Source organism: Oncorhynchus nerka, linkage group LG9b, assembly GCF_034236695.1.
Source record: "Oncorhynchus nerka isolate Pitt River linkage group LG9b, Oner_Uvic_2.0, whole genome shotgun sequence".
NCBI classification, from domain to species: domain Eukaryota; kingdom Metazoa; phylum Chordata; class Actinopteri; order Salmoniformes; family Salmonidae; genus Oncorhynchus; species Oncorhynchus nerka.
In genome coordinates this window covers 46469702-46523303 of record NC_088424.1, presented here as the reverse complement: position 1 = coordinate 46523303, position 53602 = coordinate 46469702, and the positions used below count along the sequence as shown (strand labels likewise).

The 53602-nt window shown below is 42.3% G+C and overlaps 2 protein-coding genes across 2 annotated transcripts; one reads left to right on the top strand and one right to left on the bottom strand.

Annotated features, from left to right (window-relative positions):
• The first annotated feature begins 10625 nt into the window (after positions 1–10625).
• On the top strand, positions 10626–32679 carry eif2b5 (eukaryotic translation initiation factor 2B, subunit 5 epsilon). The gene is made up of 16 exons (XM_029643285.2): positions 10626–10851; positions 12621–12745; positions 12861–13046; positions 14701–14878; positions 16028–16108; positions 16501–16578; positions 16730–17042; positions 18784–18929; positions 19243–19387; positions 25545–25643; positions 25757–25861; positions 25954–26044; positions 27488–27611; positions 27821–27946; positions 31798–31908; positions 32050–32679. The coding sequence occupies exons 1-16, from the start codon at positions 10714–10716 to the stop codon at positions 32110–32112; spliced, it is 2109 nt and encodes a 702-aa protein (XP_029499145.1). The 5' UTR covers positions 10626–10713; the 3' UTR covers positions 32113–32679.
• Position 32680: 1 nt separating this feature from the next.
• Positions 32681–38381, bottom strand: mul3 (mitochondrial E3 ubiquitin protein ligase 3). The gene is made up of 5 exons (XM_029643286.2): positions 38118–38381; positions 35972–36100; positions 35732–35819; positions 35506–35626; positions 32681–33940 (listed from the first exon to the last, which is right to left on the bottom strand). The coding sequence occupies exons 2-5, from the start codon at positions 36089–36091 to the stop codon at positions 33445–33447; spliced, it is 825 nt and encodes a 274-aa protein (XP_029499146.1). The 5' UTR covers positions 36092–36100; positions 38118–38381; the 3' UTR covers positions 32681–33444.
• Between the last annotated feature and the right edge of the window lie 15221 nt (positions 38382–53602).

The window sequence follows — 53602 nt, the reverse complement described above, 5'->3', positions numbered from 1 at the left end:
AGGAAGAAGGTATCTGACTTATAAATGCTGGGTCCTCAGCCTCCTTATATCTGGTTGAAAGTGCCAACCAAGCAAAAGTTAATTATGGACCACCCTGGTGAAGGAAATGGATTGGATGAGAGACCTCTGTATTTCTGTGTCTCACTATCCCCACCCACTCCAGGGAGCATCCCACACACTCCCGTTACATGACTTTGTAATATCATATTTGTCTCTCAATGGAATTTCACAGAATATACGTAAATGAGATGTATTTTAATAATTAGGACGACGTCATCATGTTTTAAATCACTGATGAAGGATCTTGAGACTGATTCCCTAAAAAAAATACAAAATAAAGTAGTATTTTTTCATGTTGTTTGTCTGTAATTTTTGTCATGACTTGGTGCTGCCTATCTTGGCCAGGACGCTCTTGAAAAAAGAGATTTTAAATCTCAATGAGCCCTTCCTGGTTAAATAAAGGTTCAAATAAAAATGACTCGTTTATTTATCAAATGTGTTCCAATATTACAACCACGGCCCCTCAAGTACTGAAATGGAGTCAGTCCATGTTGCCCCAATACCATTAAAAATAGTTTTCATAAAATATAATCTGAGAATATTTAGTTACATTTTAGTAGGTATTAGTCCTTATCAACAACTTTATATATATTTTCACAATTGTTTTAGTGTCATTTTCTATTTGGTTTTCAATAATGGCTCATTATTAAACTGTTGAATGAAATGTGTATTTATTCATCTAGAATATGATATTTTGAAGATGCTGGAGGCACTTTGATTTGTCTCACATTTCAGTTGTCTAAAATGGTCAGCACACTATTTCAATGTTGGGTATAACACTTTCAAATACACACATTGTTTAAACACTGTTTATTTGGCCACAAAGACCTCAACTGTCTTTACAGCCGTGGGTCTTCTCACAATGTACTGAGCACTGTACTGAGATCAGGGCTGGGGTCATTTGAAATCCTTTCAAGTCAATTCAGGAAGTGAACTTTTATTTCTCTTTTTTTTTAAAAGTAATTGTGCACAGTTTACTTCCTGAATGAACTGATTTGTATTTCTTCCACTACAACACTAACGTACTGAACCTGATTTCAGTACTAAATTGAAGATTATGATCAGACGATTTAGTTGAAGGCGTTGTGTTAATGCTGGGGTGGAATAAACGTTTGAACACCATGTGGATGGCTGTCCAGAACAGAAGTTGAATACCCCTGATACACTATTAATAACTGGCATTAGTAAACTGGCATAATACATATTTGACGTATTTTGGCAGGGCCGGGAGGATTCGGAATGGAAGTCTTGATCCAATACATTTTAAGGGCGTGACTCAGGCCTCCATTCAATCCGTAGCGTGGAAGATCTGCATTGTAGTGCGACTGACATTTAAAGGCAATGTCGCCGGAGACTGAATTCACGGTAAACGCTGCATATGTCAGCTCAATTTTTATTTATTTTTATTTTACTAGGCAAGTCAGTTAAGAACAAATTCTTATTTTCAATGACGGCCTAGGAACAGTGGGTTAACTGCCTGTTCAGGGGCAGAACGACAGATTTGTACCTTGTCAGCTCGGGGATTCGAACTTGCAACCTTTCGGTTACTAGTCCAACGCTCTAACCACTAGGCTACCCTGCCGCAATAGGAAATGTCCCTTTAGATGTCAACACGTGGTACAACGCAGATCTTCTGGTTGGATTGAATCGAGCCCCTAGTCTGTAGTTTCATCACCACAGACAGTTTGCCTGAGACACCCCAACACCTTGGCTCATGTCAGCAATTTTTTTTAACATGATTTCATCCATTAAAATGTCACAGCCAGTAAAAATCTATATCTGGAAATGTAATGTCACAAGCTGTGGCATGGATCCACAAGACAACTGAGCTGAGCTCGGTTCTCTCACATCTTATTTTCCAGGACCCATATTTTTGCTCTAAATTTATTACAGTGGCCAATAAAGGCAACGTGAGGACCTCATGATGGACTAATATGGTGAAAATAATGTGCTGGTCTGCATCGGATCTCTGTGTGTTCCACAGTATAGGTCAGGGGTCCTCAAATGATATTTTAAATGGTCCAGTCATACAAATGCCCCCCCCCACATAAGACATTTAGTCACGTCTTGTGTTTTTTCATGTGATATCTGAGAGTCTCAACAACAAAATCAATGGGCTTAAAAACGTTAGCTGACATGGGCTTACTGATCAACTGTCATAAATACCTCTCTTTAATCAACTGTCATAAATACCTCCCTTTGACTGACACAACAAGAGGAAAAACTGCAAATTATGAAATTGCAGCTTGTGCATTCCACAATTAAAAACTTCAAGGGTAAGTTGAAAGTTCCTTAAAAAACAAATAAATATATGCTATAATTTGTTTTGTCGGGACCTGTTGTCCATAATGACCCCGTTCTGGGTGTGGATGGGGACCGCAGTCCACCTGTTGAGGATGGCTGGTATAGGTTATGAGGTTTTCACTTTTCAGCATGCAGTATGACGTCAATGGAGGGACCAAATGTAATATTAAGGTCATGCATACAAGAAGTAGTCAACCCAGTCAGTGACCTTCTCCGCAGCCAATGGCCATGTTCTGAAACTGAGTGTCAGAAATACATGCAGCCTAAAGTTGTTTAGGATTGTTTTATGACCCTCCGTCATAGAGATGGTATCAAACCACAGCTGCTGAGCTGTTCTTCAAACTCCATCTTGATCCCATACAGTCGATGGCAGAGATACAGGAAGTACACCAAAGCAACAGATCATTTACAAGCGCAATATGGCCATGTGTCAGAAATACATCCAGCTTCCACAGCAATATATCTAAAGTCATTTGAGTCACCAAAGCAACGGATCATTTAATCTGTAACCTTTGAAGTTAGTCTTGTAGCTGTTTAGAGCTGAAGATGTATGGAAATTACATAGAGGAGATTCTTGTGATGCTGAAAACTAAAATAAATATATTGTGTCGTTGCATTCGGGACTCCCGGGTGGCGCAGCGGACAAAGGCACTGCATCTCAGTGCTTGAGGTGTCACTGCTGACCCTGGTTCAATTCCTGGTTGTATCACCGCTTGCTGTGATTGGGAGTCCCATAGGGCGGCTCACAATTGGCCCAGTGTCGTTCGGGGTAGGACGTCGTTGTAAATAATAATTTGTTCTTGTCTGACTTGCCTAGTTAAATAAATAAAACATTGCTGATATTGTTGTCTTTCCCATGCACTACTTTTAAGGAACCTGTATGTTTTAGTTCAGTCCCAAGGACCTCACCTACAGGAGAGTTTATTTATTGTTAATTCCCCTGCGTTTACAAATAGCCTTGACCTCTACAGCAGCTGTTATTTCTGGGATGACTGAAGACCTGATGAAAATAGCCTCTACTTTATAATTTAGCTATTTATCCCATGAACAGGGCCATGTGGTAATGGAATTGCATTTAACTTTAACTACACAATCATCTCAATATTTTACTCAATTTGTTTGTTCGGAATCGGGTTTATGTTCATTAGGTACACCCCAGTAAAACATTAAACAAATAAGACTAGTAAGTGTTATTAAGGGAACAGGGTTGACCGTAACATTTGAGGTTTTAATCTTAAAACGGCCGTAAATCCCCTTCTGACAGGGGGAATGGAAGCTTGTTGTGTACAGCAGGGAAGGGCAATTGAATGCAGTGGCTTGTATTAATGGATGCTAAAGAAAATGTACAATTCGAAAAACATTCAAAATAATGTATTTTTCATCTCTGTGTTTCATACATTTCCTTCAATTCGCAAGGGGCTGAATGTATCTCACCGGAGAAGGCATCCGAGCGAAGAAAGAATTGCCCCTCTGTCTCAGTATGTGTAGCCTAACTATCTGATGTGGTCTGGTCAAAAAGAGTATGACGTTGTTGCCGCTGTTGCACTGAACGCAAGGGAAGCCTTTGGCCTCCTTTGATATAAAATAATAGCCAATCAACGTTGAGCTAAACTGAGTGAGCTCAGCTATGAATGGTCCTGGCACACCCAAAAAGCAATTGTCAAGAGAAGCCGGTTTGGATTTGGCTTCAAACCAATCACATTACTAGCATCCAGAAATGTAATTGACAGAAAAACATTTAATTGTTACATCTCGTTGTGTTGTTGTCCTCTGGTGGCTAAAATTGTCACTTTCCTAAATTAGCCATGGTTGGAGATGGGGATTTGGACTTGTGGTTTTACTTCATTCTCCGTGCTGGCCAATGGTTATAATGGCAATTCTGATCCAAACATTAATTCATACATTGTGCTCCTCCTTGTGAAATTGTTAGGTAAGATTACTCGTTGGTTATTACTGCATTGTCGGAACTACAAGCACAAGATTCTCGCTACACTCGCATTAACATCTGCTAACCATGTGTGTGTGACAAATAAAATTTGATTTGATTTGACCTAAGAGGATGGATGTTCAACATTTAACTAGATGTAGAAGGCTAATGTTATCTAGCTAATGTTGCCCATGAAGGAATGTTAGCCTAGTGAGCAAGCTTTTTAGCCAGGTAGCCTAGGACAACAAAAACTAGAAGTGTGTACTGTATGACAGAGTCATAGACTGTTTAGGCAACATGAAAGAGGAGGATGTCATTGCTGGCGTTTCTCTACAAGTAGGGTGAGTTCAGGTTTTTTTCTACTTGCAAGCACACACACGCACGCACGCACGCGCACACACACACGCACACACACACAGAAATATTCACGATGGACAGTCACATCATATTTAGTTCACGTTGATAGGACTAAATAGTTTTTGGTATATTTTAGTTGTCACTGTATTAGATGAAGCATTAGGTGATTAGATGTTGAAATGGTGCTGGAAGAGTGGAGGCAGCGACTGTTTTCTTTGCAGCTTGTGGTAACTCTCTGTGGTTCTAAATCAATAGTCGTTCTAAATCAATAGTGGTTCTAAATCAATAGTGGTTCTAAATCAATAGTGGTTCTAAATCAATAATGGTTCTAAATCAATAGTGGTTCTAAATCAATAGTGGTTCTAAATCAATAATGGTTCTAAATCAATAGTGGTTCTATATCAATAGTGGTTCTATATCAATAGTGGTTCTAAATCAATAGTGGTTCTAAATCAATAGTTTCATTATCCAAAAATGATGTAAACAAGAACTTGCTTGACCATAGTGTAGATCATGTAACTGTTTGTTACATGTAAAATGATTTGTGGACTTCACTTGACAGATGTTGCTCTCCGGTTTTGTGATGAAACAAAGGTATTGTAGAAAAAGGCCCGTGGAGTTGATGGAAGAATCCTTTAATTCATGGCCAGATCTCAACTCATTAAAAGGAGGAAATCGTCATCGCCCCGATCTCGCTGCTTTCTCTTCCTTTACTCCGTCTAATCCAGGCGTTCTGTGCGTCCATGAATCCACCACACACTACCCATATACCACTTTATGGTTAAAGGAATTCCTGTCTCAGTCTCATCCATTCCTCACCTGACTCGTGACCACCTGTTCACCTTCACTGTCAGTCATCCTACCTCTCCAGCTTCCCAAAACAGATTCCACTAATCTTTCAGGTGTGGCTGAATTGATTCTGCCACTGTGTCTTCTTATTGTCTCTGCCTTTAGGCCTATATACAGGTTCACGGGGTCAAGGCATGTGAACTAACAGGTTATAGAGCACCGCTACTGACTGAAGACAAGACTATCTATGGGTTAACAACGTTGACATGTAATGCTTGACATGTTCAGTTTTCCACCACAAAACACCAGAAAATGGCCAAATGACTAGAACCAGCTCACCTGCTTATACACTGGTTCAGATGTTCAATGTTTCTTCCAGAAATCATTTAAAATAATAGTTTCACCATATTAAAAAAAAGAGTTCAGTTCACGTAACGGGGGGTTGACCTTAATGTGGGACAGACGTAAATGAATCACGTGAAATGAATCATCTTCAGAACTGACTTTTGTTGACACAATGACAATAACGAGGCATTTACAATGATGTTGAAATGTTGGTTAAGTGGGTTAATATCAAGTTGGAAAAACATGACAAGGGACAAATTAAGATCGATAGGATTTTCCGTGTGCTCTATATTTAAGGCACTTCGTTTACTATAAGGGGCTTTTAAATTCAATATCGGTGCACAATTTCTACTTAAAATGTCAAAGGGCTGCAAAATGGACTCTATTTGCGGAACGACCCAGGTAATGACATGGCAAGAGACATGGTAAGAGATGGGGCCGTTTTGGGAAGGAGCTCAGCCCCTCTGTGATTGGTCCTGTTATCAGGCCTCGGTTGCTCCTGCAGCCAGCAGTACACCTAACGTTGCTTCAAATCAAATCAACATTTTCCAGGGTTAAAGAGCTGGTGAGGAAGAAGTAGATTCAGTAGATATTGTAAGTGAACGTCTAAGAACACTACTATGCCTTCGTGACACTGAGAGTAAAGCGGTCTAAAGTGGCGAGAGGCGCAGCAGTCTAAGGTTCTGCATCTCAGTGCATGAGGTGTAACTATAGTACCTGGTTCGAAGCCTGGCTGTATCACATCTGGGCGGTGATTGGGCGGCGCACAATTGGCCCAGCGTCATCCGGGTTTGGCTGGAGTAGGTCGTTGTTGTAAATAATAATTTGTTCTTAACTGGCTTGCCTAGTAAAATAAAAATTAAATAAAAAAACACTTGCTCTTTCCATGACACAGACTGACCAGGTGAATCCAGGTGAAAGCTATGATCCCTTAATTGATGTCACCTGTTAAATACACTTCAATCAGTGTAGATGAAGTGGAGGAGACGGGTTATAGAAGCCTTGAGACGTGTATGAGACATGGACTATGTATGTGTGCCATTCAGAGGGTGACAGGGCAAGACAAAAGATTGAAGTGCCTTTGAACGGGGTATGGTAGTAGGTGCCAGGCACACTGGTTTGGGTCTTTGAACGGGGTATGGTAGTAGGTGCCAGGCACATTGGTTTGGGTCTTTGAACGGGGTATGGTAGTAGGTGCCAGGCACACTGGTTTGGGTGTACATGGACACCTTGTAGAGTCCATGCCCTGAAGAATTGAGGGTTAAAGAGGGTGCAATGCAATAATAGGAAGGTGTTCCTAATGTTTTGTACACTCAATGTATATTCACTGATGCATCTAAGGGCCCTAAACAGGAAGGACAGATACTGCCTTTAGAGTCCTTGAGTTCAAATCAAATTTTATTTGTCACATGCGCTGAATACAACAGGTGTATTTACGTGCTTTTACACCTGCATTGTTTGCTGTTTGGGGTTTTAGGCTGGGTTTCTGTACAGCACTTTGAGATATCAGCTGATGTACGAAGGGCTATATAAATAAATTTGATTTGATTTGATTTGATTTAGGTGTAGACCTAAAAGTGAAATGCTTACTAACAAGCCCTGAACCAACAATGCAGTTTCAAGAAAATAGCTTTAAAAAAAGTAAGACTTAAGAATAACAAATCATTAAAGAGCAGTAGTAAATAACAATAGGGACCACAGGGACTATTATGGTCTGCTTGAGACATGTTGGTATTACAGACTCAAACAGGGCGAGGTTGAAAATATCAGTGAAGACACCTGCCATTTGGTCAGCGCATGCTCAGAGTACACGTCTGGGTAATCCGTCCGGCCTTGTGAATGTTGACCTGTTTAAAGGTCTTACTCACATCGGCTGCGGAGAGCATGATCACACAGTCATCCGGAACAGCTGATGCTCTCATGCATGTTTCAGTGTTACTTGCCTCAAAGCGAGGATAGAAGTTATTTAGCTCATCTGGTAGGCTCGTGTCACTGGGCTACTCTTGGCTGTGCTTCCCTTTGTAGTCTGTAATAGTTTGCAAGCCCTGCCACATCCGACGAGCGGCGGAGCCGGTGTAGTACGATTCGATCTTAGCCCTGTATTGATGCTTTGACTGTTTGATGGTTTGTCGGAGGGCATAGCGGGATTTCTTATTAGCTTCCGGGTTAGAGTCCCGCTCCTTGAAAGCGGCAGATCTACCCTTTAGCTCAGTGCGAATGTTGCCAGTAATCCATGGCTTCTGGTTGGAGTATGTACTGAATATACAGTCACTGTGGGGATGACGTCGTCGATGCACTTATTGATAAAGCCTGATGACTGATGTGGTGTATTCCTTAATGGCATCGGAAGAATCCGGGAACATATTCTGTGCAAGCAAAACAGTCCTGTAGTTTAGCATCTGCTTCATCTGACCACTTTTTTATAGACGGAGTCACTTGTGCTTCCTGCTTTAATTTTTGATTGTAAGCAGGAATCAGGAGGGTAGAATTATGGTCGCCAAATGGAGGGCGAGGGAGTGCTTTGTACGTGTCTCTGTGTGTGGAGTAAAGGTGGTCTAGAATGTTTTCCCCCCTCTGTTTGCACATTTAACATGCTGATAGAAATGAGGTCAAACAGATTTAAGTTTCCCTGCATTAAAGTCCCCGGCCACTAGGAGCGCCGCCTCTGGATGAGCGTTTTCCTGTTTGCATATGGCGGAATACAGCTCAGTGAGTGCGGTTTTAGTGCCAGTATCGGTCTGTGGTGGTATGTAGACAGCTACGAAAAAACAGATGAAAACTCTCTCGGTAGATAGTTTGGTCTACAGCTTATCATGAGATACTCTACCTCAGGCGAGCAAAGCCTCGAGACTTCCTTAGATATCTTGCACCAGATGTTGTTTACAAATATGCATAGGCCCCCGCCCGTGTCTTTCCAGAGGCTGCTGTTCTATCCTGCCGATAGCGTGTATAACAGCTGTATGTTCTTTATGTCGTTGTTCTGCCACAACTCTGTGAAACAGATTTGAATGTCCCATCGGTAGGATATACTGTACGTGCTTTCAATTCGTCTAATTTATTTCCCAGCGATTGAACGCTAGCTAGCAGAACGGAAGGCAAAGGCAGATTAGCCACTCGTCGCCTGATCCTCACAAGGCAACCTGATCTTTTTCCGCAAAATCTAATTTTCCTTCTCCAGCGAATGACGGGGATCTGGGCCTGTGTCGAGTGTCCTTAGTATATCCCTACCCTCCGACTCTTTGAAGAAAACCTTTTTGTCTCATCTGAGGTGAGAAATCGCAGTTCTGATGTCCAGAAGCACTTTTTGGGTCATAAGAGACGGTAGCATCAGCATTGTGTACAAAACAAGTTATGAACAATGCGAAAAAACTATCAAAATAGCATGGTTGGTTAAGAGCCGATAAGACGGCAGCCCCATGGCAATTAAAATCAATAAGCCAAAAAGATAAGATAAGATAATAAGATAATAAGAACAGTGATTTAAAAAACTACAAGAGCTGCTGGAACATGGCGGTGAAGGGACAACGTCATAATAATTGTATTATTATCTTTATTTAACTAGACAAGTCAGTTATCAACCAATTCTTATTCACAATGACTGTCTAGGAACAGTGGATTAACTGCCTTGTTCAAAACAACATATTTCTACCAGCTCAGGGATTTGATCTTGCAACTTTTCAGTAACTGGCCCAATGCTCTAACCACTAGGCTACCTGCCACCCCAAGACCCAGGAGAAGGGAGGAAAGTGTAATCACAAGTCAACAGCACTTTGAATATACAGTAGTAGGAAAAACATCAAAATGGGAAGTGTGCATTAATGTAGTCATAAAACCCCCCACCAAAAAACAGAAGATAAGGACTTTAAAAAACGTTTTAAATGGGGTCGTGGTGAAAAAAGTAACGCTTCCTATACTTTCATTCTTTGAAATCGCACAAGTTTGGTAAACTGTTGGGCACTGTTTTAAAACATGCATATTGAGTACTTTAAAAAACATTAAAATATTTTCTCTACTGGAAGTGTGATCACTGCCAGGACGAGATACAAACTATGGAACATATCCTATTTCAGTGTCAGCAGTATGGGAGGTTTAAGAAAGAATGGTATTGAGGAGCCAAGTTTAACTGAGTTGTTAATGAGTCAACCTTCAGGCGATTGTTGCATTTTGTTTAAGACCGGTTTAATAAAGGTCTGGAGGAAGAACTGAGTTATCAATCTCATAGCCCACACCCCAGTACAGGAGGTGGCGGTATTGCACCATTAACGTTGGATGCCAACCACTGATAAATCCCACAAAATAGGATGATCTGTCCCAACGCAGACGCCGTAGTTGTACCAAAGATTTTTTACAATTAATTCAAGATAGACCACAACCTTAATCATTGTGGGCAGAACAAGTAAGAAGTTGGGCAGAGCCAAGCACGATCTAGCGAGATCTTATTTGCGCGTTCTAGCCATGTATTTGCATATTTCCCTTAGGGAACATATAGATTTTAGGTGGGGGAAGAGGTTTTAGATTTCAGTTTGGGGCTGGTAGCCTCGTGGTTAGAGAGTTGGAACAGTAACCAAAAGGTTGCTGGATCAAACCCCCAAAGTAGAAATCTGTTCTTCCCCAGAATAAGGCAGTTAACTCACTGTTCCCCGGTAGGCTGTCATTGTAAATACGAATTTGTTCTTAACTGACTTGCCTGGTTAAAATAAAAACAAGAACTGTATTAAGATCAAATGTTTCATAAATTAGAAAATGAGCAGAATGTCGTTCGGCCACTCCATATTTGGTGGTGAGTGAAAATGCCAACCGGATGCTTCAGATTTATACATCCGGTGCAACATCTGACTCATTGTTCTATCTGTGGTTGTTACTAACTGACGAAAGGTTGTTGAAATTTTGCTAGTAACGTTAACTAGCTACCTAGTTATCAGACAAACACAATGTCTAGCAGAGGAGGAAAACAGAAGAAAGGTAATGTCACCAGTGAACAGGAGGAAGAGGAGCAGCCGCTTCAAGCTGTGCTAGTCGCCGATAGCTTCAACCGGAGGTTTTTCCCCATCTCCAAAGACCAACCCAGGGTATGCGATGGTGCCATGGCTTAATAGTGCATGCTAGCGCTCGAAAACTCTAGGTGGCAGATGGAACTGAGAGTCATGATCTAGGGCTAAGTACATGCATGCTATTGTCAATGGATGACAGCGCTAGCATAGCATAGCTAGCTACAGTTCTTGCATGTAACCAACCTCGTGTTCTTGAAATGCAACATTTTATAACAGCTATGGCCAATATGTTTTCCTCCTAACTAGTTAGTAATATTCGTGGTATAAAATCTGTAGGAGCCACATGTCAACAGATCTCGTCTGTAGTTTAGCCAGGTAGCGAACCAGCAATTGTATCACTGTTCCAGATGGCTTGATTATGATCATCTCTTTTAAGTGGGACACCATCAGATCCATGTAGCTAGGCTAATCGTGACAAATGCACAATAACAACAACAATGTTAATTCATTAATCCTGCTAGTAAATGGACATTGGTTATAAAACATGTTTTTTTAAATTAACTTGTCCAACAAGTGTTCTCTACCCTTAACCTTGTTCTGAACACCCCCAAAACAAAGGTAATGTGGTTTGGTAAGAGGAATGCCCCTCTTCCCACAGGTGTTATTACTACCTCTGAGGGTTTAGAGCTTGAGGTAGTCACCTCACACAAGTAAGGTGTACTGTCTTTCTCTCAGCACATATTAAAGCTTCAGGCTAAAGTTAAATCTAGACTTGGGCCAGCTGCCAAACTAACCCTGATTCAGATAGCCACCTACCCATGCTAGATTACGGAGACATAGTTTATTGATTGGCAGTTAAGGGTGCTCTCGAGCGGCTAGATGTTCTTTAACAATCGGCCATCAGATTTGCCTCCAATGCTCCTGATAGGACACATCACTGCACTCTATACTCTTATGTAAACTGGTCATCTCTGTATAATCGTCGCAAGACCCACTGGTTGATGCTTATTTATAAAACCCTCTTAGGCCTCACTCCCCCCTATCTGAGATATCTACTGCAGCCCTCATTCTCCACATACAACACCCGTTCTGCAAGTCACATTCTGTTAAAGGTCCCCAAAGCACACACATCCCTGGGTCGCTCCTCTTTCCAGTTCGCTGCAGCTAGCGACTGGAACGAGCTGCAACAAACACTCAAACTGGACAGTTTTATCTCAATCTCTTCATTCAAAGACTCAATCATGGACACTCTTACTGACAGTTGTGGCTGCTTTGTGTGATGTATTGTTGTCTCTACCTTCTTGCCCTTTGTGGTGTTGTCTGTGACCAATAATGTTTGTACCATGTTTTGTGCTGCTACCATGTTGTTATGTTGTGTTGCTACCATGCTGTGTTGTCATGTGTTGCTGCCTTGCTATGTTGTTTTAGGTCTCTCTTTATGTAGTGTTGTCTCTCTTGTTGTGATGTGTGTTTTGTCCTATATTTATATTGTATTCATTGTTTATTTTTAATCCCAGGCCCCCGTCCCCACAGGAGGCCTTTTGGTAGGCCGTCATTGTAAATAAGAATTTGTTTTTAACTGAATTTGTTCTTAGCCTAGTTACATAAAATAAATAACTAAAAATAAAATTGTCATCAGTCTAATCCAAAACCAAATATCACGTGAGTGCTAGCCAGCGTCACTCAGAACTTCAAATTTCCCAACACCATCCTATGCTTTTATAAGTGAGACTCCAAACCTGATGGTCATTGTTGCACTCATCTCTGCACTTATCACATCATCTCTGCACTCATCACATCATCTCTGCAGTCATCACATCATCTCTGCTGTGTTTTGTGCCATCCAGGCCCTCCTACCGTTGGGCAATGTGGCCATGATAGACTACACCCTGGAGTTCCTAACATCCACTGGTGTTCAGGAGACATTTGTCTTCTGCTGCTGGATGTCCAACAAGATCAAGGACCACCTGCTGTAAGAACACACACACACTCTGACCAAGAAAAAGTAGTCATTGACACTATTTAGGGCCCAAACACAAACACACAGGGTTTTCTCAATATAAATGTTCCCTCAATTCTTCCAACAGTAAGTCCAAGTGGTGTCGTACCACCTCTCCAAACGTGGTCCACATCATCACCTCTGATCTGTACCGTTCCCTCGGCGACGTGTTGCGGGATGTGGACGCCAAGAATCTGGTGAGGAACGACTTCATCCTGGTCTACGGAGACGTGGTGTCCAACATCGATGTCAGCCAGGCCCTACAGGAACACCGGTCAGTCACCTTTGACCCTTGACCTTAGTAGACAACAGGGCTGGAGGAAAAGCCAGCATACCCAGCATCTCTCCAGGAGGAGGGTTTGGGTGGCCAATCCTCATCCTGGAGAGCTACAGATACCTATGGAACACCGTTTGGGTCTTTAAATGTCAAAAAAAGATACATGTGAAATAACACTATTTGACGTGTCAAATATCCTTGTTGACCAATCAGGACCTGAATATGACTGCACTTCACATAATAATTTAACGTGTTCATACGTAGTTATTACACATTGATTACACCATCACTCGTATTTTAATATGTCACAATGATTTATCGATACGTAGGCTATGATGCTGGTAAAGTTGTCTCACGCACCTACAGTGAATTTCAATTGGTGAACAACAAGTCAAATCAAATTTTATTTGTCACATACACATGGTTAGCAGATGTTAATGCGAGTGTAGCGAAATGCTTGTGCTTCTAGTTCCGACAATGCAGTAATAACCAACAAGTAATCTAGCTAACAATTCCAAAACTACTACCTTATAGACACAAGTGTAAGGAGATAAGAATATGTACATAAAGATATATGAGTGAGTGATGGTACAGAGCGGCATAGGCAAGATACAGTAGATGGTATTGAGTGCAGTATATACATATGAGATGAGTATGTAAACAAAGTGGCATAGTTAAAGTGGCTAGTGATACATGTATTACATAAAGATGCAGTAGATGATATAGAGTACAGTATATACATATACATATGAGATGAATAATGTAGGGTATGTAAACATTATATTAGGTAGCATTGTTTAAAGTGGCTAGTGATATATTTGACATCATTTCCCATCAATTCCCATTATTAAAGTGGCAACCTAGCTAATACTTACTCACAAGGATTCCTAAATCATTGCTGAGAATAATGAATGAATGAATAATGAAAATGACTACAGTTTCTACTGGTCATAGTTTTCAGGCTGGTTGTATTGGTGCAAGCTAAGTACCAAGCTAAAGCTAGCTAGCTGCCCCAGCAGTGGCATCGATCAAATGATGCTTTATTACCAACGCGGTATTGTAAACACATCGTTCGTGGACGGTGTTTGTTTGTTTGCAGACTTTTTTTGTGTGTGTGTGCAGCTTTGACAGTGCTCCTGATAGTGGTGGCGCACGGATTGCACCTGCAAATTCAGAACACACAACCTTCTATGATAAAACTGTGTTATTTGACGTCTCAAATTAAAAGCTAATTTAACGCGTCAAATAACATATTTTTTGACACGCAAAGACCCAAACGGCGTTCCATAGATACCGGGTTTTGCGCCAGCCCTGCTTTAATGTAGCACATTTAATCCAGCTATTCAAGATTGTGATGAGCACTTGACTAGGAATCAGCTGTAGACTTAAGCAATAAGGACTGAGGGGCATGTGGTATATGGCCAATATACCACAACTAAGGTTACCAATGTAATTAGAGCAGTAAAAATAAATGTTTTATCATACCCGTGGTATACAATCTGATATACTACAGCTGTCAGCCAATCAGCATTCAGGGCTCGAACCACCCAGTTTATAAGATGTAATACACCAATGGGGCCAACTAGGCCTATTTGTATACCTTTTTCATATTGATCACGTATTAACACTAGGATTGATGTTGTTCATGAAGGCACCGGCGTAAGGTGGACAAGAACATCTCTGTGATGACCATGGTGTTCAAAGAGTCATCTCCGGGCCACAAGTCTCGCTGCGAGGAGGATGACGTGATCGTTGCCATGGACAGCAAGAGCAAGCGGGTCCTCCACTACCAGAAGACACAGGGCCTTAAGAAGCTACAGTTCCCCATGGTAACGTAACAGTTCTCCATGGTAACGTAACAGTTATCCATGGCAACGTAACAGTTATCCATGGTAACGTAACAGTTCCCCATGGTAACGTAACAGTTCTCCATGGGAACGTTACAGTTCTCCATGGGAACGTAACAGTTCTCCATGGGAACGTAACAGTTCTCCATGGGAACGCAACAGTTCTCCATGGGAACGCAACAGTTCTCCATGGGAACGCAACAGTTCTCCATGGGAACGCAACAGTTCTCCATGGGAACGTAACAGTTCCCCATGGTAACGTAACAGTTTTCCATGGTAACGTAACAGTTTTCCATGGGAACGTAACAGTTTCCCATGGTAACGTAACAGTTTTCCATGGTAACGTAACAGTTCTCCATGGGAACGTAACAGTTCTCCATGGGAACGTAACAGTTCTCCATGGTAAAGTAACAGTTCTCCATGGTAAAGTAACAGTTCATCATGGGAACGTAACAGTTCTCCATGGGAACGTAACAGTTCTCCATGGTAACGTAACAGTTTTCCACGGCAACGTAACAGTTCATCATGGGAACGTCACAGTTCTCCATGGGAACGTAACAGTTCTACATGGGAACGTAACAGTTCTCCATGGGAACGTAACCGTTCTCCATGGGAACGTAACAGTTTTCCATGGGAACGTAACAGTTTTCCATGGGAACGTCACAGTTCTCCATGGTAACGTAACAGTTCTCCATGGTAACGTAACAGTTCTCATCATGGGAAAGTAACAGTTTTCCATGGGAACGTCACAGTTCTCCATGGTAAAGTAACAGTTCTCCATGGTAAAGTAACAGTTCTCCATGGTAAAGTAACAGTTCTCCATGGGAACGTCACAGTTCTCCATGGGAACGTCACAGTTCTCCATGGTAACGTAACAGTTCTCCATGGTAACGTAACAGTTCTCTATGGTAACGTAACAGTTCTCCATGGTAACGTAACACTTCATCATGGTAAAGTAACAGTTCTCCATGGGATCCCTCAAAAGGTAAATTTACTGCAAAGCAAGTAGTAGCGATACAAACACAAAGTTTATAAGCAAAGATAAACATTTAGATATTAAGTCCTGAACCTCTTTTCAGAATGTGTGGATGTTCAGGAGTGGTGGACTGACTATTGTATTTTGTCTTGCAGAACATTTTCCAACATGGAAGTGATGAGTTTGAAATCAGACATGATCTGCTGGACTGCCACATCAGTATCTGTTCCCCACAGGTAATCTACTGTCTGGGCAATTCCATGGTAACGGATTTACGCAGAGACTCAGGCTTTTCACTTTAAAATGTATACCAAACCAAATCCATTGATCTCAAAGAGTAACAAACCATATTTCCACAAAGTTTGCATCTGCACAGTTTTTCCAGGAAATGTATATATATATATTGTTTTGCTTCACTGTATAAATTGTTCAAAGTAATCATTGTGCATAGAGTTGTATTATATGTTCAACTTTTGAATTCAATGGTTTTTGTTTGGAATACATTCTAAAGTGAAAAAATCTGATTCTCAGCGTAATTCCTTTACTGTGGAATTGCCCGTCTTTAACCAGGAGGGGGACTGAGTGAGTTTGTTGTATGGAAGACATGACACTGGCTTTTTTTTTACAGGTAGCTGAACTCTTCACAGACAACTTTGACTACCAGACCAGGAATGACTTTGTCAGAGGGATTCTGGTCAATGAAGAGGTATGAGAAAACAAATTCAGTGATTATGATACTGTATATAAAAATAAACTGTATGTTGTATTAAAACCAGAACATCCCAAGCAATAACCCTGACCAAAGCTTAAACACGTCCTTACCGAGAAAACAAGTCTACTGTGTCCTCCCGCTGTAGATTCTGGGCAACCAGATCCACCTGTATGTAACACAGGATGGCTATGGAGCACGCGTGTCCAACCTGCAGATGTACGACGCCGTCTCCTCTGACATGGTACGTCGCTGGGTCTATCCCCTCACCCCCGAGGCCAACTTCACAGACCAGCAGGGGCAGGGGTGTACCCACTCTCGCCATAACGTCTATCGGGGCGCCGAGGTCAGCCTGGGGCACGGCAGCCAGATGGAGGAGAACGTTCTGATTGGTCGAGACACCAGCATCGGGGCCAACTGTCACATATCAAACAGTGTCATCGGCAACAACTGCACCATAGGTATTATACTGTTACTGTTTCTACAGGGTTCGTAAGGTCATGGAAATCCTGGATAAGCCATGGCATTTTGAAACTGAGTTTTCCAGGCCTGGAAAAGTTTCTGGGAAAATGTTAGTCTGAAAAGTCATAGTAGATATGATAGAAAAGACTGACCTCGATAGTCAATTCAAAACATATCTTGTACCCTCTAGTTAATTGTTGAGCTATTATTAGCGTGTATTAATGTTTTCGTCATGTCCCCAAAAAACCTTTCCACCGACACTCGCTAATGAGGCGATACAAAGTTGATTTACTTTTTTTTAAACAATTGATATGATTAATTTCAACAATTTTTTGTTGTTGTTGACAAAACTAACGATTCACTTCGATATTGTATTAGGTTCAACAACGGTCAATCAAATCATGTGAATGAAAATAATAATTTAAACTGTAAACATGATTTTTAGGAAACAATATTACATGTAGCCTTTGGGATTATGTGGCTTGAACTTGTTTTGTAGATACAGTACTGCCAGTTGATTTGGTAGAATGTAGATACGGTACTGCCAGTTGATTTGGTAGAATGTAGATACGGTACTGCCAGTTGATTTGATAGAATGTAGATACGGTACTGCCAGTTGATTTGGTAGAATGTAGATACGGTACTGCCAGTTGATTTGATAGAATGTAGATACGGTACTGCCAGTTGATTTGATAGAATGTAGATACGGTACTGCCAGTTGATTTGGTAGAATGTAGATACGGTACTGCCAGTTGATTTGATAGAATGTAGATACGGTACTGCCAGTTGATTTGATAGAATGTAGATACGGTACTGCCGGTTGATTTGATAGAATGTAGATACGGTACTGCCGGTTGATTTGATAGAATGTAGATACGGTACTGCCGGTTGATTTGATAGAATGTAGATACGGTACTGCCAGTTGATTTGATAGAATGTAGATACGGTACTGCCAGTTGATTTAATAGAATGTAGATACGGTACTGCCAGTTGATTTGATAGAATGTAGATACGGTACTGCCGGTTGATTTGATAGAATGTAGATACGGTACTGCCAGTTGATTTGGTAGAATGTAGATACGGTACTGCCAGTTGATTTGGTAGAATGTAGATACGGTACTGCCAGTTGATTTGATAGAATGTAGATACGGTACTGCCAGTTGATTTGGTAGAATGTAGATACGGTACTGCCAGTTGATTTGATAGAATGTAGATACGGTACTGCCAGTTGATTTGATAGAATGTAGATACGGTACTGCCAGTTGATTTGGTAGAATGTAGATACGGTACTGCCAGTTGATTTGATAGAATGTAGATACGGTACTGCCAGTTGATTTGATAGAATGTAGATACGGTACTGCCGGTTGATTTGATAGAATGTAGATACGGTACTGCCGGTTGATTTGATAGAATGTAGATACGGTACTGCCAGTTGATTTGATAGAATGTAGATACGGTACTGCCGGTTGATTTGATAGAATGTAGATATGGTACTGCCGGTTGATTTGATAGAATGTAGATACGGTACTGCCAGTTGATTTGATAGAATGTAGATACGGTACTGCCAGTTGATTTGATAGAATGTAGATAAATAAAATAATTAAATAAACATTGAGTGAATCCAAGGTGCAGTTTTCCTTCAATCTGCTCTGCATTTACTAGCCTGCCAGGTTCTCCAAGTTGCCAGTGATCCTGGAGAAGCTTGGCAGTCTGACGCCTCTCTCTGATCTCTCTCTGTAGGGGACAACGTGGTGTTAGACCGGGCCCACATGTGGAACAACGTACACATCTCCAGCAACGTAGAGATTCACCAGTCAGTGGTGTGTGATGGGGCTGTGGTCAAAGAGGCTGTACACCTCAACAAACAGTGTGTCCTCGCGTACAACGTAAGGCAACTAAGTGTTTACAACCAAATAACACTGTTTTAATGACAACATGTTACCCTCTTCAATATGCATAATGGACTGTGTTTCTATAGTGCTTTTCAGTACCTCTATAAGTACTTTACAATGTAGCTGCTAATGGAAATATTTATGTAAACATTAGCTACATATTGTAAATGTCAGCATGAAACATGTTGATAACTGTTTACCTTTCACTCTTTCCTAATATCAAACATTTTATTAGCTACAGTAAGCTTATAAAACTAGTAATTTTTGAGTACTTTAGTAGTATTTTTCCATGTTGTCTGTTTCCCAGGTGGTGATTGGTCCGAACCTGTCCCTCCCAGAAGGGACTGTGGTGTCTATGCATCACCCTGAGGAAGAGGAGGAAGATGATGATGATGAATTCCTCAGTGATGACCAGGAAGTGGGACACAGCACAGACAAGACCAGGCAGAAAGGTGTGTATTAGACTCCCTCGCTACACAGCGGATTCAAATAACCAACTCCTCATCAAGCTTTGACTATTTGAGTCAGCTGTAGTGCTGGGGCAAAAACCAAAACAGACCCCCCCACTGAATTTAGCTAACTCAGCTCTATACCAGAGGTAGACAACCCAGTTCCTGGGGTGCTGCAGGTCCTGCAGGATTTTGTTCTAACGAGGCACCACACCTGACCGACCATCTGAACTAATTGATCAGTTCAGTGATTGGCCTAAATTCAACACACCGGGTCTTCCAGGTTGGTTAAATCAAAAACATGAAGTGGCTCCATGATCAGGGTGGCCAACCCCTTCTCTCTACGTTGTACACATTCTCAGTATTTATTACTGTCGTGGGTTTATTTATTACTGTTTACTGTAGTGGGTTTGTTTATTACTGTTTACTGTAGTGGGTTTATTTATTACTGTAGTGGGTTTATTTATTACTGTAGTGGGTTTATTTATTACTGTTTACTGTCGTGGGTTTATTTATTACTGTAGTGGGTTTATTTATTACTGTAGTGGGTTTATTTATTACTGTCGTGGGTTTATTTATTACTGTAGTGGGTTTATTTATTACTGTAGTGGGTTTATTTATTACTGTAGTGGGTTTATTTATTACTGTCGTGGGTTTATTTATTACTGTAGTGGGTTTGTTTATTACTGTCGTGGGTTTATTTATTACTGTTTACTGTCGTGGGTTTATTTATTACTGTAGTGGGTTTATTTATTACTGTAGTGGGTTTATTTATTACTGTCGTGGGTTTATTTATTACTGTCGTAGGTTTATTTATTACTGTTTACTGTGGGTTTATTTATTACTGTTTACTGTTGTGGGTTTATTTATTACTGTCGTGGGTTTATTTATTGCTGGTTTATTTATTACTGTAGTGGGTTTATTTATTACTGTCGTGGGTTTATTTATTACTGTGTTTATTTTTACTGTCGTGGGTTTATTTATTACTGTTTATTTATTACTGTCGTGGGTTTATTTATTACTGTCGTGGGGTTTATTTATTACTGTCGTGGGTTTATTTATTACGTGGGTGTCGTGGGTTTATTTATTATTACTGTAGTGGGTTTATTTATTACTGTCGTGGGTTTATACTTAGTGGGTTTATTTATTACGTGGGTTTATTTATTACTGTAGTGGGTTTATTTATTACTGTCGTGGGTTTATTTATTACTGTTTACTGTCGTGGGTTTATTTATTACTGTCGTGGGTTTATTTATTACTGTCGTGGGTTTATTTATTACTGTCGTGGGTTTATTTATTACTGTTTACTGTCGTGGGTTTATTTATTACTGTTTACTGTCGTGGGTTTATTTATTACTGTCGTGGGTTTATTTATTACTGTCGTGGGTTTATTTTTACTGTTTACTGTCTGGGTTTATTTATTACTGTCGTGGGTTTATTTACTGTCGTGGGTTTATTTATTACTGTCGTGGGTTTATTTATTACTGGGTTTATTTCGTGGGTTTATTTATTACTGTCGTGGGTTTATTTATTTTGTTTACTGTCGTGGGTTTATTTATTACTGTCGTGGGTTTATTTATTACTGTGGGTTTATTTATTACTGTCGTGGGTTTATTTATTACTGTTTACTGTCGTGGGTTTATTTTTATTTATTACTGTTTACTGTCGTGGGTTTATTTATTACTGGGTTTATTTATTTTACTGTTGTGGGTTTATTTTTATTACTGTCGTGGGTTTATTTATTACTGGGTTTATTTTTACTGTGTGGGTTTATTTATTACTGTAGTGGGTTTATTTATTACTGTTTACTGTCGTGGGTTTATTTATTACTGTTTTGTGGGTTTATTTGTTTATGGGTTTATTTATTACGTGGGTTTATTTATTACTGTCGTGGGTTTATTTATTATTGTTTACTGTCGTGGGTTTATTTATTACTGTCGTGGGTTTATTTATTACTGTCGTGGGTTTATTTATTACTGTCGTGGGTTTATTTATTCGTGGGTTTATTTATTACTGTGGGTTTTATTTATTACTGTCGTGGGTTTATTTATTGTTTACTGTCGTGGGTTTATTTATTACTGTCGTGGGTTTATTTATTATTGTGGGTTTATTTTTACTGTCGTGGGTTTATTTATTACTGTCGTGGGTTTATTTATTAGTGTTTACTGTCGTGGGTTTATTTATTACTGTCGTGGGTTTATTTATTACTGTTTACTGTCGTGGGTTTATTTATTACTGTCGTGGGTTTATTTATTATTGTCGTGGGTTTATTTATTATTGTTTATTTATTACTGTCGTGGTTTATTTATTACCGTCGTGGGTTTATTTATTACTGTCGTGGGTTTATTTATTATTGTTTACTGTCGTGGGTTTATTTATTACTGTCGTGGGTTTATTTATTTGTAGTGGGTTTTTTTTACTGTCGTGGGTTTATTTATTACTGTCGTGGGTTTATTTATTACTTGTTTACTGTCGTGGGTTTATTTATTACTGTCGTGGGTTTATTTATTACTGTTTATTTATTACTACTGTCGTGGGTTTATTTATTACTGTCGTGGGTTTATTTATTACTGTAGTGGGTTTATTTATTTGTTGGGTTTATTTATTACTGTCGTGGGTTTATTTATTACTGTCGTGGGTTTATTTATTACTGTAGTGGGTTTATTTATTACTGTTTACTGTCGTGGGTTTATTTATTACTGGGTTTATTTATTACTGTCGTGGGTTTTTTTATTTAGTGGGTTTATTTATTACTGTCGTGGGTTTATTTATTACTGTTTACTGTCGTGGGTTTATTTATTACTGTTTACTGTGGGTTTATTTATTACTGTTTACTGTCGTGGGTTTATTTATTACTGTTTATTTATTACTGTCGTGGGTTTATTTATTACTGTCGTGGGTTTATTTATTACTGTAGTGGGTTTATTTTTACTGTCGTGGGTTTATTTATTTCGTGGGTTTATTTATTACTGTAGTGGGTTTATTTATTACTGTTTACTGTGGGTTTATTTATTACTGTTTAGTGGGTTTATTTATTACTGTTTACGTGGGTTTATTTATTACTGTCGTGGGTTTATTTATTACTGTTTCGTGGGTTTATTTATTACTGTACTGTCGTGGGTTTATTTATTACTGTTTACTGTCGTGGGTTTATTTATTACTGTCGTGGGTTTTTATTTATTCGTGGGTTTATTTATTACTGTGGGTTTATTTATTACTGTAGTGGGTTTATTTATTAGTGGGTTTATTTATTACTGTTTTATTTATTACTGTAATGGGTTTATTTATTACTGTAGTGGGTTTATTTATTACTGTCGTGGGTTTATTTATTACTGTAGTGGGTTTATTTATTACTGTCGTGGGTTTTTATTTATTACTGTAGTGGGTTTATTTTTATTACTGTCGTGGGTTTATTACTGTCGTGGGTTTATTTATTACTGTAGTGGGTTTATTTATTACTGTCGTGGGTTTATTTATTTACTGTTTTATTTATTACTGTTGTGGGTTTATTTATTACTCGTGGGTTTATTTATTACGTGGGTTTATTTATTACTGTTTACTGTCGTGGGTTTATTTATTACTGTCGTGGGTTTATTTATTACTTACGTGGGTTTATTTATTACTGTACTGTAGTGGGTTTATTTATTACTGTCGTGGGTTTATTTATTACTGTTTATTTTTACTGTCGTGGGTTTATTTATTACTGTCGTGGGTTTATTTATTACTGTTTACTTTATTACTGTAGTGGGGGTTTATTTATTACTGTCGTGGGTTTACTGTAGTGGGTTTATTTTACTGTTTACTGTCGTGGGTTTATTTATTACTGTCGTGGGTTTATTTGTTTACTGTCGTGGGTTTATTTATTACTGTCGTGGGTTTATTTATTACTGTAGTGGGTTTATTTATTACTGTAGTGGGTTTATTTATTACTGTAGTGGGTTTATTTATTACTGTTTACTGTCGTGGGTTTATTTATTACTGTCGTGGGTTTATTTATTACTGTTTACTGTCGTGGGTTTATTTATTACTGTAGTGGGTTTATTTATTACTGTTTACTGTCGTGGGTTTATTTATTACTGTTTACTGTCGTGGGTTTATTTATTACTGTTTACTGTCGTGGGTTTATTTATTACTGTCGTGGGTTTATTTATTACTGTTTACTGTCGTGGGTTTATTTATTACTGTCGTGGGTTTATTTATTACTGTTTACTGTCGTGGGTTTATTTATTACTGTCGTGGGTTTATTTATTACTGTTTACTGTCGTGGGTTTAGTGGGTTTATTTATTACTGTAGTGGGTTTATTTATTACTGTCGTGGGTTTATTTATTACTGTTTACTGTAGTGGGTTTATTTATTACTGTCGTGGGTTTATTTATTACTGTAGTGGGTTTATTTATTACTGTTTACTGTAGTGGGTTTATTTATTACTGTCGTGGGTTTATTTATTACTGTCGTGGGTTTATTTATTACTGTAGTGGGTTTATTTATTACTGTCGTGGGTTTATTTATTACTGTTTACTGTCGTGGGTTTATTTATTACTGTCGTGGGTTTATTTATTACTGTTTACTGTCGTGGGTTTATTTATTACTGTAGTGGGTTTATTTATTACTGTCGTGGGTTTATTTATTACTGTTTACTGTCGTGGGTTTATTTATTACTGTCGTGGGTTTATTTATTACTGTTTACTGTAGTGGGTTTATTTATTACTGTCGTGGGTTTATTTATTACTGTCGTAGGTTTATTTATTACTGTTTACTGTAGTGGGTTTATTTATTACTGTCGTAGGTTTATTTATTACTGTTTACTGTAGTGGGTTTATTTATTACTGTCGTGGGTTTATTTATTACTGTCGTAGGTTTATTTATTACTGTTTACTGTAGTGGGTTTATTTATTACTGTCGTGGGTTTATTTATTACTGTCGTGGGTTTATTTATTACTGTTTACTGTCGTGGGTTTATTTATTACTGTTTACTGTCGTGGGTTTATTTATTACTGGGTTTATTTATTACTGTAGTGGGTTTATTTATTACTGTCGTGGGTTTATTTATTACTGTCGTGGGTTTATTTATTACTGTCGTGGGTTTATTTATTACTGTTTACTGTCGTGGGTTTATTTATTACTGTTTACTGTCGTGGGTTTATTTATTACTGTCGTGGGTTTATTTATTACTGTCGTGGGTTTATTTATTACTGTCGTGGGTTTATTTATTACTGTCGTGGGTTTATTTATTACTGTCGTGGGTTTATTTATTACTGTCGTGGGTTTATTTATTACTGTTTACTGTCGTGGGTTTATTTTTATTACTGTCCGTGGGTTTATTTATTACTGTTTACTGTCGTGGGTTTATTTATTACTGTTTACTGTCGTGGGTTTATTTATTACTGTCGTGGGTTTATTTATTACTGTCGTGGGTTTATTTATTACTGTTTACTGTCGTGGGTTTATTTATTACTGTCGTGGGTTTATTTATTGGGTTTATTTATTACTGTCGTGGGTTTATTTATTACTGTCGTGGGTTTATTTATTACTGGTTTATTTTTACTGTCGTGGGTTTATTTATTACTGGGTTTATTTTTACTGTACTGTTGTGGGTCGTGGGTTTATTTATTACTGTCGTGGGTTTATTTATTACTGTCGTGGGTTTATTTATTACTGTCGTGGGTTTATTTATTACTGTCGTGGGTTTATTTATTACTGTCGTGGGTTTATTTATTACTGTCGTGGGTTTATTTATTACTGTTTACTGTCGTGGGTTTATTTATTACTGTCGTGGGTTTATTTATTACTGTTTACTGTCGTGGGTTTATTTATTACTGTCGTGGGTTTATTTATTACTGTTGTGGGTTTATTTATTACTGTAGTGGGTTTATTTATTACTGTCGTGGGTTTATTTATTACTGTTGTGGGTTTATTTATTACTCTAGTGGGTTTATGTGATTCTTCAACCATTGATAATTCCACAAACAATGTTTTGAAATGAAATGTATCTTGATCTTGTTTCCCGAAGTTATATTGTTATTCAATGTTATGGAAATCTGTTTTTGGAAATAATATGTCAAAGGTATCTGAGGACAGATCTGCGATATTTATGTCAATGACAGTGAGCAAAACCTTGTTGTCTGTACTGTAACAGTAACCCCTGTTTCATCTGTCCAGCGTTTAACCCAGCCGAGGTAGGACCTGAGGGCAAAGGTTATATCTGGAAGGCCAGTATGAACGACACTGAGGATGAAGAGCTGGCACAGTGTCTATGGGGTAGGCCACTTTCAAAACAAAACTTATACAAAGTAGTCTGTTGAGGGCGAAGAGACTGGGTGAGGCCAGTTGTCCATGCCCTCAGTCATAAAATATATATCCTGTCTCTCTAGGCCTGGTGCTTAACCCTGATCCAGAGAGTGACAGTGAGAGTGAGGCCAGCGAGGAATCTCAGGATCGCAGTCGCAGTGTCTCACCAGAGATTGATGACGTCAATGGTGAGGGGATACCGATTGATTTATTAATTGATTCGTTGAATTGATGATACTAATCCAAAATGACATGCCATAGCAATAATGTGTTTGTGTAGCTTTCCAGTTGGAAGTGTTGGGGACACTACAGAGAGGTTTGGAGGAGAACATCGTCTGTGACAACCTGGTCCTCGAGATCAACTCTCTCAAGTGAGTAGTATTCGGCTCCTGATTAGTGAGCAGTAGTCGGCTCCTGATTAGTGAGCAGTAGTCGGCTCCTGATTAGTGAGCAGTAGTCTGCTCCTGATTAGTGAGCAGTAGTCTGCTCCTGATTAGTGAGCAGTAGTCGGCTCCTGATTAGTGAGCAGTAGTCGGCTCCTGATTAGTGAGCAGTAGCAGTAGTGAGCAGTAGTCGGCTCCTGATTAGTGAGCAGTAGTCTGCTCCTGATTAGTGAGCAGTAGTCTGCTCCTGATTAGTGAGCAGTAGTCTGCTCCTGATTAGTGAGCAGTAGTCTGCTCCTGATTAGTGAGCAGTAGTCTGCTCCTGATTAGTGAGCAGTAGTCTGCTCCTGATTAGTGAGCAGTAGTATGCTCCTGATTAGTTTGCAGTAGTCGGCTCCTGATTAGTGAGCAGTAGTCTGCTCCTGATTAGTGAGCAGTAGTCTGCTCCTGATTAGTGAGCAGTAGTCTGCTCCTGATTAGTGAGCAGTAGTATGCTCCTGATTAGTGAGCAGTAGTCTGCTCCTGATTAGTGAGCAGTAAGTCTGCTCCTGATAAGAGTATGCTCCTGTTCCTGATTTTTTTTTTTTTTAACTAGGCAAGTCAGTTAAGAACAAATTCGGATTGAAAATGACCACCTACCGGGAAACAGTGGGTTAACTGCCTTTTTCAGGGGTAGAAATGACAGGTTTTTACCTTGTCAGCTCGGGGATTCAATCTTGCAACCTTTCGGTTACTAGTCCAACGCTCTAACCACTAGGCTACCTGCCGCCCCTACACTCTAACCACTAGGCTACCTGCCGCCTCTACACTCTAACCACTAGGCTACCTGCCGCCTCTACACTCTAACCACTAGGCTACCTGCCGCCTCTACACTCTAACCACTAGGCTACCTTCCGCCTCTACACTCTAACCACTAGGCTACCTGCCGCCTCTACACTCTAACCACTAGGCTACCTTCCGCCTCTACACTCTAACCACTAGGCTACCTGCCGCCCTCTACACTCTAACCACTAGGCTACCTGCCGCCCTCTACACTCTAACCACTAGGCTACCTGCCGCCTCTACACTCTAACCACTAGGCTACCCTGCCGCCTCTACACTCTAACCACTAGGCTACCTGCCACCCCTACACTCTAACCACTAGGCTACCCTGCCGCCTCTACACTCTAACCACTAGGCTACCTGCCACCTCTACACTCTAACCACTAGGCTACCTGCCGCCTCTACACTCTAACCACTAGGCTACCTGCCACCCCACATAACCCTGATAAGTGTGTGTCATACTCTGCTCCTGATAAGTGCACTTCAGATAAGTGCAAACTCTGGTTGAAGTGCACTAGTTTTTCAGTCCCTTTTATAACAGATCCAGCTAAATGTTGTCCACGCTACCATCTTCAGAGTATAGATCTGGTACTTCCCCTCTCCCACCAGGTATGCCTATAACATCACTCTCAAGGAGGTAATGCAGATTCTGACCAGAGTTGTTCTGGAGTACCCCTTCCAACAGCAGGGGACGCAGCTCACCACCCTACAGTACACCGGTTCACTACTGCCTGTAAGTACTCACAACCACCACACCCCAATTGATTGTTCTACAACCAATAATATATATATATTTTTAATTTGATTTATCTCTTCATTTTTACAGACAAATCGCTCTTATCTCCACCCCCCAAAAAAACTGTTAGAGGTGTAATGAGGGACAGAGAGAGCGAGATTTAAAGAATAGCCTATTTTTCTCTTCTCCTCCCCCCTGCCTCTCAGCTGCTGAAGACGTGGTCTCCGGTGTTTAAGAACTACATCAAGAGAGCTCAGGATCACCTGGACTGCCTGTCTGCTGTGGAGGAGCTGTTCCTGGAGCAGGACACTCATCAGACTGCTATGGTCAAGGTGGGTTGTCTGTCTGGACTGTCTGTTCCTGGAGCAGGACACTCATCAGACTGCTATGGTCAAGGTGGGTTGTCTGTCTGGACTGTCTGTTCCTGGAGCAGGACACTCATCAGACTGCTATGGTCAAGGTGGGTTGTCTGTCTGGACTGTCTGTTCCTGGAGCAGGACACTCATCAGACTGCTATGGTCAAGGTGGGTTGTCTGTCTGGACTGTCTGTTCCTGGAGCAGGACACTCATCAGACTGCTATGGTCAAGGTGGGTTGTCGGTCTGGACTGTCGGTCTGGACTGTCGGTGTTCTTAGAGCAGGAGACTCCCAAACTGCTATTGTCAAGGTGGGTAGAGTGTGTAGACCTGCAATAGATAGACTTAGAGTCCTGTCCAGGGAGTGTTCCTACTACTTGTATAGATATATAGAGTCCTGTCCAGGGAGTGTTCCTACTACTTGTATAGATAGACTAGAGTCCTGTCCAGGGAGTGTTCCTACTACTTGTATAGATATATAGAGTCCTGTCCAGGGAGTGTTCCTACTACTTGTATAGATAGATAGAGTCCCGTCCAGGGATTGTTCCTACTACTTGTATAGATAGGGGCAGGTTGTAATGTCCAGTAAGGTGCTAGACTATTCTCCTGAGGGGGGGGGGGCAGGTTCCCTATACACGCACACACCAGGGTTTCCATGAGCCGGTAGCCCTAACTGTCATGTTTTAACTTGAAAGAGAATAAATAAAATTGTAGTTGGCCAAATTGTCCGGGAGAGGCTGTCTATCATAGCCTGCACTTCAGCACCATTCTCATACTCCTTGCACACCCGTGCGCCTGCTGTGGGGAGAGTGAGAGACGAGCCTTGGCCACTGTTGATTACAAAGATGGACGCCTAATGCGTTGAAGTAAGTTAGAGAAAGCAGATTAGGTCTGTCGACAGTGAGTAGGTTACATGTCGAGGAGAGGTTTAAATGCATTGAAGTTAGAGAAAGTATATTAGGTCTGTCGACAGTGAGTAGGGTACATGTCGAGGAGAGGTTTAAATGCATTGAAGTTAGAGAAAGTATATTAGGTCTGTCGACAGTGAGTAGGGTACATGTCGAGGAGAGGTTTAAATGCATTGAAGTTAGAGAAAGCAGATTAGGTCTGTCGACAGTGAGTAGGGTACATGTCGAGGAGAGGTTTAAATGCATTGAAGTTAGAGAAAGTATATTAGGTCTGTCTACAGTGAGTAGGGTACATGTCGAGGAGAGGTTTAAATGCATTGAAGTTAGAGAAAGCAGAGTAGGTCTGTCTACAGTGAGTAGGGTACATGTCGAGGAGAGGTTTAAATGCATTGAAGTTAGAGAAAGCAGATTAGGTCTGTCGACAGTGAGTAGGGTACATGTCGAGGAGAGGTTTAAATGCATTGAAGTTAGAGAAAGCAGATTAGGTCTGTCGACAGTGAGTAGGGTACATGTCGAGGAGAGGTTTAAATGTCATCATGGACTGCGATGAGAACTTTGGCGCGGCCAATTGCAGGCTACTGTCTTTGTAATTTGACACTTAAATGTGTCTCATTTGGCCAATATCCCTTGTTTATTGAAGGCATATGGATGTCCATTAAATGTAAATCTTCCTGGCACCACATGTTCCTCACTGAAACCCTGGCACCACATGTTCCTCACTGAAACCCTGGCACCACATGTTCCTCACTGAAACCCTGGCACCACATGTTCCTCACTGAAACCCTGGCACCACATGTTCCTCACTGAAACCCTGGCACCACATGTTCCTCACTGAAACCCTGGCACCACATGTTCCTCACTGAAACCCTGGCACCACATGTTCCTCACTGAAACCCTGGCACCACATGTTCCTCACTGAAACCCTGGCACCACACCTGAAACCCTGGCACCACATGTTCCTCACTGAAACCCTGGCACCACATGTTCCTCACTGAAACCCTGGCACCACATGTTCCTCACTGAAACCCTGGCACCACATGTTCCTCACTGAAACCCTGGCACCACATGTTCCTCACTGAAACCCTGGCACCACACCACATGAAACCCTGGCACCACATGTTCCTCACTGAAACCCTGGCACCACATGTTCCTCACTGAAACCCTGGCACCACATGTTCCTCACTGAAACCCTGGCACCACATGTTCCTCACTGAAACCCTGGCACCACATGTTCCTCACTGAAACCCTGGCACCACATGTTCCTCACTGAAACCCTGGCACCACATGTTCCTCACTGAAACCCTGGCACCACATGTTCCTCACTGAAACCCTGGCACCACATGTTCCTCACTGAAACCCTGGCACCACATGTTCCTCACTGAAACCCTGGCACCACATGTTCCTCACTGAAACCCTGGCACCACATGTTCCTCACTGAAACCCTGGCACCACATGTGGCACCACATGTTCCTCACTGAAACCCTGGCACCACATGTTCCTCACTGAAACCCTGGCACCACATGTTCCTGAAACCCTGGCACCACTGAAACCCTGGCACCACATGTTCCTCACTGAAACCCTGGCACCACATGTTCCTCACTGAAACCCTGGCACCACATGTTCCTCACTGAAACCCTGGCACCACATGTTCCTCACTGAAACCCTGGCACCACATGTTCCTCACTGAAACCCTGGCACCACATGTTCCTCTGAAACTGAAACCCTGAAACCCTGGCACCACATGTTCCTCACTGAAACCCTGGCACCACATGTTCCTCACTGAAACCCTGGCACCATGTTCCTCACTGAAATGGCACCACATGTTCCTCACTGAAACCCTGGCACCACATGTTCCTCACTGAAACCCTGGCACCACATGTTCCTCACTGAAACCCTGGCACCACATGTTCCTCACTGAAACCCTGGCACCACATGTTCCTCACTGAAACCCTGGCACCACATGTTCCTCACTGAAACCCTGGCACCACATGTTCCTCACTGAAACCCTGGCACCACATGTTCCTCACTGAAACCCTGGCACCACATGTTCCTCACTGAAACCCTGGCACCACATGTTCCTCACTGAAACCCTGGCACCACATGTTCCTCACTGAAACCCTGGCACCACATGTTCCTCACTGAAACCCTGGCACCACATGTTCCTCACTGAAACCCTGGCACCACATGTTCCTCACTGAAACCCTGGCACCACATGTTCCTCACTGAAACCCTGGCACCACATGTTCCTCACTGAAACCCTGGCACCACATGTTCCTCACTGAAACCCTGGCACCACATGTTCCTCACTGAAACCCTGGCACCACATGTTCCTCACTGAAACCCTGGCACCACATGTTCCTAACTGAAACCCTGGCACACGCTCTGGCAGGCAGGCAGGTGTAACGGATGTGAAACGGCTAGCTCAGTTAGCAGTGTGCGCTAAATAGCGTTTTAATCGGTGACGTCACTTGCTCTGAGACCTTGAAGTAGTAGTTCCCCTTTGCTCTGCAAGAGCCGCGGCTTTTGTGGAGCGATGGGTAACGATGCTTCGAGGGTGTCTTGTTGATGTGTGCAGAGGGTCCCTGGTTCGCGCCCGGGTATGGGCGAGGGGACGGTCTAAAGTTATACTGTTACACAGGCAGATACTAGAATAACTGAGTGAGTGTGAGGGCTTTGCATATACGTAAAATAAAGTTAATAACCGCTTCCCCATTGTTTAAATAACAGTTATGTCCCGAAACAGTAGAAATCACTTTCGTTTGCCTTTCTGATTCTGTTCCTCAAAAAAAAAAAAAAAAAACATTTTCAGGTCTGTGCCCAAAAACCGGTTCCAACCCCCTGCTTCTTACTTCTTTTTATGCATTTGTTTTACTTGTGATGTTGGACGTTAACATGTCTGTTGTCGTTGTCTTCCCTGTAGGTGCTGATGAAAATGTACCAGCTGGAGATCCTAGAGGAGGAGGCCATCCTAAAATGGTTCTCTACCGGAGCCACCAATGACAAGAGCAGACAGCTACGCAAGAACCAGGGAGTGAGTACCACTTACAGAGCTTATACATAACAGCAAGAAAGGCATTGTGTTGTTTTCCAGTTAGACGTACCTCAGTGTGTGGCACTGTACGTCCTGTACAGACCCCAGGCCTAAACACAGAGGTCTTCCTGTCTTCCTCAGCTCCAGAAGTTTATCCAGTGGTTGAAAGAAGCAGAGGATGAGTCTTCGGAGGAAGGAGAGTGAGGAGGATGATGAGTCTTCGGAGGAAGGAGAGTGCGGAAGAAGAGGAATAAAGACTGAAGACTTGAGAACCGTGTGAATAGAATTCCATGGTTTCCATGGCGGTTCACTTTAAATCTGCACTTAAAGGACCGGTTCCCCAGACAGATTAAGAGCTGGATTCAATCCGTATCGCTTGAAGATCCACATTAAAATTTAAAGGTAATTTCCGATTTGAGCCGACATTGCCTTTAAATTGAGCTACAACGTAGATCTTCCGCGATACGAAGAGAATACAGCCCTGAACCTAGTCCTGGAGTAAAAATCTATTTTAGTGGACTTTCTCCATTGAAGATGCTTTTTAATTCCAGGATTAGGCCAAATCTGTGTCTGGGGAAAGCCGTCCCAGAATGTCAAAGGTTATCAGTTTGGACACTGTGGCAGCTTCATATTGCTTCTCCAAAAGGAAACGACATTGTTGGTATTTAGTCATTGTGTACAGCGCAAGCAGACACCTTGCTCACAATGTCACAAGAAGGAAAGCTGTGGTATGGTTTTAACACCCTAATAAAAGAAAGATTTAAAAACACACTTTTTTTGGTTTGTTGTAGTTTTTAATATACTCCCAACATAGACCATCACCCAATGAATAGAGAATGTCACAGATCTGCTTTAGTGTTCAGTATGAGGCAGGTTTTTCCTGTCTCATGTCAGTTCAGAACTATTTACAAACTGATTTCCCTGGTAACCACAGTGGTTTAATGCTGTATATAGAGGTAGTTGTGTTCTATACTAGCAAAGTCACCTGCTGATGTTAGTCACACATACGTCTATCACATAATACAACCCCATCTCAAAGACATTACTTCAACTAAACCGCAGCAAGGAATGAAAAAACAAGTATGATTAAAACTAGATATTTGGAAAATGATCGATTCAGAACACATCGTTTTTTTTAAAGAAAGAAAAGAAAGAGAAAAGAAAATGGCCGGGTCTACGTTCCAGTATAAGTACTCTGTTGTTAATTCACCGACTTGAACCCTGTTTCTTATGTGCCACTGATACCCTGTGGACGGGATTTGTCAAGACACGGTCTTGCAATACCTATGGTCCTCCATAATCCTATAAATTGAGTGGTTTAATAATATTCACTACAGACATTTACCATTCACCTAGGACATAATCCGTCATTAACAAAATATATTTGTATCTACAAAGAAATAGGATAAATTTAAGCTATACTTCACCTTCTGATAGGCTGGGTTGAATTTTCAACATATTGCTTAAAACCTATCCAATAATTTTAGATGTGCAGGAGGGCTCGGTAGAAGGTAGTCGATTTGGGCATCATCACTACTAATCCCTTCTGTCCTTTTTCCCCATCGTACTATAAACTGCCCCGGCCAGCAGCGATGCTCCCGTAATCCCAAACAGCGCCGTCAGCCTCATCCACAGATTGGCCGTACCCTCATGTCTCTCTATAAACCCCTCGTAGTCCGTGGGGACCAGGATGTAACGGCGGCCATCTTGTGGCGCCTGCAGCCTCATGGTCGTCCCTGTCCCTCCCTCCAGCACCACCTCCCCGAAACCTGTCATAGTGGTTCCAACACGGAGCATCTCCTCCGTCTCCTTCTGCGCCATGGGCCGCTCGCCGCTGAGGCCCTCCAACAACACGTCCACCAGGCCCTCCTGGGCGTGTTTGACACTGCAGTGAACTCTCTCCAGGAACCAGCCGGAAGCCTCCAGAGGGGATTGGACCTTGACGGCGATGTCGGTGATGTAGGCGCCCGGTTCAACCAGACTGAAGGGGACGGCGTTGTTAGTCTCCTTCCTGTTGGTCGTTCTGGAGTTCCTGATAAAAGAGGAGTGGGGTGGGGGACATGGTGTTGACCTTAGTGTGTACTGAATTGTGTTGGATTGCATTACTTTTAGATGATTCTTAAAGAGCTACATGATTCCAAGTTCCACTTTGAGCTGGATCACATGGTATAGCCATGATACACTATATATTACACACTCATATGTGGACACCCCTTCAAATGAGTAGGATTCGGGCTATTTCATGCACTATATATTACACACTCATATGTGGACACCCCTTCAAATGAGTAGGATTCGGGCTATTTCAGACGCACCCGTTGCTGACCGATGTATAGAATCGAGCACACACCCATGCAATCTCCATAGACAAACATACTGAAGAGCTCAGTGACTGGAAATGTCTAGGAGCAACAATGGCTCAGCCACGAAGTGGGACCGCTGAGTGTTGAAGCGTGTAAAAATAGTCTGTCCTCTGGAAGCAACGTCAGTACAATAACTGTTCGTCGGGAGCTTCATGAAATGGGTTTCTATTGGCTGAGCAGATCGCAATGCCAAGCGTCGGCTGGAGTGGTTTAAAGCTTGCTGCCATTAGACTCTGGAGCAGTGGAAGCGTGTTCTCTGGAGTGATGAATCACGCTTCACCATCTGGTAGTCCGACCGGATGAATCTGGCAGATGCCAGGAGAACGCTTCCTGCCCCCATGCATAGTGCCAACTGTAAAGTTTGGTGTAGGAGGAATAATGGTCTGGTGATTCTGTGTTTCCAACTTTGTGGCAACAGTTTGGGGAAGGCCCTTTCCTGTTTCCACATGACGATGCACCAGTGCACAAAGCTAGGTCCATACAGACATTTTACATTTACATTTAAGTCATTTAGCAGACGCTCTTATCCAGAGCGACTTACAAATTGGTGCTTTCACCTTATGACATCCAGTGGAACAGCCACTTTACAATAGTGCATCTAGGTCTTTTAAGGGGGGGGGTTTGTTGAGATTGGTGTGGAGGAAATTGACTGGCCTGCACAGAGCCCTGACCTCAACCCCATAGAACACCTATAGGATGAATTGGAACGCTGACTGCGAGCCAGGCCTAATCACCCAACCTCACTAACACTTGTGGCTGAATGGGAGCCAGTCCCCGCAACAATGTTCCAACATTTTTTTAAACATTTTATTTAACTAGGCAAGTCAGTTAAGAACAAATTCTTATTTACAATGATAGCCTAAGAACAGTGGGTTAACTGCCTTGTTTAGGGGCAGAACAGATTTTTGCCTTGTCGGCTCGGGGATTCGATCTAGCATCCTTTCAGTTACTGGCCCAACGCTCTAACCGCTAGGCTACCAGCAGCCCCAACATCTAGTGGAAAGCCTTCCCAGAAGAGTAGACTGTTATAGCAGCATTGTTCCAACATCTAGTGGAAAACCTTCCCAGAAGAGTAGAGGCTGTTATAGCAGCAAAGGGGGGGACCAACACCATATTAATGTCCATGATTTTGAAATGAGATGTTGGATGAGCAGGTGTCCACATATTTTTTGGTCGTGTAGTGCATGTGCACATAACGCTGAATTATGGCTAATGTATAGAACTGTGTACTAACCATGTTCTAGTGATGTTGTTCCACACTTTCCAGTGTTCCTCTACAGCTATTTTCTGAATCACCCCAAAGCATCTTGGGACAAACTGACTGGTCAGAGTGTCGCCGTCCGCCTGGACCAACCCTGGAACAAGAACACTTCACACGTCTCAAATATATACTGGTAATAAACACATTATTTTAATGTAATGCGGTTTAATCTGTTTCAGAGGGGGGTTCTAACACTTACCTTCTACTGCGACATACTGCAGTTTTCTGTGGGGCGATGCCTTGAGGATCCTTACCAAGTGTTGATCCGGGACGAATTTGGGTATTTCCTATTCGAGAGAGAAATGAAACACGGAAAATGTACTGCATTTCTGCATTTGTGTGTGGGTGGGGTGTGTGTGTGTGTGTGTGTGTGTGTGTGTGGGGGAGGGGGTGTGGGGGAGGGGGTTTGTGTGTGGGGTTTGTGTGTGTGTGTGTGTACCTTCAGCTTGACCATTTCATCTTTCTTCTCTTTGTATAAGTGGTAAAACAAGCCAGAGAAGGCAAAGCTGGAGCCCACACCGATCAGGACCAATGGGTTGAAGATGGGAAGGTCACTCATCCTGTCAATCTGTGATAGAAAATAAGATCAACATTTCAGCAGATTAAAGTCCTTATCCAGAACCAAATCTCGAGTGAGTGCTGGCCAACTTCTTGTGTCTGATTCACGAGGGGGGGGGGATCAGAATTGGGCTGCCTGTGTAAATGCAGCCTTAGTGTGCAGTAGTACATTTCTACCCTGGGAAATGTTTTGAGTCAGCACAGTGATTTACATTGTACAGACACACTGGCTGTGTTGACAAAGGCAAGCCAATTCTAATAGTTTTGCCACCAATTGGTCTTTTGACCAATCGGATCAGATTTCGCCAAATTATCAGAATTGGGTTGCCTGTGTAAACACAGCCACTGTTTGTTGACTTGGATGTGGACCACAGGAGGCTGATGATGCCTTAATTGTGGAGGATGGGCTCGTGGCAATGACTGGAGCGGAATCTGTGGAACGGCATCAAACACATGGTTCCCATTGTTTAATGCCATTCTGGCCATTATGATGAGTACAAGTCAAGCCCCTGATGAGACACGCGTGTGGCTCAAGAGGACAGCCACATGACAAGATGAGTACAAGTCAAGCCCCTGATGACACGCGCGTGTGGCTCAAGAGGACAGCCACATGACAAGATGAGTACAAGTCAAGCCCCTGATGAGACGCGCGTGTGGCTCAAGAGGACAGCCACATGACAAGATGAGTACAAGTCAAGCCCCTGATGACACAAGCGTGTGGCTCAAGAGGACAGCCATATGACAAGATGAGTACAAGTCAAGCCCCTGATGACACACGCGTGTGGCTCAAGAGGACAGCCACATGACAAGATGAGTACAAGTCAAGCCCCTGATGACACACGCGTGTGGCTCAAGAGGACAGCCACATGACAAGATGAGTACAAGTCAAGCCCCTGATGACACACGCGTGTGGCTCAAGAGGACAGCCACATGACAAGATGAGTACAAGTCAAGCCCCTGATGACACACGCGTGTGGCTCAAGAGGACAGCCACATGACAAGATGAGTACAAGTCAAGCCCCTGATGAGACGCGCGTGTGGCTCAAGAGGACAGCCACATGACAAGATGAGTACAAGTCAAGCCCCTGATGACACGCGCGTGTGGCTCAAGAGGACAGCCACATGACAAGATGAGTACAAGTCAAGCCCCTGATGACACACGCGTGTGGCTCAAGAGGACAGCCACATGACAAGATGAGTACAAGTCAAGCCCCTGATGACACACGCGTGTGGCTCAAGAGGACAGCCACATGACAAGATGAGTACAAGTCAAGCCCCTGATGACACACGCGTGTGGCTCAAGAGGACAGCCACATGACAAGATGAGTATACAGGGTTTGCTTTTGTTCATCCAGAAAGTTTTTGGCATAGGACATTACAAGTATTTCGCTACACCTGCAATAACATCTGCTAAATATGTGTATGTGACTAATAAAAATATTGATTTGATTTAGATACACTACTAGGTTTCTTAGTGTGTCTAAACACGGGGAAGATCTGTTCCATGTATACTGAAAATACATTTCACGGAGGTTAGATGTTACACGGATTCTCTCTTACTTTCTTTTTGTCACAAACTGAAATTAGGCAAACTATTAGAATTTTAGCAACCAGGAAATGGGTGGAGCGATTTCTGCATAGTTCACCTTTAAGCGTTGGTAATTCTTGACCAGAGACACTTTAATTCCCCGCTCCTGTTCAATGGATAAAACATGGGCGTATTCATTACGCCAATTCTGTTGAAAAACGTACGGAAGCAAACGAAACGGGGAGGGACCCTACCTGAATTTGTCCAAAAGAAACACTGGTTGTCGTTGCAAAACTCAACTGTTTGCAACTGTTTGGCTAATGATTACACCAAATATTTGTATAACTAACTCTCATTGTTCTGTGATTAAACCCCCGGTGACTGAAAAATGCAAGGTAGCCTGGTTGTTTACCTTGTACGAAGAACAAGACGATACATATTGGTAATGTTGGATTTAGTCAAATGGCTTTGATGTGAATGAATAAAACCCAGTACTCACCTATTCGAAAACATACAGTCGAATAACCTGGGAACGAATAACCTGAAACAATTCCAAAACTAAAGTCAAGGCGAGTCATGTAGGTTTCACTTCCTTTAGTCTACGTGTTGCTGACGTTACACTTGCTGAGACAATGTTATGTTGCGTTCGTACCCGCCCACTAGTAGTTTTACCTATTCGAAAACATACAGTCAAACTGGGAACGAATAACCTGAAACAATTCCAAAACTAAAGTCAAGGCGAGTCATGTAGGTTTCACTTCCTTTAGTCTACGTGTTGCTGACGTGGCACTTGCTGAGACAATGTTATGTTGCGTTCGTACCCGCCCACTAGTAGTTTTACCAAATTAATTAGAGGACGTGACCTCCGGGTGGCAGCAAAGCCATGGGTTTCGTTAGTCTTTAATTTCAATAAAGGGCTCTGGGTTTAGGACGCTTGTCCACTGAATAATTGAGGCACTTAGTTACAGTTTCCACTGATGTATAATGTATGGTTCATTGCACCTGTCACAAAAAAAAACGATGTTTTGTTCAATATGTCTACTGCTTTTTGTTTTTTTGTATGTGTGAAGGCTAACTGTCCATTGTGACTCCCTCAGCCCAATGACTCATGGGTAATTCTCCACTGATTGCGTCAGTCAGCTTCCTCATCCTGTCTGTTTTATTATTTAACATTTTCTCAATTGGCTAAACTTTGCTATTACACACATACTGTCTTTTAAAATAATCTCTCACGCTCTCTTTCTGCACCACATTTATCTGTGGAGTGAGTCTTTGAAACCTTTCAAAAAACAAAACCTCAAGGCACTTCTTAGGTTGAGATATAATGCCTATGTCTCGTTGGAAGCTGTCCTGCCAAGACAATGTCACTAGCAGCCATCATCTCTTGTTTTTGTTTGTGCCCAAGACAGAATATCAAACTACAAAATGTCAGGGGGAAAAAACGGTGATAAACTTCACCCAACTTTCTGTTCGATTTTGTATTCTGAGTAACTTTGTCTGATTCCAGATTCTGTGTAACCTTTCTACAGTCACCTGAGAACAATCGTAACAATTGGGCTTATTAACTGTGGGTCCCCAGGTCTGGAGTTAACAAACACTGCTGTAATTCTATCCAACAGTGGCTCTAAAAGATAGATCCGTGGGATGGCATGGGCTTATTGTGGCGTAATGCTCCACACAGAAACCAAGAAAGAGTTCATGGCTACCCAAAGTAATCCACTACTTTTTGACCAATGAGACGTCTTCGTTCCTTGTGGAGTTTAAGGCCACAACAAGGCCATTGGGTGCCAATTCGGGCCACACCCAGTGAGTATTGTAATGGTTAGAGGATGAAGCCTTGTGAGTTGAAAGACGCTGATCTACCGTAGAGTTAAACAGGACAGGACCTGCTTTGATGTGGATTGATATGCTCTAGTTCTCCTGCCTGGGCTCAGACGCAAATCCAGACGGCAGTGAAGACATGTGGCCTCGTGTTTCATAAATCATATACCACCGTATGTTCTTGTTGGCTGCTAGTAGACCCGTGAGTTTGGTGAAGCGAGACTAATTGCCCATCAACTCACCTGTTGTGGATAGTCAGAAACATGCACTTAGTCATTGCTTGGGCATTAATCTTTACATGCTGCCAAATAGTCTAGTTTATTCAGTTTGATATGCTTTGTTTCATATTGAGAGTCTAAGGTTCCATATAACTTTATTTTTGTTGTTGTCCCAGTCTTACTTTTCAGCTCGGTATGACTCGGGTACAGATTCATTCAGTTTGAATCATCCTTGTGTCCTTGAAGTCTTGAGTTCTTGGTCATTGTGACTGCACCATTGTGAGTACAGAGCTTTCTGATCTGAAGGATGACGCCGGGTCATGTAGCCTTGAGCTCAGAAGCAAAATATGGAAGAGAAGAAATTGGTATAAAAATGTATCGCTGACGCATTGCCATTCCTGAAACATTTCCTCACCTGATAACTCTGTAATACAGTCTTCTGAAATGGAAAATATAACTCTGTAATACAGTCTTCTGAAATGGAAAATATAACTCTGTAATCCAGTCTTCTGAAATGGAAAATATAACTGTAATACAGTCTTCTGAAATGTAAAATATAACTCTGTAATACAGTCATCTGAAATGGAAAATATAACTCTGTAATACAAAACAGATACCTTAAGAATCCTGGAAGATTTTCACATGTTATCATCATACAAACAAGCATATGACATCTTTGATTTAAGTGCAGACACAAAATACATATGAGATCTTCTCAACTTTGATTTTTTTTTAAACTCCACTCTCTGTGCGTTCTCAACTGAAATCAGCAACCAAAAAAACAACACTCAGTATCTTTACAGGCTCCCCCTGACATCAGACTCACACGGTGTGAAACTAATGGGGTCTTATGTATCATAAAATAAGCTTGTTCTAATCTCTGTCCTTTGCTCCGTTCATCTTTCCCTCGATCCTGACTAGTCTCCCAGTCCCTGCCGCTGAAAAAAATCCTCCCAGCATGATGCTGCCACCACCATGGTTTACCGTTGGGATGGTATTGGCCAGGTGATGAGTGGTGCCTGGTTTCCTCCAGACGTGACGCTTGCCATGTTTCTCATGGTCTGAGAGTCCTTCAGGTCCCTTTTGGCAAACTCCAAGTGTGCTGTCATGTGCCTTTTACTGAGGAGTGGCTTCTGTCTGGCCACTCTACCATAAAGGCCTGATTGGTGGAGTGCTGCAGAGATGGTTGTCCTTCTGGAAAGGTTCTCCCATCTACACAGAGGAACTCTGGAGCTCTGTTAGAGTGATTATTGGATTCTTTCTCACCTCCCTGACCATGGCCCTTCTCCCTTGATTGCTCAGTTTGGCCGGGCGGCCAGTTCTAGGAAGAGTCTTGGTGGTTCCAAACCTCTTCAATTTAAGAATGATGGAGGCCATTGTGTTTTTGGGGACCTTAAATGCTGCAGACATTTTTTGGTACCCTTCCCCAGATCTGTGCCTCGACACAATCCTGTCTCGGAGCTCTATAGACAATTCTTTCGACCTCATGGCTTGGTTTTTGCTCTGACATGCACTGTCAACTGTGGGATCTTATATAGACAGGTGTGTACCTTTCCAAATCATGTCCAATCAATTTACTTTACCACAGGTGGACTCCAATCAAGTTGTAGAACTATCTCAAGTTTGATCAATGGAAACAGGATGCATCTGATCTCAATTTTCAGTCTCATAGAAAATGGTCTGAATACTTATGTAAATAATGTTTTTTTTTTTTTTTATACATTTGAAAACATTTCTAGAAACCTATTTTTGCTTTGTCATTATGGGCTATTGTGTGTAGATTGACGAGGTACATTTAGTTGTTTAATCCAATAACTCTAACGTAACAAAATGTGGAAAAAGCGAATGGGGTCTGAATACTTCCCGAATGCACTGTAGATCAGGTTTTAGGTTACTGTGTGTTAACATTGAAATGTTGTATCTACATAAACCAAATCACAACATTTAAAGTTAACTTCTCATAGAAGAAACTAACTAACAACACGTATTCAGCAAACAGCAGACTGGATATTTCCCAAATCAATTGTTTATTTCATATTTTTATGTAGCTGAAACATTTACATGAGAGAACACTATGGGGGATGTTGACCTTAGAATGTTTAAATGGGCAACTACATCATTATTTACATGAGTCAACTGAGCAGTAGATTTCAACCAATGGAAGTTTAAAAGATAATTAACGAATGTGTAATAACTAAAACAAAAGCTAAATCATACCCAGTTCAGAACTATTGTCTTTTTGAGTGAACAGTTGGAGATGGCAGCCTTGTGGAAGTCCTTTGTCTGAAGCTTGTTGCACTGAGACAATCAGAAAACGCAAAACAAAAACAAAAACAAATTAGGACACTGAAAATATTTTATTTTGGCATCTTAAAAGGTAGATATTGAATTATGCCTAATATGTAAATTCATATTATTTTTCCAAAATTAATTGCTGTTACACTCTAAAAAATGCTGGGTTAAAAATAACACAATTTGGGTAATTTTGACAATATTGTACAACCACAGCGTCGGGTTATTTCAACTTGTAACCCTTCGCCTTGGGTTGAGCATTTGATAGAGCTGCTGGGTAAAGTAGACTATATTGCTGACTTAAAGCAAACCAGTGTGTTTGGTTGTAACATAAACCCAGCACATTGGGTTGTTGGTCTGACCCAGCACATTGGGTTGTTGGTCTGACCCAGCACATCTGGTTGTTGGACTGACACAGCACATCGGGTTGTTGGACTGACCCAGCACAGTGGGTTGTGGACTGACCCAGCACATCGGGTTGTTGGACTGACCCAGCACAGTGGGTTGTGGACTGACCCAGCACAGTGGGTTGTGGACTGACCCAGCACATCTGGTTGTTGGACTGACCCAGCACAGTGGGTTGTTGGACTGACCCAGCACATCTGGTTGTTGGACTGACCCAGCACAGTGGGTTGTGGACTGACCCAGCACATCGGGTTGTTGGACTGACCCAGCACAGTGGGTTGTGGACTGACCCAGCACAGTGGGTTGTTGGTCTGACCCAGCACAGTGGGTTGTTGGACTGACCCAGCACATCTGGTTGTTGGACTGACCCAGCACATTGGGTTGTTGGACTGACCCAGCACATCTGGTTGTTGGACTGACCCGGCACATTGGGCATGTTTATGTACCCCTTGGGTTATTTTCAATGTAATGCTCATTTCAATTTTGCTTATATATGTTTGCCTTCTGTACCATCTCACCCCCTCCTTTTCCTACACACAATCAAGATACAATATTGAATGTCATAATTAATTTGTTTTGCCTGCATTTCAGAACATACATCACAGCACATCAGAGAATTGTCCACAATGCACAAGAATGTATAATATTTAGAATAGCAATGATTTTAAAATTGATTTCTATTATTTAATGAACAGTCCAAACCATTAGCCTAATGTGCACACTGAGATTGCAATCTGACAAATACAAAGCTTGCGTGTGTGTGACACAGTCTGTCTTAAGTGGTAATAACACAGATCTGAGTTATCAGACAGTGTCAGAGCTAATTAATAGATTAGCACATTCAGTGACACACTTCAGCTATCTTAGGTGACCGTACACACACGTCACTCTACTAAGGACATGGACAGATGACGGTCATTACTTCATAATAACTGTATTTCCATCATAAAGCACTTTTCACAATCCCCAAAATATAACATTTGTATTTCAAATATAATCATAAATATATGAAGATGTATGTGCAACTTCAGTCCAGTTTCAAAAACATTTCATTTTATATTTCATCAAATATTTGGGGCGGCAGGGTAGTCTAGTGGTTAGAGCGTTGGACTAGTAACCGGAAGGTTGAAAGTTCAAATCCCCGAGCTGACAAGGTACAAATCTGTCGTTCTGCCCCTGAACCACTGTTCCTAGACAGTTAACCCACTGTTCCTAGACAGTTAACCCACTGTTCCTAGACCAGTTAACCCACTGTTCCTAGACCAGTTAACCCACTGTTCCTAGACCAGTTAACCCACTGTTCCTAGACCAGTTAACCCACTGTTCCTAGACCAGTTAACCCACTGTTCCTAGACCAGTTAACCCACTGTTCCTAGACCAGTTAACCCACTGTTCCTAGTTAACCCAGTTTAACCCACTGTTCCTAGACCAGTTAACCCACTGTTCCTAGACCAGTTAACCCACTGTTCCTAGACCAGTTAACCCACTGTTCCTAGACCAGTTAACCCACTGTTCCTAGACCAGTTAACCCACTGTTCCTAGACCAGTTAACCCACTGTTCCTAGACAGTTAACCCACTGTTCCTAGACAGTTAACCCACTGTTCCTAGACAGTTAACCCACTGTTCCTAGACCAGTTAACCCACTGTTCCTAGACCAGTTAACCCACTGTTCCTAGACAGTTAACCCATTGTTCCTAGGCCGTCATTGAAAATAAGAACTTGTTCTTAACGGACTTGCCTATTAAAATAAAGGTAAAATCAAATACATTTGAAGATGTGCAACAAAGGCAAGCAAGCAAAAAAAATGCATTAAAACAAACAAAGTCAATTTAACAGAGCTATTAAAGGTGCCTTAAGAGCATTGCTATAAGAAGGGGAAAGGGAGAGATGGAAACCTAGTCAGTTGCACAACAACATTCAGCCGAAATGTGTCTTCCACATTTAACCCCTCTGAATCAGGGAGATTCATGGCTCATCCATCCATTGATCTATTCATTCACAGGAACACAAACACATGTGTTTCCTCCTGTCACTTCTGACACTACATACAGGAGTAGATACTTATATCAGTATTTATCAGTGGAAAAAATACATGCTTGCAACAGTCTCACTGCGGGGGATTCTGTACCTGACAGCTGATACACTGTGGTCTGTAATAATTACCATGCTGGGGCACACTGGGAAAGTTGATATCAAACACATCATAGGACATGAAGCACACGTCCAGTTCCCCAAGCAGTGTACTTTGCTCCAATACCTGTCCACTAATGACTGTAAAAACCTGTGAGCAGTCCCCAAGAGCCAACACAAACTGGTAAGGTCTGGTCACTTCCGCCTCCGCCTGGTGCAGGTCCCAACCTGTTAGATATAAATCATCATTTTGAATATGAGGACTTGTGCAAAGGATGGAGGTACACTGAATGCCATTGCTCATAATTTATTTTGTATACCAGATATCCTTTTAAAAATATAAAACATCCAATCCCAGTTTCATGCCTACATCTTCCATTCATTTGGAGCTGAGGCTCATAGCTTCATTTACACAACAATGTCTTGGAGTGTGCAGTTATGCATAACAGATATTTGCATGCTGTTCCTTTCATTCAATGTTTGCAAATGCTATCATCTAATTTCCCCATCAATCTTCCTCTGCCCTCCCCATGCCTATCCACTATTTAAACCTACGGGCTGCAAGTCAATGAAGGACTTTCTGGGTCTCTTCGATCCTGGGTCGGAATCGTCTTCCTGACAATATTTGTAGAATGGTGTTGGGAGGACCACTGGCAGAATCTTAAAGTGATGTCACCTTGTATATCTGGAGAGGAGAATGTTTAGTGAATAACTTGATTGTTTCAGGATAAAAAGATATTAGCATCTGAGACACCACCAGAAGGGTAATTTCAAACTAGACCTGCAAAGCAACGTTTTTCTGTCCTTGAAGTCCGTGATCCAATTTCCCCTGAGAACTCAGGGTTTTAAATTGAGAAGAGGCCCTGAGCAATCTGTAGTGAAGCAGACAAACAATTACTTTTCCATTGCAGTTAATCATTAGCCTGGATTACGCCTAACTCTGGAAGTCCTCCCTGACCTCAGTATGGAACGGCTCTGATGTCGTCGGCACAATGCGTTGGTAATGAAGGTGCTTTTACCGGTTGGCTCTCCTCTGTGTCTTTCTCACTCAAACACCCACAGCCACACTCAGCCCTTGAGCCCCACCACCCCCCCTTCTGTTAAAATGGTTGGATTTTCAAATTCAAACAATGAGAGGTCTGAACTGAGGGGGGGAATTACATCAAACCCTGTCGCACAATTTGAGCAAATATTGCATTAACAAACAGCCTCCTTTCCAGAACGGTGTGTTCACAGCTCTCCCTGCGCTGTGAGTCACTTGGGTCGCATCAGCGAAGCTAGTTAATCATAGTAAACAGAATCAAATTCACGTCTAATGTTTATGTTTTTTTTTTTAAATGAACACACCTGGAGTATCCAGCAGACGCGGATACTCTCTGACTATGTCTTCGGCACCTGGGGAGCAGTTATTGTTGGGGGTTAACTGCAGAAGGGCAAAAGGCAGATTTTTCCACCTTGCTGGCTCGGGGATTCGAACCAGCAACCTTTCTGTTACTGGCCCAACGCTCTTAACCACTAGGCTTAACTGCTAGAGGGAAACCTACATTTCTAAATGACATACTTTGAGCAGGGAAGGGTTGATAAGGCAGGTCAAATGGTTGAACAAAGACAAGAGAGTGAGGAGAGAGAGTGATTGAATAGGGGCGGAGCTTCCCGGTTAGAAAGGCGGGCTGATAAACGACGGGTTATTGGTTCCAACCTCTAGCTGCCCTGGAGAGGAAATATACAGGGAGTGATCCGGCTGCCAGAGTGTTACCAGCTACAATATCTCTGTATACTGCTGCTGTGCCCTTGAGCAAGGCACTTTACACCTAAGTGCCCATGAGCTGCTCCTAGCCTGTGTCAGGTTAGTCACTGTGACAGAATAGCTGTGCAAATCAAATCAAATTGATTTATATAGCCCTTCGTACATCAGCTGATATCTCAAGTGCTGTACAGAAACCCAGCCTAAAACCCCAAACAGCAAGCAATGCAGGTGTAGAAGCACGGTGGCTAGGAAAAACTCCCTAGAAAGGCCAAAACCTAGGAAGAAACCTAGAGAGGAAGCAGGCTATGTGGGGTGGCCAGTCCTCTTCTGGCTGTGCCGAGTGGAGATTATAACAGAACATGGCCAAGATGTTCAAATGTTCATAAATGACCAGCATGGTCGAATAATAATAAGGCAGAACAGTTGAAACTGGAGCAGCAGCACGGTCAGGTGGACTGGGGACAGCAAGGAGTCATCATGTCAGGTAGTCCTGGGGCATGGAAATGACCAATAAAACCAGGTATGGTGAAATGAAGGCCAGACTATCTATGGTAGTTGTAAAGTATTGAGTCCCAAAGTGGCTGCATGGGTTCTAAGACTCTCTGGGGAAGTTAAGTCTTAAAGGTTCCCATTCAGGTTGTACTATTGGTTATCGACGACAACGTGGAAGACGTAGATTCTGTTTTACACAGGGGTCAATGAAAATCAACCACTTGGAATGAGCAATATAAATCACATCAACAATCACACTGTAAACTAGTATAAGCTTGCTTATTTACTTTAAAGCTGTTCATTATTGCTCATAAAATGATGTTGATAACAAGAAGTAGCACACCAAGGCTTGATTATATTGACACTCTGAACCTCTTTCTTCTGTGCTTGGAGTCTTTGGCAGTGACATTGTGTTTTGTGTGAATCCAAGGTACCTTGGGGCACATCAACCAATATAAACAACCTGTGCCCTACATTCAAAGATGATCTGGCTATTTGAATGATTGTCTAAACTTTTTCATATTTGACTGGCTCTTAGGCTCCTTCAGCATATTTCCAGTGATTTCAGTAAAACTGGATTTGATTGTCGGATTTACCTTTCTTAGTTGGAGCTAGACTGGAACAGAAAAGAGAGTGTGTGTGTGCGTGTGTGTGTGTGTGTGCATGTGCGCATAAGTGCATTGGAGGTACATTGTTTGATTGAGAGAACAGGAGGGTAGGGGAGAGAGTGAGGAAAGAGGACAGGCGGGTAGGGGAGAGTGTGGAGAGAGGGGAGAAAGGAGGGTAGGGGATAGAGTGAGGAGAGATGGGAGAAAGGAGGGTAGGGGAGAGAGTGAGGAGAGAGGGGAGAAAGGAGGGTAGGGGAGAGAGTGAGGAGAGAGGGGAGAAAGGAGGGTAGGGGAGAGAGTGAGGAGAGAGGGGAGAAAGGAGGGTAGGGGATAGAGTGAGGGGAGAAAGGAGGGTAGGGAGAGAGTGAGGAGAGAGGGGAGAAAGGAGGGTAGGGGATAGAGTGAGGGGAGAAAGGAGGGTAGGGGAGAGAGTGAGGAGAGAGGGGAGAAAGGAGGGTAGGGGAGAGAGTGAGGAGAGAGGGGAGAAAGGAGGGTAGGGGATAGAGTGAGGGGAGAAAGGAGGGTAGGGGAGAGTGAGGAGAGAGGGGAGAAAGGAGGGTAGGGGAGAGAGTGAGGAGAGAGGGGAGAAAGGAGGGTAGGGGATAGAGTGAGGGGAGAAAGGAGGGTAGGGGAGAGAGTGAGGAGAGAGGGGAGAAAGGAGGGTAGGGGATAGAGTGAGGGGAGAAAGGAGGGTAGGGGAGAGAGTGAGGAGAGAGGGGAGAAAGGAGGGTAGGGGAGAGAGTGAGGAGAGAGGGAGAAAGGAGGGTAGGGGATAGAGTGAGGAGAGAGGGGAGAAAGGAGGGTAGGGGAGAGAGTGTGGAGAGAGGACATGCGGGTAGGGGATAGTGTGAGGAGAGAGGGGAGAAAGGAGGGTAGGGGAGAGAGGGGAGAAAGGAGGGTAGGGGAGAGAGTGAGGAGAGAGAGAGGAGAAAGCAGGAGAAAGAAGAGAGGGATGGGGCTGTGCACTGGGGGGGAAGTATGGCTCTTAGTGAGCAAGCCAGCTGCCAAACAAGTCCTTTGATAATTACTTTTAGAAGTCTTAGGATGCTCCAAGATTCTTTAAAACATTAATGGATTCTAGAATTCTCCTGCTTTTCAGGGGGTTAGTAAAAATGAAACACAGGCAACAAAATCATAATTTGACATCTTGTTTTCGTACTTGTTCTAATAAAGACAACAGTTGAATCAGAAGCTCATGTGTTGTATAACTTCATATTTTAAATGGAGACATCCCAATGTTTTCAAGGCTCTTTATCCAGCCACATTGACGGCTTCTATAATTTGAAATTCAGTCAGGGAAAAAGTCTGTGTCTCGTTTCATTAAACAGATGAAACGTGAGATTGTATCTAAACTTCCACCTTTATCCTGTAATATAATATATTTTTCATTAGAAAATCAAATGATGTTTATCATCCATAGCCCATTGAAGTCCAAAGACTTTATTTTTATTTGACTGTGGATCAGAGCCCTACTTGTTTTGAACCCTACCTGTTTAGTATTATTAGTTATTTATTTTGCTGCCTGTTTTGCATGTCATTTTGGCATTAATACATATCAGTTCAAACAAAAATAAAGTTGCATACAAACTTGATCTCTTTTTTGCTTTTCTGAGTAAGGTAGCTCCAAAATGCAGGTGATTCAGCCAAGCTCAGCGCTTTCTGTTGAGGAGAGGCAGACAGCAGAACGTACAACGCATAGGGGTTGGTCATTTTCTCTAGTTGCTCTGTGATTGGCTCAGTGTTCTGTCATTCATGGGGACATTGCATCACTGCAAAATCTACAGGTAGAGCTAGAAAGTTCAAGCCCCTTGGTTGTTGCCATAGTTACATTAGAAGTGCCCTTCCCAGAATGCTCAAGGATATTGGCCACAGATAAAATAACATCAAATCACGTTATATTTACCATAGCTTTGATTGGACTGATCATGTCAACATCATACTTTCAAAAGCAAACTTGCTAGCAAACTAGTCATCATCATGAATCACGTTTGACAATCTACTGGCAAATCCTTTTCAAACCTTGTCATATGAAGAGAAATTATAGATAAAACGTATCGGTGCTCATTGGCCATTGGACTTAAGTTGGAAATCGCAAATTCAACAATGAGTGGTTTGGAAGGAGTTAGTGAATAACTGCAAGTGTTGCAAAGCAATCACGATTTTGCTTCCCCTGCCTGATGGAGAGGGTGTGTGGTCCAAACCTGGGTTTAAGGGTCTCTTTTCCAAGCTTAAAAGGATCAACATTAACATGCAACACCATGGCCAGAAAAGGTTTAGACATTGGCCATACTATCAATCCAGCATGACTTTTCCCGCATTCAAAACAACTGGAAACTCGGAACTGGGAAATCTCAGACCTCCCTGTTCAAGTGACCACAGCACAACAGTGAGTCCAAACATGTGTTGTATGCTGCTGTATAAATGATGTAATATGTCAGGGAGATATGTATGTATACTGTAGCTAAGAAAGTAATACTAAGTGTATGATGTGTAGTAAGCTGTTAGTAGCCTATGTGCCTCACCCTAATAATTTGGTCCCTTTCCCCCCTCATAACTTAGCCTACTGTTCTGACTTGTAGCCTATAACCTGTTTTCATATAAATGTCATCATTGAATATTGTAAGAGCTTTCATTGTCTGCTCATATGACCCCTTTATTTATCCAACGGTTCTGACTTGCTGTACAGGGAGAATACTGTAAGAACCACCCACGATCTGAAATCTGTTTCAGTACATTTCAAAAGTGCAGAACAAATACCTGTAGTTATACTGACAACGTCTGTCTAAACTCGCTCATTAATGCCTTAATCAAAAATACGGATTGCCTTTTGTCCACTCATCGTTCCCTTGGGCCATAGTTTGTACATCTCACTTGTCAGTGGAAACCACATTTGTTTAAGTCAGTCAGCCATATCAGCTATGTTTTTTTTAAAGGCATTTAATGAGGCTGAATGAACTGTTTTGCTGCTAAACAAGGTTCCACTGATAGCCAGGTGTAGCATTTACATTTTTACATTTAAGTAATTTAGCAGACGCTCTTATCCAGAGCGACTTACAAATTGGGCGGTAGTAAGGATTCACTCCATGGTGCTGAAAATAAAGCTCTGCTGTTGAGACAGCTTTATGTAGGCCCTAACAGTTTGTGGGACCGTTTGTCACCATTACAGTGCAATTAATATAGTAAGGATTGACGCAGGGTGACGAGAAGCAAGTACAGAGAGTGAACATTTAATAAACAACAGACATGAAACAGAACAGGAACTGCGTCTGTGCAGGGGAAAAATAATGACATTAATGACAATAATGCTGACACGGGGAACCAACTGAGGAACAAACACATATAGACGGGGCAGTCAACGAAGGGAAAGAGTCCAGGTGAGTCCAATGAGTGCTACTGCGCGTAATGATGGTGACAGGTGTGCGTAATGAGGGGCAGCCTGGCTCTTTCGAGCACCAGAGAGGGGGAGCGGGAGCAGGCGTGCCAAATACATTGTTTAGTGCTGTGATGTTTAGTGCTTTGCAGGCATGCGTAAAAAACATGTTTTTGTTGAGTTTGAGTGTGCAAAGCTGTCATCAAGGCAAGGGGTGGCTACTTTGAAGAATCTCAAATATAAAATACATTTGGATTTGTTTAACATGATTTGGAAAGGCACACACCTGTCTATATAAGGTCCCACAGTTGGCAATGCATGTCAGAGCAAAATACAAGCTATGAGCTCAAAGGAATTGTCCATAGAGCTCCGAGACAGGATTTTATCAAGGCACAGATCTGGGGAAGGGTACCAAAATATTTCTGAAGCATTGAAGGGCCCCAAGAACACAGTGGCCTCCATAATTCTTAAATGGAAGAAGTTTGGAACCACCAAGACTCTTCCTAGAGCTGGTCTCTCGGCCAAACTGAGCAATCAGGGGAGAAGGGCCTTGGTCTGGGAGGTGACCAAGAACCCAATGCTCACTCTGGCAGAGCTCTAGAGTTCCTCTGTGGAGATGAAATAACCTTCCAGGAGGACAACCATCTCTGCAGCACTCCACCAATCAGGCATTTATGGTAGAGTAGCCAGACGGAAGCAACTCCTCAGTAGAAGGTACATGACAGCCCACTTGGAGTTTGCCAAAATGCATCTAAAGACTCTCAGACCATGAGAAACAAGATTCTTTGGTCTGATGAAACCAAGATTGAACTCTTTGGCCTAAATGTCAAGCATCACATTTGAAGGAAACCTGGCACCATCCCTACGGTGAAGCATGGTGGTGGCAGCAGCATACTGTGAGAAAGTTTTTCAGTGGCAGGGACTGGGAGACTAGTCAGGATTGAGGCAAAGATGAACGAAGCAAAGTACAGAGATATCCATGATGAAATCCTGCTTTAGAGCGCTCAGGACCTCACTGGAGTGAAGGTTTACCTTTCAACAGAACAACGACCCTAAGCACACAGCCAAGACAATGCAGGAGTGGCTTTGGGACATGTTTCTGAATGACCTTGAGTGGAGCAGCCAGAGTTTGGACTTAAACCCGATCAAACATCTCTGGAGATGGAGCTGCTGCAACGCTCCCCATCCAAACTGACAGAGAAGAATGGGAGAAACTCCTCAAATATACGTAGGTGTGCCGTTGTAGATCCTTAACGGTAGTAGGTTTGGGCCAGATAAGCACGACTGTGACTTTCCCTTAATCCATGTTGACCCCTCCTGGTGTCAACACGAACCCTAGGAAGGTTACTGTAGTAACGTAAAAGGTGCTCATCTCAGCCTTGACATGAAGATGGTAGTCCTGTAGCCATTGGAGGACCTGTTGCATAAGCTGTACGTGTTCTGCAATGGAGGGAAAGTAGATCAAGATATCGTCAATGTATATAATGAGGAACTGGTTGATCATGTCCTGGAAAACTTCATTCATTAAGGACTGGAAGAACCAGGTATTCGTTGTGACCCCTAACGGTGATGAACGCCGTCTTCCACGCATCCCCACTTCGGATACGGAACCGGTTGTAAGCACTACGTAGGTCCAGTTTGGAGTAGATGGTAGCCTGTCCAACCTGTTCTAGTGCGGCCGGAATCAGAGGAAGAGGGAAGTGATTCTTGATGGTAAGGTCATTGAGGGGTTGGTAATCTATGCAGGGACGGAGACTTACCATCCTTTTTTTTTCACAAAAAAGAAACTGGATGCAGCCGGAGACGTGGATGGACGGATGAATCCCATGTCGAGGGCCTCTTTTATATATATATATATAGGTGTCCATTCTCTTGGATGGACAAGGGGTAGATCCGACCCTTAGGGGGCGATGCCCCAGGAAGGAGGTCGATCGCGCAATCCTCCAGCCGATGAGGGGGCAGAATGGACGCCTTTTTCTTGCTGAAGACACTCAGGAACTGGGCTTATACAGGCGGGATGTGGGTTGGAATGGCAGACTCCGATCCTTCTACAGTGGTGGCTCGACAGGGTAGACTGAAGCAGTTCTTATAACAGGCGGGATGTGGGTTGGAATGGCAGACTCAGATCCTTCTACAGTGGTGGCTCGACAGGGTAGACTGAAGCAGTTCTTAAAACAGGCGGGAGACCATGACCGCAGTTCCCCTTACCGCCAGGAGATGGCAGGGTCGTGAAGGATTAGCCAGGGGTGACCGAGGATTAGGGGTTCTTTAGGCGAAGACGACACCATTAACTGAATGACCTCAGAGTGAAGGAGGCCAATCTGAAGGGTGATACTGAAGGGTCATGTGAGTCAAAAGACCAGATCTGAGAGGTTGTCCGTCCAGCGCATTAATCCTAAAGGTGAGGATTAACAGGGATTAGTTTTACTCTTAATTGACTCTTAACTGTTGTGGCAATTGTTCGTAAATGAAATTACCTGCGGCCCCCCGAGTCCACTAGTCCCTCCACAACCTGAGTCACCCCATTAGCAGAAAGAAGAGCTAGCTGCCTTTTGGTAATATTCAAAAATGTAGAGGTGCTTACCCGGGCGGAAGTGGAGGGGTTGGGGTCACCCCTTCATGTGAGGCGAATCGGACAGCTATTGAGTAGGTGGTTACTCTCTCCACAATAGAGGCACAGGCTTTCACGTAACCTCTGATGTCTCTCGAAAGGCGTGAGAGGGGCGTGGCCGAGTTACATGGGTTCGGGGCTATTGGACCGTGGTGGACGAGAGAAGGGCGTGGAAGACCCGCAGGCCATGGGCGACTGTATTGGTTTAGGTCCATTAAATCTCCTCTGCGGGCCAGTTCAGTCTGTAACTCACGATTAAAACCCCTCCGGTAGACTGTAAGGAGAGCTG

What these genes read in the sequence shown, in the direction of transcription:
- mul3 (XM_029643286.2), bottom strand. Translation starts at nt 36,091, where the DNA reads ATGAGTGACCTTCCCATCTTCAACCCATTGGTCCTGATCGGTGTGGGC. An exon ending in GCAGTATGTCGCAGTAGAAG is followed by an intron (nt 35,627 to 35,731) that starts GTAAGTGTTAGA and finishes TTCTTGTTCCAG; the next exon opens with GGTTGGTCCAGGCGGACGGC. An exon ending in AACAACATCACTAGAACATG is followed by an intron (nt 33,941 to 35,505) that starts GTTAGTACACAG and finishes CTCTTTTATCAG; the next exon opens with GAACTCCAGAACGACCAACA.
- eif2b5 (XM_029643285.2), top strand. Translation starts at nt 10,714, where the DNA reads ATGTCTAGCAGAGGAGGAAAACAGAAGAAAGGTAATGTCACCAGTGAA. An exon ending in CAGGCCCTACAGGAACACCG is followed by an intron (nt 13,047 to 14,700) that starts GTCAGTCACCTT and finishes TTGTTCATGAAG; the next exon opens with GCACCGGCGTAAGGTGGACA. An exon ending in GGATTCTGGTCAATGAAGAG is followed by an intron (nt 16,579 to 16,729) that starts GTATGAGAAAAC and finishes CTCCCGCTGTAG; the next exon opens with ATTCTGGGCAACCAGATCCA.